The 72089-nt window shown below is 37.7% G+C and overlaps 1 protein-coding gene across 1 annotated transcript; it reads right to left on the bottom strand.

Annotated features, from left to right (window-relative positions):
- Window positions 1-37524: 37524 nt before the first annotated feature.
- Window positions 37525-37965, bottom strand: LOC126701026 (uncharacterized). The gene has a single exon (XM_050399173.1). It carries the CDS (start codon window positions 37963-37965, stop codon window positions 37525-37527), a length of 441 nt encoding a protein of 146 aa, XP_050255130.1.
- Window positions 37966-72089: the final 34124 nt, after the last annotated feature.

Here is a 72089-nt window from a genome sequence, read left to right as displayed (position 1 = left end):
TGATCAGTCTTGTTTTCCTCTTGGAAACCCTTCAGGTTCTGAAATTACTGTACAATAAGATTCATGTCTTCCCTTAACTGAATCTGGCATGCCATCATAGTGTTTAGTAGCTCTTGAGTGTTCATTGGCTCTTTAGTGTTTGGGTGCTCTTCCCATTCTACCATAGGGACAGAGTCTTCGAATTTCTTATGGCTTGGGCTATCTTGCAAGTCGAACACAGGGTTGAGATGTTGTAACTATGGAGTACCTTCTATACTTACGGGCTTCAGTATGGTGATAGGCTTGGAATTGGAACTGCTAGGTTGGCTAGGGATGGCAATCCAAACCCAACCCATGGATACCCGACCCGAACTGACCCTAATGGGTCGGATTTTACTCGGTTCGATTAAAAATAGGGTCGGGTATGGGTTTAAAACAGAAAAACTTGAAACGAGTTCGAGTCGGGTCTGAATTTTGGAAAAAACCTGGCCCGAACCCGGACCTAACCTAACCCGTTTAAACTTAAAAGAAAATTACTAAAATACCTACCTATATATATTTCACTTATAGCAAACCCTAAATCCCTAACCCTATTTTCATTTCTCTGAACCTCTCTTAACTCAAGCCAAGCCACACGGTCACACCCAACTATGGAGTCCCTTTCTGAAGCTCTGATGTCTCTCAGTGCTCTCACCTCATTTTCTCTCAAGCCAAGCCACACGGTCTCACCCAATCACCCTCACTCACACTCTTATTCACTCATCGACCCACCCTCACCTTCACTCTCATCACGTGGTGGTTGATATTTACTAAGGAGAAGCACGGACGTTAGATCGGAGAGAGATGTGCAAGGTTTAGGCCGTGACATTGATGGTTGTAACCATCGCTGACCCACCCTCTCCTCTCCCACTCTCACTCACTCTCAATCTCACCGCCACCCAATTGCCCAAGCTCTCACTGCCGGTGCAATCATTCTCCATCGGTCCAAGCTCTCACTCACTCTCAATCATTCTCCGCCGGCTAGTCTAAGGTCTGTCACCAGCCACAATCAAACGATCAAGCACCTCGCCCGTTACAGATCCATAATCGATGTGGTTTGGGATTTTTTCTTTTCGTAATTTTGTGTGCAAAATTTGGGTTTGGGTTTGGGTTTTTTTTTTTTTTTTTTTTTTTTTTTTTTGTGAACCAAATTTGTAGGGTTTTCTTGGTGTTTTGTTGCTGGGATTTTCAGATTTGCTAATTTTGTTTCTGGGATTTGTTGGATTTTTTGTTCAGATTGGTTTGTTAGATCTTGGCATCTGTTTGGATAGCAAGAAAATTGCCAAGAAAATTGAATGATTCCCAAGAAAATTACATTATATTCTACGATTTGTGATTCTAGGTTTGTAGAGATTTTTGGGTTTGTGATTTTGGCCCAAGGCCTATAGGGCCCAGCAGGGTGAGTCTGGGCCTCGGGAAAAAAATCCATTTGATAAACAGGCCGGGTCTGAGTATGAAAAAACTCGGCTCGAACTCGACCCGTTGCCATTCCTAAGGTTGGCTGTTGTTTTTAGATTCTCTTTTGGAGTCTTCCCTCTGATCTTGACCAAATTATCCCCTAAGAAAAGGCTTGGTTGGGTCAAATAAAGCTAGGTCCCCATCTATATCAATCTATCAACCAAACAAACACACACGGAATGCAATGCAATTTTAACATGGACCGGCCTAAGGACAGGTTCTAAGTCATTCCATTGTAGGGTGGGTTTGTTGTTTTATTGTTTCCTATAGCTAGGATGTTATACCTCCTAATACGACGAACATCATGTTGGTCCAAACAGCATGGTAGCTTCCCTTTTTAGGATTATGTGTGGAGTCGCCACTTATTTTTTGTTACAAAAAATAAGAAAAAAGAAAGAAAATACATGTAATACATATTTGAATAAAACAACTTCTCATTTATTTAAATGAATTACAATTTAATAAAATGAAATATGCATGGCTTTGTTTCCTAGATTACAATCTAGTAAAAAATTACAAAGCTTTGTTTCCTAAATTACAATCTAAAAAAGGAAAATTACAAGGCTTTGCTTCCTAGATTACAATCTAAAAAGGAAAAGGATAATGCATTATCTACGAACCAAAATCAAGATTCGGGGGCTAGGTTACAGAATGGGAAAATGTTAGGCACCTATTCTGCCCAAATGAAGTCTAGTCTTCTAGACTCTAAATGACCATTTATATACCCATTGAAATGATGCATGACATTACAATTACGTATTGAAATTCCTAAATTTAAGATTAATTCACTCTTTAAGGATTCAAAATCTGCAATTTTTATTTAAGAAATACAAAAATTGTTGGTATTTTGTATTGAAGAGAACATTTTTTTATTATAAAAAATTTCAGATCTGTATTTTAGGAAAATACAGATTAGTATTAATAGGTAGAAAAATTCAAACCTGTTTTTAATGAAAATACAGACCAGATTTGTGTGCAAAAAAATTCATATCAGTATTTAATAAAAATATAGATTTGTTTTTATGTGCAGAAAAATTTCAAATTTGTATTTAATGAAAATATAAATCAGCTTTTTTATGCCAAAAAATTTCAGATTTGTATTTAATGAAAATGCAGATATGTTTTTATGTGCAGAAAAAATTGAAAATCTATATTTAATGAAAATACAAATAAGTTTTTATTTAGAAAAAAAATGTAGATCTGTATTTAATGAAAATCCAAATCAGTTTTTTATTCCAAAAAAAAAAAAAAATTCAGATCCGTATTTAATGAAAATACAGATCAATTTTTATTTAAAAAAAATTCAGATCTGTATTTAATGAAAATACGATTTAGTTTTTATTTATAAAAATTTTAAGATCTGTATTTAATGAAAATACAGATCATTTTTTATTTAGAAAAATTTTCAGATGTAAATTTTCAGAGTTCTTCAAAGAGAAACAAATTTTTAAGGACTTAGGTGAAACCTCTTAACGAAAAAGAAGTTCCTGATGCAAGGCTTCCAGAGCTTCTTTAACGTAAGAGGAGAGAGAAGTCAGAAAAAGGAGTCCTAATTTCTAATGTTTTTCCCCTATTTAAAGAGGTTGGATGCTTGAAAAATAAGCTGAATAATATCATATACGAATTTTGGTTCAATTTGGACTCTTTTTTAGGGATTTTCTAATTTGGGAATTGCGCCTAGACGTATTTTTAACTCGTGTTCTAAAATTAATCCCTTTTATTTTTATAATCAGGTATTTAAAACAATAATTATCTTATAGATAAATATTCTAAAAAAACTTAATTATCAATAATTTTCCATTATTATCTGATTATCCATTTTATTCTTGTGCAACTAGGCTTATTTCTAACAAAAACCAACAATCAATCACAAAATTATTTAATTAATTTCAATTGTTTAACTAGTCAAAATTAATTTTAATTAATCATGTGATCGGTTCCATCTAAACAAAATGCATGTAGAATGTGGACGTTTGTTCTTGTGATATCTTTCAATCTGACAGTTCAATTTGAGAATCAGGCATACCGTCACGACCATTAGAATCTCAAGATCATTCTTATGATATGAAATGAATGAATTAATGCATGTAATGTGACTATGATTTTTGGGTATATGAAATGGTCGTTTTAGCCATCTTCTGAACTTAATTTATGGGTGCAAAATCGAGTGTTTACAAGGGTGTTTTGTGAAAAATTAGCTTTTGGTTCACTATTTTCAAGCGAATCTTAGGTTTTTCCCCGTGGGATTTCTGTCTTTCAAAAATGTACCATGTAAGGCTTTTTACAGTTGAAAACATGGGCTTTGGAATGGCTCCAGACAATGCAGAATTCATTGCAAACCTCAGCCATTATTGCATAAAACTTGTCTTTCTTATGCTTCTGAAACCCTAGTTGCGTACAAAGGAATGTGCTTACGTATGCATGCTTTAGCTTGCATACGCAGGCCAAGACCCACGTATACAAGCCGAGGGCCACTTTGGTCATTTTATTTTCAAAAATAGATTTTTACCCATTTAAAAGGTTATATTTTTCATTTTAACACTCCTTAAGTCAATTTAATATCTGATTGGGCTCTAAGCTAGCCTTGGGCCTTAGAGTTCGAGCATCATTGGGGAATGGGGGCCAAATCGTAAGGGTTACAAAATACGGTGTCTATAGATGCCCCTCTTTTGATTCATGTGCTTTGCTAATGGAATCAAAAGAATAAGAGACAAAACATTTTGTTTCGATGTACAGCTTAGGCCCAACCCACGCACACAACACACATCACGCATACATGGGGCGGGGTGCAACTCTAAAGAGCTACGTGGGATTCGTATGTCTGAAGTCCCACCTTTATTGCTCGGGAAACGAGCAACAACAATTTCACCATCCCATAACCTATTTTGCCACTTGCAAGCAAATGGCAAGTGACTCATTATCCTAAAGTCACCTAAAAAGAAAAAAGAAAACAAACAAAGGGTGCTCCTATGAGCTAACCCAACAAATAACAAAAGGATATAGTCTATGTGATGTTTATCTGAGGCTATTGCCTCAAACTTCTTTGGGTGACTTGTTCCTCTTGTCTTATTCACTTCTTTCTCTACCTTTTCGGGTGAGGCTCTTGTCGTAGGTTGACCTTGGTCTCTTTCTTTATCATTATCTCTGCCTTTTTCTACCATGCCTGCATGTTCAATTCTAAGAGGATATGTGCACGAGTAGTCTTGGTTGTTGAATCCACTAGGAATGGTGGAAAAACCCAATAAGGAGTAGGTATGTATGGGGAGGAATCTTCTACCTCTCATGACTTGCATGGGGATGAGAAACTCGCTAAGGAGCAATATGGATGGACTCGCTGAGGAGCAGTGTAGATTTGTGATCCACTAGGGAAGAATCTTCTGCTTCGTTAATGGTTCACTGAGGATTTTGAGGAAGAATCTTCTGCTTCCTTGCAAGGGATTTTTGGTGTATAGGACTCACTGGGGAAGAATCTTTTGCTTCCTTATTGGGGATATTTTAGGGAAGAATCTTCTACTTCCTCACTGGGATTGTTTTCATGTGCTTGGGTCCATCAGGGAAGAATCTTCTGCCTCCTCCATAGGGATGATGCTTGATATGCTTGAACTATTAAGGAAGAGTCTTCTGCTTCCTCTATGATGATGTTTGATAGGTTTGATCTATTTGAGGAAGAATCTTCCGGTTCCTTCTTGAGGATAGTGTTCTTAAGATGCGTGATTTGCTAGGGAAGAGTCTCTGCTTCCTTCATGGGGATGGTGTTTTCAATGTGCTTGAACCACTAAGGATGGTCCTCGATGTGCTTGATCCATTGGGGATTGTTTTTGATGTGCTTGATCGGGGGAAGAGTCTTCTACTTCCTTTACCATACACTAGGAAGTCCTTTGATAATTTTGTGCCTTAATTGGGGTAATCTTGAGATGTTCCTTTTTTTGAAAGGATTTTTCTTTTAACTATTCATGACTAAACTGCACATAGTTTAGTGGTGAGGCCTAAACTACACGTAGTTTAGCCATCAGGTATGTTCCCGACTTTTCATTTTTCCTAACGGTTACCAACCGTTTCTTTTTCTTCTTCATTATTTTCGTCTCCCTCATCTCTTCACATTCTTCATAACTCTTCTTTCTATTTTTCTCTCTACCAAAACCTCCTTCTCCTCTCTCTTTCTCTCACTTTCTAACTCTCATTTTCCCCAAACCCTCTCACTTTCTCATTTTCTCTCATTCTCTTATCATCTTCTCCAATGGCACCCAAGGCCAAGAAGTCCTCCTACATCCTATCTTCTAATGCATTCCACCTCACCCGCTGGAGTGGAGCAATGAGGTTAGTGGGGTCTCCACCATTGACATACTATCTAGAGAATCACATTCCCATGGCTGAATCTGTAAGTTTTCAAACTTTTTGTCATTTTCAAGTTTCTCTCTAATCTTCTATTTCAATGTGTTTTTAACCATGTAAATGATTGGGTTTTGCTATGGGATAGGTTTAGATGAAAACCTGACACCTTATGAGGGGTAGGAAAATGTCAAAGGATTGATTTTCGATGATGCATCTTTGAGAATGTCGAAGAACTGCTTCTGTCTATGTTCTTGCATGCGTGGGCTTAGGTCTGCGTACGCAGCTTATATTCATACATACGAAGCTCTATTCTTATGTACACAGGTCTGTTCTTGAGGCTCTACGTACGTGGGAATGGTCCTACGTATGTGGGGTCTTGTTTACGTACGTGGGCTTTGACTTGCGTACGTGAGACGCCTAGTAGAAGCCCCCCTCTGTCCATTTTCACTTATTTTTCCTCTGTTTCACTTCCATGTGCAATCCTAACACGCTTGTCATTTTTGCATTTGCATATCACTACATCCTCTTTTTATCTTCACTTTTGCGTCAAAACATCATATTTTCTAAATTTTGGTCGAATTAGGAATCTAACTTCATTTTCTTTTCTTTTTTTGCAGTCATCATCCCCTTATGTTAGTAGGGGAAGCACCAATAAGGTGGTGGACTAGTACAATCTTTTTGTCCCCGAAACCAAGGGCTATATCCGAGAGGGTAGCTTTGAGCCCATCATCAGTTTTCTTCCGAAGAAGTATGCGAGCACCACCTTGGTACAGTGCCTCATTGAGAGGTGGTGGGATACTACCCACACCTTTCATATTGTTGAGTGGAAGATGACAGCAACTCCATACGACTTTTACTAAATAATCGGCCTTAGCTTCGAAGGGGCCATCATTAGTTTGGACGGTGTGTTGAGCATCCAGCTAGGACTTGACAGGTTGGGGAGGAAGTACTCCATTGAGACCATCCGCTACTTCAACTTGGTGTCGGACTACATGTTCCTCCCATAGAGGACCATAGAGGAGTGTGTTCATATTGCTAGGGCTTTTCTTCTCCAATTCTTAGGGGCTTATCTCTTTGCCAATGGTGGGCAAATGGTGTCGTTGAGGTGGTTGGCCTTCTTTTAGGAATTTGGAGAGGCATGGAAGGCCAATTGGGGACAAGCATGTCTTGCCTATCTCTATTCCACTCTTAATACTCTCAACCGGGGCACTTGCAATAGTTGGTGGGGTCTTAGAAGCTCTTTGAGTTAGTTATCTTTTCATACTTTGCATTTCATTTGTAGCTTTTACTCTTGTAAACTATGTTATCTTGAGAACTATCATCTTGCATCTGTCATCTTGCAAACTGTCATCTTGCATCTAACCTGTGGCTTGTGCTTCTTTTTGTAGTGATGGGTTGTTAGGTATGGTCTTATAACTCTAGGCACCGACCTAGTCCTAAAGGATTTTCCTCAAGTGAGGGCCCACCTTGCGGGGTTAACTTCGGATGAGGTAAGTTTAAGAGTTCCGATTGTTCATGCTTCTTTATGCATTTCCCTTAGAATATTCTTCTTCTAACTATCTACCATTTTTGGTAAACTAGACCCTATGAGTCGGCCAGCCCTTTCTTGCTACTCGAGACTTGGAGCCTGCTGCTCTCATTGCTTCGGAGATTACTCAACCCCTTGAAAGAGCGGGCTGGAGGGCGCTATACTGGGCGCAGGGGGTGAGGTGCCAGTTGATGGATAAGGATGACTCATAGATTCTGATGGACCCTTCTAAGTTCATGCTTGCCCCATACTTCATGACTGATGTTGAGTACAACTCATGGGGGAGTGGTGTTCCCTATACTGGGCAGCTTCTTGAGGGGTTGGACTATAAGGGGTTCAACATCACTCGCCTCATGCCTTCCCATACTGCTTAGGTATATGTTCGATCTCTTCTTCTTCACTTTTTTTCCTTTTCCTTGTTTGTCATGACTTCTAATGTGGGAAATTGTAACAGGGGGGACCTACTGCTGATAAGCCTATTGATCCTCCAGATCTCCCTTGGAAGGTTTATGGTTATGGCCCTGATGGCCTTGCTTAGGAGCATGCCATGCCCCATAATTCTAATGTCATGGACTATTTTTTCTCTCCCAACACTCAAGCGGTGAGTTCCTTTTTTTCCTTTTGTACTTTCTCTTTTTGTCAAATTTCTCTTTTTGTTTCAGTCACTAACCCTTCCTTCATTGAACTGCAACCCACTATCCAAGAGCATGAGGAGTTGGTGTGGCTGGTCAAGAATCTCAAGTTGAAGGTGACCAACTACTCAAGGGAGCTATACAATCCTGAAGGAGTGGCCCACCCAAGTGAAGGTGGTGATAATGATGATGACGATGTCGATGATGGCGATGAGGAGGAGGAGGAGGAGGTGATTCCTAGCTACCAATCAAGGAAGAGGTGACACCGTTGATTTCCTGCAGTCACAACACACAGCTTTTTTTTCTTTTAATGTTTTTCTTTTCCTTTTAGCAACATTTGAATTTAGTTTAAGACAAAGGATTGTATTAAGAACATCTTTTTACATTTATGCTTTTGATTGGGAAATTAGCACTTAATTTATAAGATATATTATAAATTGTATGCTTCTATACAACTTTGCTTCTTTGAAGCTTGCAATATTATGCTTGGAATGTGTCTTGAATGATTCTTTAGGTGACAAGAACCCTAATAATGCTTTAGGGTAAAAAAACTCTACTCAAAACGGGGGAACATGGGCTTCTGCCAAGTGCCATACATACATGGAGATGAGCCTACGTACGCAGCGTTGACTTTGCGTACGCATTGTTGACTCTGCATACATGGGCCACAAATCAAAAAAACCCTAACCGACTTACTTAATTACAAAAGTAGCTGTTTCAGTCTAAAACCCTCACCAACGTATTTCAAACCCAGAGAATGCCATTTTTAGGTCCCCCAATGGCGGAAAATTCTTCTCTTGATATCTCCACTTGGATTAGGAAGCTTGGTCCTAATTTTAAGGATTTCATCGCTCCCTATGGTCTTTCTTGCATCTTCCCTGTTGATACTGCATTTTGTCTGTCCTTGATTTGCGTGTCGAACCCCGAAAAATCCAAAAATATTATTTTCTTTCCATGGGGCCATGAGAACATCCAGAATGCCGTGGTGCAACCCGTTCGAACATCGGAGCACCCAAAGTGCATTTTTCAGCTAAAATGACCAAAATTCCCCTAGTCAACCTTGGGTTGACTGAAAGTAAAATAAAGTCAAAATCCCTTCAAAATATCACTTTTCATAGTTTTATATCAAACTCGAGCTTCTCGGAGATTTTTGGCAACTTTGACCAAGTTTGACCTAGAGTTGACTCTTGGCAGGCCCCATAAACCTTAATTTTAATCCAGCCGTCAGAATGGGTTGAAACTAATGCCACTGCGAAGATTATCAAATTATTAATCCAACTACTATTCATGGGTCAAAATTAGAGTTAGAACGGTTGAGATATCATGAAAACCGGGTTAACGCATTTATTGATGCACCACTAACTTCCTGGAGCCATAACTTTTGATTTGACCATTGGATTTTCAAGTTCCATACCTTTTTATAAAAAAGAATTCAAGATCTTTCTCGGGATGTAAAGATCAACCTGATCCGAAACCATTTAAAAATGGCGGCCCTACAAGGGGTGCCGCCTCAAAATGCGCAACGGGGCTATAAAAGGCCCTAGGCACCTTCAGACCAAAAAAAAAAAAAGATGACTTTTTTGGGTTTGGCTCTTTGTTTGGAAGTTCTCTACACATTTTTTCTCTCTTCCAAAAACAAAAAACATACGATAAAAACACATCAAAGCCTCTTGATTCTTCCTTCTTCACCAAAAATACAAGGTATTGTCCTTATACCCAATCTTCTTCTCCTTGGTTCTACACTTTGGATTTGGGGTTTAGGGGTGTGGATACAGTTTTTTAGCTACTATCCACACCCCTAACTTTCTAAATCTTTTTCTAGCATTTATCTTACTCTTTTTGCTTTAATAACATGATTTATTACTTTCCTTAGCATGTTTCTTACTTTATCTTGTTCCTAACATGTTCTTAGTTTAGATCCACGTTCGTCCATGCTTGTTTACATGTTTTTTTCTTGATCTAAATTTTTTATGATTTATGTCATGCTTTAGATGCTTAAACCTTCTCTTTCCCATGTGTTGATGTTTGGGTTACATGCTCACATGCTTGCATGATGTTGTTGGCTATGCCTTGCTTGGATCTACGTGTTTATGTGTGTATTTCCATGCTATACTGTTAGATCCTTGTCTTCACATGCTTATATGCTTGGATTTGTGTTCTTCCATGTTGGAGTGCTAGGCTTGTACATGTTGATGTGTATGTTTCTATGCCTACTTGTCTAGATCTATGTTTTCACATGCTTGAGTGCTTGGATCTAAGCTCTTTACATGCTTTATACTATATTCCATGTGCTTGTGCGCTCCATGCCATGTTTGTGTGCCTAGACCTAGGCTATGTTTGTCATGCCATGTGCTATTGTAGCCCTTTTGTCGCTTTTGTCTCTATTTCTTATGTTTTGGCCATTTGGTAGGATTTAGATCTTGACCCCTTTATGGTCTTGATCATCATCCCTACACCTTGGCCCATATCAAAGGGTTTGGATCATCCTTATTTGCATGTCTATGTTTGCTTGCTTCTATGCTTTATCTTCCATGTTAGCCTTTCTAGTTATAGGCTTGCGACGCTTGACACCTTTAGCAGATTTGTGGTTGTGTGATTACACCCAATGCCCATGAGGCCTTGTTTGGATGTAACCATTTGGGATGCATCACCGTGATACCAGTTGCTTCGTGCATACCTTTCCCCTTTTCTACTCTGTACGATGATATGCTTACCATGCTTGTTTATGCCACTCATTGGCTTTCTATGCATCCTTACACGCTTGCTTACATGTTCATGCATGAGTCCTACTTGCTAGTGTGTCATCCATGCTTCAACACAATGAAGCTATGGACTTTCAATCCAAACCTACATTTGTCCCTCGTGGACACTACCTTTTGCTTGCCTTTTTGCTTGTTTGTCTTCTTTCTTGTTTGCTTGCTTGCCCATTTGCTTTCTTGCTTTCTTACTTTCTTGTTTATTTGTTTATCTTGTGGCTCGTCATGTCTCCTGCCATATGCTATGCTTGCCATGTCTATCATACCTGTCTACTCTATGCCTCTTTCACATGTTTTTTTCATCTTTCTCCTTCCATTTCTTGTCTATTGGTTTCTTGTCTTTGCCTTTGCATGTACACATATGGAGTGAGGGCACATGGAGCTAGGGCACAATCTCCCAAGCGCAAGCAAAAAGGGCAAGGATGCAAGCATGTGGATATAAACCAAGTGGCAATGTTTAGCAGTTTTAGGGATCTAGCCTCTCCCATTTGGTTATGTACTCTTTTAAACCCCCTTTCCTCCTCCCTCCTTTCTCTCTTAGATGGGTTGTATTAGGTATATCATGTTGTGTACCATTCGTCCTTATCTCTAGAGTATGGCGACCCCTGTTTACTTTCTTGCACCTATATTTTGGGCCATGCTCTAGGGATGTAGGCATTTACTTTCTTGGTCTGTATACTAGCATTGTGCATGATGTATGTATATTTATACCTACTTGCCCCTTCCGATGTGATTGTCACAGTCCATGTCACCTAAGGTGAAGCGATGCCTAATTTTCGCCACAAAAGTAAGGTGACGTGTCGCCAGATTTTTGTCGTGGAAATTTGGTACTTTGCCCGAATGCCTTAGGAAAGCATAGATTGGGACCATGCCCATTCAAAAGCCAAACCTTAAAGACCCCATGCATGCAAAGCCCCGAAAGCCAATGTTGAAATCATGTTTTTACTACCAATCTTCGAAAATTAAGGTTTTATCAAAACAAAGGACTATCCTTGGACAGGCGTTATGGTGTTCCTAACAACATTCCTACACGTAACCAAACTTTTGAACTCAAGAATCAAGATTTTTTTTCCATCCACATTAGATTTAGAAAAATGCCCCTTTTTCTTAGCATAGGATTAGCAATAAAACCCACTAGAAACAGGTGACCAATCACACCTTAGAAAAACCCAATGATTGGTGGTGACTTTACTTATCTTTGGTAATTCCCTTACAATTTGGCCAAGATTCTTGCCACACCTCCAAAGGTAGACAAATACCCTCCTCCATCGAGAGAGTGAGTACCCGAAGCACCTCGTGAACTGCACGCCAAAATCATTGAGAGGGGCCTTCAATAGGCTCTGCGCGCTGGGGAGCTTCGCCATGGCGGGTGGTCGAATGAAGGCCTGACGGCGATTTTCCAGCCGTTCGAGGCCCGAGTGTCAAAATTCCCCTACCATTAAATCAGGGTGGAATATTCTCTTCTTCGTGCAACTGCCAACTATTAGGTTCCTTCTCGGCATGCATTCCACTTCAACGGAATAGAGCTATACCCCACTATCGAGGAATTTGCTACTATCATGGGTGAACCGGATTTGCTACCATGGGTAGGGATCTTCCTTCCTTGTTGCAATTTGTGTTAGGCGTCCTTGCTACCACGGCAAATAGTTGGTTCTTCCTAGGCAAACTCAATCTTAGGCTAGTCTTTGATTATTTTTCCGATTCGGCCCTTCTTGAGGGTGAGAGGCTACGATCGTACTTTCTTCGTGCCTTTTGCTTATATGCCCTTGCAAGATATTTCTTGGTTCAAAAGTCGTATTGTGTGGATCTTCAGATGTGCATGGTGGCTTACAAGCGAAGGAGAGGTAATCTGGTGGGCTTAATCTTGGCGGAAACCCTCAATGGTTTGGATGCCTTTCATAGGAAGGAAGGAAGCTTCTTTGCGAGAAGTCCTCTTCCTCTTTAGGTATAATCCCTAACTTTTGCCTAGGTTCACAACCTAGCAGGTTCCTTTAATTTGGCATGGATTGCCTTTCGTTTTTCAACCCATCGAGGCACCTTATATCGTCTTTCATCATCATTTTTATTTTTTCTCACTCATGCTTTCCATCTTTCCTTTTCTTTTTCTTTTTCTTTTTTATTTTTTTATTTTTTTTTATTTTTTCAGATATGGCTACAAGAGAGGCTTTGGTTGCTTTAACCCCCTACTGTACCCCTCAACACTTACCTTCCTTGGCATCTTCGAGACTGCTGGCTTCATTGGAGCGACTTGAGCTTTGAGGCGTACATGGAGCTTATGGGTCACCTTAAGGGGACCAACATTCAATGGGTCGTGGAATGGTGGCACATCTCAAGTATGGTCCATAGTTGCGGCAAGGACCACTGTGTGGCTTTACTTGGGCTTTAATGCTATTCTTACTACTCCACTTGTTATATCTCAAGGCAATTTGGAGAACGTCAAGGAGCGCCTGATGATGAGGGTGCTTTCCACACCGCGATGTTCACCAATAGGATCTTGGGCAGGATCAGTGAGGCTTGGCTACATCATCGGGTGATGAAAGACATTGTACCTCCCAAATACATCTACCCCACTACAAGGTACAAGCAGTGGTTGGAGGATGACATGAAGTGGATTTTGAAGGATGAGAAAGCTTACATGAAGACTAGCAAGAAGGCAAGAATGACTAAGTGACCCCCTTAAGGGGCCTTATATTTTACTTTTCTGCACTTTTATCATTCTCATGTTTTTGTTTTTGAATTCAATAAAGGATTGGAATGTTCCAAATCTCCCATGAAAACAATCTTTTTATCCTTTAATTTGAGCAATGAGAGAATTTCCTTTTATTATCTTTGCTCATTGCCATTATTCATTCATCTTTTTTCTTTTCTTTTACTTTGCCATGTAATTTTTGCCCATGTCGTCCCTTTAGGAATTTTCACCATGCCTATGGTCTTTTCCCCTAACTTTTTCCTAGACCGCCTTTTCAAGTTTTCAATCTAGCAGGGTTCTTTTGTCTTAGTTTTTGCCTAGGCTGCCCTTTCGGATTTTCAACCTAGCACGTTTTTTTTCCCTTTTTTTTTTCCTTTTTAAATGTGGTATCTTTGGAGTCTATCCTTGTTAATTGGGCAAAGCATCTCTTCCCCCATCCAAATCTGTGATCCTTGTAGCACCTCCAGACATGATCTTCATAATGATAAAAGGCCCAGACCACTATGGTTTCATCTTCCCTCTTGGGTCAAAAGTCTTATCTCTAAGCGCCTTTAGGACCAAGTCCCCTTCTTTAAGGTTTCTTGGTTTCACCTTCTTGTTGAATGCCCTAGCAATCCTTTTTTGGTACTCTTGTGCATGATATTATGCCCTAACCCTTTTCTCATCTATCAAAGCCAATAGGTCATATCTCGCCTTAATCCAATCCTCTTCTAGGACCTTGGTTTCCAATAATACCCTCAAAGATTGTATCTCCACCTCAATAGGAAGCACCACCTCGCTACCATAAACCAAAGAGTAAGGTGTTGCCCCAATTGACGCACGGATAAAAGTTATATTGCCCCATAAGGCAAACAGAAGCTTCTCGGCCCAATCTTTGTATGTCACTACCATCTTGGCTAGGATATTCTTCACATTCTTATTAGCTACTTTTATGGCACCATTAGCTTGTGGTTGATATGGTGAATGTTAGGACATATGTGATTCACTTGTTAGGAATATATGTCACTATTTTGTGTGATTGGCTTATCCTTTGACAAAACACACTTTACTTGTATTTGGGTAGATCTAGGATGTGTTTAATACTTCAAGAAACAGTGTTTCAAGATCAAGTGTTGAAGACATGCAAGTCTGTCCAAGATTCAAGCTGAAGAAGTGCTGTTCATTAAAGCTCGACAGCTAGCTCGACATCTAGCTATCCATCGAGCTTAAGAAGCTATTCCAGCCCCGTGGCTTTATGAAAAACAAAATTCCAGTTTTGTTTTGACTCTAATCCATGATTATGTGTTTGGGCTTTTTTTTATTCTAACCCTAGACATATAAAAGGATTATTTTAAGGGTCGTCAAAGGGTACACAAATTGCACTAGTGTTAAACAAAGTTTGTTCAACCAATTTGTAACCGGAGACAAAGTTTTTCCCTAGTTCATCATTCTTGTGAAGAAGTTGCTGTGTATGTGCATCGTACCGTTTTGTGACCAAGGATCTTCTTGATCTTCATCGTTAGGATGAACTGAAGAACTTTGCAACCAACAACCTTCTCTAGTTGGTGATTGAAGTCGCGTATCGGGATTTGTGCATTGGTTAGTCATGTACTTGGGAGCTGTGCATCAAAAGGGGAAATTGTCACTATAGAACAAGTCCAATTGGGTATTGGAGTAAAGGTTCAACTGTAGGTTGGTATAAGGTACTGGGATTCTTTTACTTGTAACTGCTTGTTTTGATAATAGTGGAATTTTGGGAATGGTGACCTGAAAATCACCTAATGGGGTTTTTGCCGTTAGGTTTTCCCCATTTGTAAACAAATCACTGTGTTATTTATTTTCTGAAAATGCTTTTAAGGCATCATTATCATGGAACCGGATATGAGATAGGGTAGGATTAGATGAGGAAGAAGCACCGGAACGAAGAGGGTTCCGGGTTAGAGTAGATTTACACTTAGGTGCCATAGACACGACTAACGTAAACTAACAGAGAGGGAGAGAAAGAAAGAAAATCAGAAAAGTCCCAAACATTTTCAAATATATCAAATATATTGAAAAGAAGTACGTATGCATGGGAAATGCATGAACATGTGACATGCAAATGAAATAGCATTATGGGCTCAGCCCAATCCAAACCTATCAGCACACAAACATATAGCACACATCTAAATGCATGGCAATACCATTATAATGCTAGTGTGATGCAATGTATGAGGTTTTAAACACATTTAAGTGAAAACCCAACCCAAAATTTCAATGAAATCTCATCAATTTTGAAAAACCCCAAAAATTTCCAAAAATCCCAAATCCTAGGTTTCAAAACATGAAGTGTATGAATGAGAAAGGATTAGAAGCTTACCAAGTGAAGAAAAAACTTGAAAAACCTTGAAAAATCCTTGAGACCCAAGATAGGAGTGAGATTGGAGTGTTTTAGGGAGAGAAACAGAGAAGTATCAAGAGAGAGATCGATGGAAATGAGATCCGGATTGCGTAGAGGCTTTCTATAGGAAAGCCAGTAAATCTTGATAGATGTAGGTATCGATAGGTATCGAGATATCTGTTGAGGAGGTGTCGAGGAAATACTAATCGACAGCTGAGGTGTCGAGGAGGTATCGAGGATCAACACACCAGAATTAGAATAGAAGCTCGATTGATCCACCAGGTATCGAGAAGCTATCGAGTATAGAGACCCAATCTCGATAGATCCACCAGGTATCGAGGTGCAGGCGAGATTGCAATAAGAAAAAGCTTAAGGAAGCTCGACAGATAGCCAGTTATCGAGGAGATATTGAGGAGGTGTCGAGCCAGCTTTTAAAAACAGTTTTTCGAGATGTGGAAAACACAATTATGAATGCAATCTAACATGCGACTCAACCAACGATCCAATCAACATATTAAGCTCTCAAAAATATCTCTTAAATGAGAATTTAAGCACAAGGATCTTCAAAAACACATACACACACTAAACAAGTCTAACCAATTTTATATTTCAAAAACAAGCCTTAGACAGTTTAGTGAGCATACATTAATACATGTAAAACCTTGTGATGGCCAAATTACATTGTACCTACACATGTATCAAGAATAGCAAAGAATATTGCGTGTTGTGTGTCAAAAACATCGCAAGATTGCATAAGTGTATGCATGTTATGACGATTTGAGACATGAGAAAATCACTTTAACTCACACACAATCATAACTGCTTGAAGGGGACTATCACCTTTGAGGTACATCCTATAACTCCCACATCTCCTATAATACACGGTTGCAATCATGTTTAAAGCATTTTTGATCTTTTTGCTTTTGATTCTTTTCATATTTTTCTTTTAAACATATCATGCATGGGCTTATTAGAGAGAGAAAAGAAATACTCAATGATATTTGACATTTTAATTTTGCTATGCTTAAGCACACAAATGTCATTGACACTGCACTTTTGCTATGCCGAAGCATACAGGTGTCAAATTATGATTGGCGGGCAATAGTGGTGAGATGGTTATTTATGCCTTTCTCTTAGGATTTTTTAGTTATTCCCTTCAAAAAGAGTGATATGTATGTTAAGTTTAAGAGACAACTTAATCGTACTCATCACAAACCCAAGCCACAAAGCTCACTTGCTTAGTTGTGCATAGAAATGCTCATCTAAGTTACAAAAGATACAAAATTTAGAAGACTTTGTTTCAATGGCCATCCAAGGTACACAAGTACCAAAGTACACATAACACACTGTTTTTGTATTTTTCTGATTTTTCAATTCTTTATTTTTTATTTTTATAAAGAAAAAACAAAGCAAAGCAAAAACTGAAAAATAACCAAACAAAAACATGTTAAACAAACAAAGCATAAAAACTAGACTGACTCAAAACATGAAAGCAAAACACATAAGTAATGCACACACAAAAACAAGAAGAGAGAGAGAAAAGTGAAAGAATCACTTGGAGCCCTTTTCCTTCCATACCTTGGAAGAACCTTTCCGTCTAGCAAACCCTTGAACCGGCGGTGAAGGGGAAGAATTAAAACCGTTCAAATTCGAAAGGAACATGAGGGCTTTGAAAAGATCACCAAGGGGAGCGAGAGAGGATTGAAGCTGATTTTGATTCCCAGATGCTATCATGCCGTTGCTCTGTTGAGCAGCAAGCCACTTGTAGCAATTTGGTCGAGTATGACTTGCAGCACCACAATGATGACAGAGATGCTGCTTCTTTTGTTTAGGCTTTTAAGAGTTAGCCTTCTTAGCCCTAGGGTTTTTTAACATCTTAGGAAGTGCTCCTAAGATAGATTTACCCTTGTCTAAGTTCTCACTAGCTAATTCAGTTTTAATCTCATTGTTCTCAGTTTTGACATTATTAGCAGGAGGAACAAAAATAGTAGTACTAGAAGAAGCAGTATTAGAAGAAGAAAGTCCATACCCTAAACCTGTTCAATCTGAAGCAGATTTCTGAATGCCCAGCATCTCATCCAGCTTTGCGCTTGAAGTCCTCTTCAATTGAGCTCTGACTTGAAATAGTTCCGCTTCAAGCTTCTTGGTCTTCTCAGCTAAGAAATTGTTCTCGAATCTCAGTGCTCCAATAGTCTGATTGGCCTCATCAAACTTTGTGGAAAGCTCCTTACGGTCAAGTTCCATATCACTGAGCTTCTTAGTGGTTAGCCTATATAATTTCTCATGCTTCTCTGAAAGCTTATACAGCTTCTCATAGGCTGTATAGATGTCATCTTGATCATCTATCTTCTCAAACTTAGATTCCACCAGTTCCTCATTCTTCAACCACATCTTCAATAATCCCATCAGTAGGATTGACCGTGGCAATGAAGGCATTTAAGATTCCGTCATCCTCATTGTCGGAATCATCCTCAGGCTTAGTGTCGCCCAAGGTAATAGCAAGTGTCTTGCTCTTCCCAATGCTCTTGAGGTATGTAGGACACTCATGTTTCATGTGACTGAAGCCTTGACATCCAAAGCACTTAGGTCCTGAGGGAACAGTGTATTGACCACCTTCCTTAGCATCCTTCTTCCCTTTGTCTTGGCCATTAAATTGAAAAGAACTAGATTACCTACGGTCCTTATCGAAACCCTTTCCATTGGTGTTCTTCATAAACTTCTTGAATTGCCTGGTGATGTAGGACTTCATCTTGGAATCTTCATCATCAGAAGATTCATCTGTTTCACTGCTCTTGGCCTTTAGTGCCATACTCTTGCTTGTACCTGACTTGCCTATTCTTGTCAACCCTAGCTCGTAGGTTTGCAAGTTTCCAACCAGCTCAGTTAGAGGAATCTTGTCAATATCCTTTGATTCCTCTATTGCCGTAATCTTGGCATGAAATCTCTCGGGCAGAGATCTGAGCACTTTCCTCACAATCTTGGGTTCAGGAATGGTTTCCCCAAAATTGAAGACTAAGTTCACTATGTCCTTTAGCTTGGCATAGAACTCATCGAAAGACTCATCCTCCTCCATCTTTATTTCTTCAAAGCTTGTAGTGAGACTCTGAAGCTTTGAGTCCTTGACAGCCTTAGTACCCTCATAAGTTGTCTGGAGAATAGTCCAAGCCTCCTTGGCAGTTTCAGTGGAGGATATCTTCTTGAACTCTTCATTGGTGACAGCACTGAACAATGCATTCAAAGCTCTGCTATTGAAGTTTACCACCTTAATCTTGGCATCATCCCAATCGGCTGGTGCTTCTGTAGGCTTAGTCCAGCCTATCTCCACAACTTGCCACACTTTCTCATCTAAAGACTGCAAGAAAGCTCTCATGCGTACTTTCCAGTATGCATAGTTAGTACCATCAAATAAAGGAGGTGTGGTTAATGACTGTCCTCTATCCATGACAAACAAGGGTCAATGGATCAACACAGCAAAGATTAAACCCTAATCAGAGTGTGTCTGCTCTGATACCACTTGATAGGCCATAAACTGAATGACCCCTTGTGATAGAAAATAATTAATTAATTAGCCAAGTTATTAATTAATCAATTTATCATGCAAACGCGTGGTAGCACAAACAAATCATCAATAAACTAATTATGCAGCGGAAAATGAATAACATAGTGATTTGTTTACGAATGGGGAAAACCTAACGGCAAAAACCCCACCGGGTGATTTTCAGGTCACTACTCCTGAAACTCCATTATTATCACAACAAGCGGTTACAAGTAAAGGAATCCAAGTACCTTACCAACCTACAGTTGAACCCTAATACCCAATTGGACTTGTTCTGAAGTGACAGTTCCCCTTTCAAATGCACGACTCCCAGTACGTGACTAACCAATTGCGTGGATTCCAGTACGCGACTTCAATCACCAACTTAGAAGGTTGTTGTTTGCAAAGTTCTTCAGTTCATCTACACGATGAAGATCAAGAAGATGCTTGGTCACAAAACCCTACGGTGCACATACACAACAACTTCTTCAAGAGAAAGAGATGAACTAGGGCAAGAACTTCGTCTCCGGTCACAATTTGCTTGAACAGAGTTTGCTCAAAGCTTGTGCAACTTATGAATACTTTGACGGCCCTTAAACTGATCCTTTTATATGTCTAGGTTTAGGAGAAAAGAAGGCCCAAAGACACATTCACGGATCCCAAGAAAATGAGATTGAAATTCTGAAAATCTTAAACCTCGACAGATAGCAGGTGTCGAGCAAGTGTCGAGAACACCGAATGAAGAATAGCTTCCTTAAGCTCGATAGGATTTTGCACTCTGAACTTGTTTTCTTGAACAGACTTGAAAGCTTCAATACTTGATCTTGAAACAAGGTTTCTTGAAGTATTTAAAACATCCTAAATCTATCCAAATACAAGTAAAGTGCGTTTTGTCAAAGGATAAGCCAATTACATAAAATCATGACATATGGTCTTAACGAGTGAAACACATATGTCCTAACACTCCAGACAACCTATGAGGGAACAAAGGCCGTTAAGGATTCAAAGCTTCAAAGGCTCACTACAAGTTTTGGAAAGATTAAGATAGAGGAGGATGAGTCATTCGATGAGTTCTATGCCAAGCTCAAGGACATAGTGAACTCAACTTTCAATCTTGGGGAAACCATTCCTGAACCCAAGATTGTGAGAAAAGTGCTCAGATCTTTACCTGAGAGATTCCATGCCAAGATTATGGAAATTGAGGAATCAAAGGACATTGACAAGATTACTTTGACAGAGTTGGTTGGAAATCTGCAAACCTAAGAGATAGGGTTGACTAGGATTGGCAAGACGGGTAAAGGCAAGAGCATGACATTGAACGCCAAGAGTAGTGAGACAGATGAGTATTCAGATGATGAAGATTCTAACATGAAGTCCTACATCACCAGGTAGTTCAAGAAGTTCATGAAGAATGCCAAGGGAAAGGGCTTCGACAAGGACTGTAGGCAATCTAGTTCTTCTCAGTTCAAGATCCAAGACAAAGGGAAGAAGGATGCAAGGGATGGCGGTTAGTACACTGTTCCCATAGGACCTAAGTGCTTTGGGTGTCAAGGCTTCGGTCACATGAAACAAGAGTGTCCTACATATCTCAAGAACATTGGGAAGAGCAAGGCACTTGTTGCTACCTTGAGCAACACCGAGCCTGAAGATGATTCGGACAATGAGGATGACAGAATCTTGAATGCCTTCACTGCCACTGTTAATCCTACGAATGAGATTGTTGAAGATATGGTTAAAGAAGAGGAATTGGTGGAGTCCAAGTTTGAGAAGATGTATGATCAAGATGATATCCATACAACCTATGAGAAATTATACAAGCTTTCTAAGAAACATGAGAAACTTTACAAGCTGACCACCAAGAAGCTTAGTGATGTGGAACTTAATCGTGAAGAGCTTTCCACAAAGTTTGATGAGGCTAATCAGACTATTGGAGCACTAAGGTTTGAGAACAATTTCTTGGCTGAGAAGACCAAGAAGCTTGAAGCGGAGCTGTTTCAAGTCAGAGCTCAATTGGAAAGGACTTCAAGTGCAAAACTTGATAAGATGCTCAGTTTTCAGAAATCTGCTTCTGATCGAATAGGTTTAGGGTATGGTTTCTCTTCCTTTAATACTACTTCTACTAGTACTACTGTTTTTGTTCCTCCTAGCAATAATGTTGAAATTGAGAACAATGATGTTAAAACTGATTTAGCTAGTAAGAACTTAGACAAAGGTAAATCTATCTTAGGAGCACCTCTTAAGCAAGATAAGAAGGAAGCTAAAAACCCTAGGGTTAAGAAGGCTAACTCTCAAAAGCCTAAATAAAAGAAGCAGCATCTTTGTCATCATTGTGGAGTTGCCGGTCATACTCGACCAAATTGCTATAAGTGGCTAGCCACTCAACAGAGCAATGGCATGATAGCATCTAGAAGCCAAAATCAGCTTCAATCCTCTCTTGCTCCCCTTAGAGATCTTTTCAAAGCCCTCGTGTTCCTTTTGAACTTGAACAGTTTTAATTCTTCCCCTTCACCACCGGTTCAAGGGTTTAATCAAAGGAATGGTTATTCTAGGGTGTGGAAGGCAAAGAGCTCCAAGTGATTTTACCACTTTTCTCTTTTTTTATTCTTGTTTTTGTGTGTGCATTACTTGTGTGTTCTGCTTTCAAGTTTTGAGTAAGTCTAGTTTTTATATTTTGCATTGTTTAACATGTTTTTGTTTGTTTTCAGTTTTGATTATTTTGTTTTTAATATAAAAATAAAAAAAAATAAAAAAATAAGAAAAATACAAAAACAGTGTATGTTATGTGTACGTTGGTACTTGTGTACCTTGGATGGCCATTGAAACAAAGTTTTCTAAACTTTGTATCTCTTGTAGCTTAGATGAGCATCTCTATGCACAACTAAGCAAGTGAACTTTGTGGCTCATGTTTGTGATGAGTAAGGTTAAATAATCTCTTGCACTTAACACTTGTATCACTTTTTTTGATGGGAAGGACTAGAAAATCCTAAGAGAAAGACAAAAATAACCATTTCACCACTGTTGCTCGCCAATCATAATATGACACCTATATGCTTCAGCATAGCAAAAGTGCAGTGTCAATGACATTTGTATGCTTCGGCATAACAAAATTGGAATGCCAAATGCTTACCATCATTGGGTATTTCTTTTCTCTTTCTTATATGCTCATGCATGATTTGCTTAAATAAAAATATGCAAAGAAAATGAAAAGTAAAAAGATAAAAAATGCCTTAAATATGATTACAAGCGTGTATTCTAGGAGATGTGGGAGTTATAGGATGTACCTCAAAGGTGATAGTCCCCATCAAATACTTATGATTGTGTGTGAGTTAAAGTGATTTTCTCATATCTCAAATCGTCATAACATGTATACACTTATGCAATCTTGCGATGTTTTTAACACACAACATGCAATATTCTTTGCTACTTTTAATACATGTGCAGGTACAATGTGATTTGGCCATCACAAGGTTTTACATGTGTTAATGTATGCTCACTAAACTGTCTTAACTTGTTTTTGAAATGTAAAATTGGTTTGACTTGTTTAGTGTGTGTGTGTGTATGTTTTTGGGATCATTGTGCTTAAAATTTTTGTTGAGAGATGATTTTGAGAGCTTAAAATGTTGATTTTTGGTTGAGTTGTATGATTGATTGCATTCATATCTGTGTTTTTCCCTTTTTGAAAAACGGTTTTTAAGCAATCTCGACACCTCCTCAACAGTTGGTGGATCGAATGTAAAAGTTCCTGGACCCTCGATAGCTTCTGAACTACTGGTGGATCGATCGAGCTTCTTTTCTTGTGTCTTTTCTTTGTTTGTCGACACCTTCTCGACAGCTGTATCTGTCGACATTGTTTTTCTCGACACCTTCCTCGATAGATGGCTCGACACCTCTCGACACCTCTATCTGTTGAGGATTACTAAGGATCTATATATTTGTTCTTCGCGATCCGGCTCTCATTTCTTCAATCTCTCTCAATCTGTCCACACCTATTCATCTCCCAAACACTATCTCTCTTACTCCAAACCTCTTCCCCAGTGATTTTTCAAGCTTTTTCAAGTTTTCCTTCACTTGGTAAGCTTCTAATCTCCTTCATTTACATGCATTTCATGTTTTGAAACCTAGGTTTTGGGGTTTTTGAAAAATTTTGGGGTTTTTCAAAATTAATGAGTTATTGTTGAAATTTTGGGCTGGGTTTTGATTACATGATCTTAAAACTTCATGCATTGCATCACACATGCATTATAACTATATTTTCATGCATTTAGATGTGTGTTATATATGTTAAACTGATGCATGCTGGTAGGATTGGATTGGGCTGAGCCCATGATGCAATTTCTTTTGCATATCACATGTTCATGCATTCTCCATGCATACGTACTCTCTTTTCAATATACTTGTTATATTTGAATTGCTTTGGGACTTTTCTAATTGTCTCACTTTCTCTCCCTCTCTTTCTGTTTACGTTAGTCATGTCTATGGCACCTAAGCATAAGTCAACTCTATCATAGAACCCTTTGCGTTCTAGGGCATCCTCTTCTTCTGATCCTACTCCTTCTCATATTTGGTTCTGTGATGAGGATGCTCGAAAGGACTTCTCGGGGAACTTTTCTCGACAAGGTGTTCATTCGAAACGTTGAGTCATTTGTCCATCCATGCTGATCCAAGAGTTTTACTCCAACATGCATGGATTTGATTTTTCAGTAACTCTCTTTTCTACTCACGTTCGAGGTACATGCATTGTAGCCACACCACAGCTTGTTGCAGATGTGCTTCATGTTACGAGGGTAGAGCATCCTGACTACCTCGGTTATGAGCATCTGAGGACTGTGTCCAAAGACGAGATGATTTCCGCTTTCTGTGAGTGTCCCGCCAATTGGGGTAATCGTCAATTTACACCATGTAAGCCCTTTGCTAAAGGTCCTAGATTCATAAACATGGTGATGACTTTTTTTTTGCACCCACTCTTTCACTATAACTCTATCACAGAGCCTCGTGCTCGATTTTTGCTTTCTTTGTTAGAGCACCTCACTATAGATTTTCCTTCACATTTTATTCTTTCTATCTTAGATGTGTATAGGGATATGGCTACCCGTGATAAGCTCATTTTCCCTTCGGCTATCACACAGATTCTATACCATTTTTCTGTTCCTTTTCCATTTTTTTGTTATGTGTGCCATAGACTACGCTATTGTTAAACGTAGCGAGACGCAGTTTAGGTCTTAGTAGTCAGATTCAGCAACTCCTCCCTCTCGTTCTGCTCCGTCTCGTTTTGCTCCATCCACATCCGCTCCTTCTTCTTCAGGTGATGTGACTCTAGAAGACATCATGGTGCAGCTGCAGCGCATGGATGCTTTCCTTGATACACTCTCTACAAAGTTGTATCAGGTGAACGTTCGTGTCAGTTGTATTGCACGACGACAGGCAACCATAGGTGTTTATGCTCCTAAGGCTTCTCCTCCATCACATCCTCCAGTGGCTTCTGATTCTGAGGATGAGGATGATGATGATGGTGATGACGATGATGCTTTGGATGATGATGCTGGAGATGCTAGCTCTACCAATTAGATGTCTACTTAACACTCTTACCCTTTGTCACTTGTGACAAAAAAGAGGAGTAGTTTTGGATATGAAAGTAGTCATTCTTAGGGGGAGAGTTAGTATAGGACATTTTGTTAGGGGGAGTGTTGATTTTTTTTTAGGGATGCAGTGAGGATTACTTGTATCTTTTTCTTTTCTCTATTTTAGATACATTTGTTCTTATACATGGGTCTTGTGACCATTTTTGACATACATTGTACTTACCCTGACATATGTTGTTGATGTATGTTTCTTTCACCTACCCTTACATATGTTGTTTCTTTTCTCTTTTTATGCACATGCTTCTTATTACGTGTATGCAATCTATTATTTCTGTTTCACACAAAGATGCCTTGATGAGTTTTGTTTAAAGTGTTTCAGAAATACAGGTTGTTAAAGTCTTCTTGCCATAAACTCTCTTCTTGCAAATTTTTTCAAGAGTTTGTGTTAGGATAGATTTTATTGTATTCAATAAGTGAATATGAGTTGAGTGATTTATGACTTCTCTCATATGTTCATTTGTTTGTTGTGGTTTTGTCACAAATTCCCAAAGGGGGAGATTGTTAGGACATATGTGATTCACTTGTTAGGAACATATGTCACTATTTTATGTAATTGACTAATCCTTTGGGTAGATCTAGGATGTGTTTAGTACTTCAAGAAACTGTGTTTCAAAATTAAGTGTTTAAGACATGCAAGTTTGTCTAGATTCAAGCTAAAGAAGTGCTGTTCATTAAAACTCGACAGCTAGCTATTCGTCGAGCTTAAGAAGCTGTTCTTGCCCCGTGGCTCGACAGCTGCTCAACAGCATCTCGGCAGATAGGTATCTGTCGAGCTTTATGGAAAACAGAATTTCTTTTCTTCTAACGCTAGATATATAAAGGGATTATTTTAAGGGCCGTCAAAGGATACACAAGTTGCACAAGTCTTGAGCAAAATTTGTTCAAGCAATTTGTAACCAAAGACAAATTTTTGCCCTAGTTCATCATTCTTGTGAAGAAGTTGCTGTGTATGTGCACCGTAGAGTTTTGTGATCAAGCATCTTCTTGATCTTCATTGTTGCGATGAACTGACGAACTTTGTAGCCAAAAATCTTCTCTAGTTGGTGATTAAAGTCGCATACTGGGATCCACGCATTGGTAAGTCATGTACTTAGAAGCCGTGCATCAAAAGGGGAAATTGTCACTATAGAACAAGTCCAATTTGGTATTGGGATAAAGGTTTAACTGTAGGTTGGTATAAGGTACTGGGATTCCTTTACTTGTAACCAGTTTTTTTGATAATAGTGGAATTTCAAGAGTGGTGACTTGAAAATCATCCGGTGGGGTTTTTGCTGTTAGGTTTTCCCCATTCGTAAACAAATCACTGTGTTATTTATTTTCCTCTGCATAGTTAGTTTATTGGTGATTTGTTTATGCTACCACACGTTTGTATGTTAATTAACTTAATTAATTCACTTGGCTAAATTAATTGGTTAATTTATCACAAGGGGTCAATTCGTTTTTGGCCTATCAGTGAAGACTTGTGATGCTCAATAATGTACAACTCCATGATCCTTCAAACCTCCCCCTCAAAATGGGAAGCGTTATCAGAAATGATCTCTTGGGGCACCCCAAACTGGCATATAATGTTGTTTTCTAAGAACCGAGCCACATACTTAGCCTTCAACACGAATTAGGAGACTACCTCTACTCATTTGGAAAAATAATCGATTGCTACCAAAATGTATTCATGCTCATTTGAAGCCTTAGAAGCTATCCTTTTAATCACGTCTATGCCCCAAATCGAGAATGGCTATAGAGAAGTCATGCCATACAACTCACTAGACAGTACATGGTTCAAGTTGGCGTGCGTCTGACAATTATGGCCACTCTTCACATAGTCCACACAATCAGTTTCCATTGTATTCCAAAAGTACCCTGTCCTTTGGGTTTTCTTAGCTAACATTCTTCCATTCATGAGGGCCACAAATCCCTTGATGAACTTCTTTCATTACTCTCTCGGCTTCTTCTTTCTTCAAGTAACGAAGATGTATGCCATCATAGGATCTTCTATAGAGTTGTCCTCCATATGGGATGTATTGAGTTGCCATCATCTTAATGGAGCGATGTTCTCTCTTGTCGGCACCATCTGGATATGCCCTAGTTCCAAGAACCTCATGATGTCATAGTACCATGGAACTTCCCCTTCCTCTATGGTCATTACTAAAGCTTCACTTCGGTGCACTTTCTCATAACTTTGCTCAATCTCTAAAGGTCCTGTCCACACTCCCTCGAGTATCTTAACCATGGAGGCTAAGGTAGCTAAGGCATTTGCAAATTGATTTTGAGCTTTAGAAATGATTGTGTATTCAATTCCATCAAAGGTCTTGGTCAAGTCCTCCAAGTATTGTTGATAAGGCTTCAAATGTTCCTCCTTCATGCTCCATAATTTTTGCACTTAGGCTATACTAAAGTTGAATCCCCAAAGACTTCGGCCTCCTTTACCCCCAATTCTTGAAGAGTTTCCATTCTAACAATACAAGCCTCATATTCAACCATGTTATTAGTTGTTTCAAAGTTCAATTTGATTGCCAAAGGTATGTGAGATCCCTCAAGAGTAATCAAGCGTATTCTTATCCCATTCCCATATTGGTTTATAGCTCCATCAAAGTACATCTTCCATGCCACTAACTCAACATCCAAAATGTCTTCATCTTAAAAATATTCTTTACCATCTTCCCCCTCTATAGGATTCTCGTTACAAAAATTTAACACAACACTTCCTTTAACAGTTTTCCTAGCCACATACTTCAAATCAAATTCTACTGACAAGATCAACCATCTTGACAATCTCCTACTCAAAGCGTGTTTCTCAAAGGGATACTTCAATGGGTCCATTCTTGCTACCACCCATATTTGGAAAGGTAAGACGATATGTCTCAATTTTTGTACAGCCCAAACAAGTGCAAAGCATGACTTTTCTATAGGAGTGTACTAGTCTCATAATCATGGAACCTCTTGCTCAAATAGTATATGGCCCTCTCATTCTTGTCATCGTCTTCTTATGCAAGCATACTTCCAACCACATCCCTTATGATAGAGAGGTATAGGAGTAAAGGTTTTCCACGTTGTGGAGGCACTAGGATAGGTGCATGGAGGAGATATTCCCTGATAATTTCAAAGGCTTCTTGGTACTCACCATTCCATGTACGTGGTTCATTCTTCAGTAGGAGTTTAAAGATGGGCTCATAAGTAGAGGTGAGCTTGGCAATGAATCGACTACTGTATTGTAATCGACCTAAGAAACCCCTTATTTCTTTCTCACTTTTGGGTGGAGACATCTCTAATATGGCTTTAACCTTGAATAGGTCAACTTCTATCCCTCTATCACTCATTAGGAAGCCTAGCAATTTTCCAACTGTTACTCTGAAGGTGCACTTTTGTGGGTTCAACCTCAATCTATATTCTTTAATCCTCTCGAAGAACTTCCTCAAGTTTATGGTGTGGATTTCTTTATCCTTGGATTTCACTATCATATCATCAACATACACCTCTACCTCATTATCCATCATATCATGTAGTAAGGTCATAGCCATCCTTTAGTAAGTTGCCCCAGCATTCTTGAGTCCAAACGACATTATTATGTAATAATGGATTCCCTATTCGGTAGTGAAGGTGGTTTTGGTCATGCCCTTAGCAGCCATCTTGATTTGGTTGTACCCCAAAAAACCATCTACGAAAGACATCAAGGCACTTCCTGCCATGTTATCCACTAAGACATCAATGTGAGGGAGGGGAAAGTCATCCTTAAGGCATGCCTTGTTCAAGTCCCTAAAATCCACACACATCCTCACCTTCCCATCCTTCTTAGTCACGGGCACGACATTGACTATCCATTCGACTTGGTGTATGGGTTTGATGAATGTTGCCTTTAATTGCTTAGCGACTTCCTTATTGATTTTTAAGAGCCATTTGGTCCTCATTATTCTCAATTTTTACTTGAAGGGCACCATGTGGTCATGAGTATAAATGTGATGTGGAGCTATCTTGAGGTCAATTCTAGGCATATCTTCATAGGACCATGCAAACACCTCTTGAAATTCCTTGAGGAGTTCTTGAAGATCTTTTCTTTCTTTTTCATTTATAGTTGAGCCAATTTTAATTAAGTGTGGATTCTCATCATTGTCCAAATTAATAGTTTCAAGAGTTGGTTCCATGGGTTCAATTTTGTTTTCCAATTGTTTATTAATTTTATTTTCAAATTCATTTGAATCATTTAAATGCAGAATTTCAATGTTATGGGACATATCAAAGTACATTGGAACTTGCGTTACAATTTCCCTATGTTTTCTAAAAACCCAACCTAAGTCTAATTATTAAAGGGCCCCACATTAGGCATGATGAATTCTGTCTTCTTTCTTCTTCAAGGCTTGCCACTCTTCTCCTCATCCTTCTTTAGAGGTTTCCATACATGCACAGCTTCGGTTATGTCGTATAAATCTTCACTCTTATTGCGGAAGTCTCTCCCCACCTCATCAAAGAACCAATCACCATCATCTCCACTCCAACAGCTAATCATTTCATCTTCTCCTTCTTCTTCTTTGTTCATCACAAGATATTGGTCGTCATCAAAAGAATGGTCCATGTTCCTGGAGCACTCTTTAGTTGTGACTTAAAGTTGGGTAGAAGTAGGTGGACTTTCCCTTTTGCCATCATGCGGTTGATGTCAACTCGCTTTATTCACGGCTAGGCTTGTCTTTTTCAGCTTCTTCTTTTGCTATCTCGGAGAGGTGGCTTATTATCTTCTTAAGGACTTCAGCTTGTGCCTCCACACACTCAAGCATCTTTTGCATGAGGACCTTCTCACTTGCAGCATCCATCTTTTCCTCTTGATAATTCCTTCTTTTGGATGTCTTGCCTTCCATTGGACCTTGATTGGAATGATGTTCGAAAAGAAGCCCAATTTTCATTGAGTTCATGTCCCAATCAAAGGTTCCTTTTAAACTTTAGATGTCCTTAGAAAATTCTTAAGTTCATTTTAATGAAGGCCTAATTACAATATCACACCCTTCCCTCTCACGGATTCTTGCCCCTTTGGGCTTTGGTCCATTTACAAAGAAATTCTCATATTACTCTCATGGGCTTTTGTTAGAATGTACTTAGGAATTTTTCAACCCTTTGTCTCAAACTTGGGCTTACAATGTATTCATCACTTTTGGGCTTTTCATTCTTTATTTACCATTTTCACTTTTTTTTTCTTTTTTTAATATACCTTTAGCTAGAATATATTGTAGCCTTCCTCTCAAAGTCCATGAAATTCTCATCATTTTGAGCCTAGGCATGCAACAAGGAGGCCCAAGATTAGGGAAGTTCATATTGGCTTTGTAGGATTTTGGATGCAAAGTCCATAGCATATTTGTTACCTTAGGCCCAAAGTTCTTTTTTTCAAAAGGGCTTTTTCCACTTGGGCCTATAATAGCAATTAGGCTATGTTCTTATGAACCTTTCAAGTTAAGATATACCTTTGGATTTAGGGACAAGCCTCTTATATGTGAGAACTTCTTTTATTTTATCCCAAAACATCTTAGGATATACCATAACTTTAGGGCCATCCCTTCCATTTTTACATCCTTTATTTGTCCTTTAGAATAAGGTGAACACATGGTATATGGTTGAATAAACAAGAGATATATAAAGGGTATCCTTTGTGATAGGGTTTAGGATCTCTCTACTGTGGGTAGGCTTCCTAAGGCTAAAGGGATAGATAAGTAGGTCACTCACAACTAGGTTGGCTATGATTCCAACCGAGGGCCTAAGTGGACCCCATAGTGGATTGGTAACAAATATTTAATGTACTCAAAGCCCATTATAGGCAATGGCACCAATTGTGAGTTGGTGGGACGAACTTTGGAAAATTTGGGCTCGAATGGAGCCTTCCGTTTTCCCACTCATCACCAACCAAGGTTAAGGGACAAAAGAGAACAACTGATGTGTGTGCAAAACAAGTATTGAAATAATTTTTATTATGGTTAAGAAACAAGACACATAAGAATTAACTCACAATCCCTAGTGGACTCGCCACTGTGGACACAAGGGGCCGTTTTTGGAGTCGCCACCTAGTTTTTGCAATGGTCTAGGAACCATATATATATCATCCCTTCAAGGAAGGACCTTCGATCTTACTACCAGAGTATGGGTTCAGAGTTTAAATATGCTCTTAGGATGGTGTTAGGCACCCAAGATTGTTCAACCCTAAGATTGGCCTCCCATCATTATGTCTTGTGTCCTAACCTTATTAAAAACAATCTCAACACTTGTATACTAAACTCACACACACACTAGCATGCATCTAACGTACAATCATGCATCTTTATCCTTAAACAAACATACTTATCTATCCATAAAGCAAAGAAAGCCAAACATGCAAAAGAAACCCTAGCATTCATCTAACATGTGAAAACCTTATCATACATCTAAACAAGGCAGCAAGCATATCATCCAACAACACATACAAAAAAAAAAAAAGTATCAACACGTTAGAAATCCTAATTATACATCTAAACATGTTTCATCATATCATCAAAATAAAACCAAAACACAAATGCATGGACATTTCTAATACACGACTTACCCTTTACTTACCTCTCAGCAACACAGCACCTATGGCATTGATGAATGCGCATGTAAATGAATGCATGGTATAAGAAGAAAACCCTAATCTAGAACATGACTGTAAACAAGAATGTGAGGCAGAGGTACCGGCCCGTATAAGCATGTGAACAAACTCTGAAAAGGAACAAAACATGTGAAACAAACTAAACAAGCAACATAGAGAATCTGGATTACGGTTTCTAGGCAAGCACCTGCATATGTAACCCGAAGCCTGTGTACACATGCTCATGGCATGTGTGCGTGGCACTTACTCAAAACCCTAACTCGGAAACGAATAAGGCAAAAAGTAGAGCATGAACTAAAACACTAACTCCAGCAAATAAACATACATTTTAAGCTACCAAAATTTAAACCTAACCTAGAGAAAGCATATTAAAATATGTTTTAAAATACAAACAAAGCAAACGGAGAGATTTAATGACAGAAGAAAAAAAAAAAAAAGGAATACCTCACAAAAAGCTTCCAAGCTAGAATTTGACCATTCCCTTCAGTCAAATCTATCACAATTTTAAAACTAGTAATTAGCAACATTAAACTAAAAGAATTGGGGCCAGAAAATGTCCCAATCAAACAAAATTGACTTGAGGGTGTTTTGTTAAAAACTCCCTTTTGATTCACTATTTTCTAGCGAATCTTAGGTTTTTCCCCATGGGATATCTGTGACTTTCAAAAATGTACCACGTAAGGCTTTTTATAGTTGAAAAAATGGGGTTTGGAATGGTTCCCAGACGATGTGGGATTCATTCCAAACCTTAGCCATTATTACAAAAAACTTGCCTTTCTTATGCTTTTGAAACCCTAACTGCGTACATAGGAATGTGCCTGCGTATGCATGCTTTGGCTCACGTACGCAGGTCGAGGGCCACTTTGGTCATTTTATTTCCAAAAATAGATTTTTGCTCATTTAAAAGGTTATATTTTTCATTTTGACACTCCTTAAGTCAATTTAATGTCTAATTAAGCTCTAAACTAGCCTTGGGCCTTAGAATTCGAGCATCATTAAAGAACGGGGCCCCAAGTCATAAGTGGTACAAAATGCAGTGTCTACACAACCCAAAATCAAGTATGGGCCAGTCCCAAAGTCCAAGTACTGATATGAGTCTTGAATCAAACAATCTTCACATACCACTCAACTTTTTGGCCCACTCCACTTACCCTAGAGATTCTAAAATTGATACCAACTCATCCCCTTCTTTGTATCAAATTTGCCATAATTTACACATCGATTTGTCCCAAACCTCAAAGCAGTATATGCCCAATCGGCCCTAGGCACTAGAAAACTCCCACCCCTCCCCCCAATTACAAACATTATCTCTGTGCAAAAGGAAAATCGCACAAGAGGAAATATCAAAATTCTCTAAGCGGCTTAGGAAAACTAGCTACAACCCTGAAGCAGTGTTTATTGACCCTAAAACAGTAACTCTCATCCCTTAGTCAAGACTTGAATTCTTCATATTGGCAAAGAGGGATCGTATAAGCCCTACTCCTGATGGAAATATAAGTGTATGCATCGGAAAAAATAAAAATAACGAATCTACTTCATTCGCAATATATAACATGTATTATGTAAGTTTTAGAATTCAAGAATAAGAGAGTGTACCTTGGTGTGGTGAATTTTAAAACTGAAGATCAGAAGTTCTTGAGAATACTTTCAATCTTCACTTCAATTCCACTTATGCCCAAAAAGTGTGGTCTCTCAATCAGTTTGTTCTAGGGAGAATGAGAATAATGTCTAACACCACATACAAACCTTTTCATATCATATATAAATTCTGTATGTTTCTCTCCTTAAAACTGATTATCTAATTGGGCTAACCTTTTGGGCTTTTCCAATTGGGTTTTAGTATGTGGCTTGAAGTGGGACCAAAAGGGAACAAATAAGACACTAGCTCTAATGGGCCTAGGGCTTTTCTGTCAACTCTTAACAAGTCTAAAGTTACCATTAATTATATTTAATACCATTATATAAATATAATTGCACTCTAGGCCTTACTAATAAATTATATCCCAAGATTTTATTATACATGTAACCCCTTCATAAAATATTTGTAGTAATACAAAGTCATGAATATAGACTGCTACTTTGTGAATTACTACATCTTAATCCTTGAGTACCCAGTTTAATCCTTTAAGTTATTCATCATATATTTATGAAATCCAATTTCATAAATATATACTTTAGTAACTATTTACTAAAGTAGTTAGGCCTAACATTCTAAATAACAAACCCATTAAATTTATCTCAAGGAAATATTTTTTATCTCCTTTAAGAGACTATGAATTCCATCTTGAGAATAAATGTTCCATCAACACTAAATGTGGCTGCCCAACATACTGAGGTTTTGACCGTTATCTTAGATCCCACTCCTGATATATCAAAGCAACCTACATTTCATGATCTGGTCCATTATTCTCTCAGGATTAAGAGTTCATGTAAATATAAGTTGTGAGATTTTTATTCAATTTACAATCGTTAGGAGAATAATAAATCTCACAGCGGTCTAGTTCAATATTTTTTAACTCTTAAAACATATCAACATATTAACTAGAAGTCAACACTACCATGATCAAGGCAAATCATCTTAGTTAATATGTTATAGTCTTCGTAGATGAAATTCCCAATTTCATCACCGACTATGAACTAAATTCTAAGCTTACAAAGAACTTGTAAATTATATATGATAATGTCATGGACAATATGATGTCTATATGATAATGGACTATATGTCACCGACTATGAACCAATTTCATCACATACTATGCATCTCATGGACTATATGATAATGTCCAAATATTCTTGTTACCATTATTTTAAATAATAATAAAACAACTTTAATAATAAAACTTTAATAATAACAACATTAACTCATACATAATGTCATATATAATAACATACATAGCATCATACAATAGGATTTAAGGGCACTAATCCTAACAATCTCCCACTTGCCCTAAAGACTATTGTACACAAATCTAACTCCCATTCCCTCCAAATGTGACTCAAAAGTCTTTTGAGACAAGGCTTTGGTAAAGGGATCTGCTAGATTATTTGCACTTTCAATCTTTGCTACCACTACATCTCCACGAGCTATGATGTCTCGAATGATGTGGTATTTTCTCTCAATGTGCTTTCCCTTCTTATGATTCCTTGGATCTTTAGATTGTGCAACCACTCCACCATTATTACAAAACAATGTGATTGAAACCTACTCCATTCTTATTACACCAAGGTCAGAAAGGAATTTCTTGAGCCATACAGCTTCCTTTGCCGCTTCACAAGCAGCAACATATTCTGCTTCCATGGTGGAATCCGCAATACAAGATTGCTTTACACTTCTCCAAGTTATGGCTCCACCTCCCAAGGGGAATACACATCCTGATGTGGACTTTCTGAAATCTAGATCCGATTGAAAGTCTGAATCTATATAACCAATAGGAATCAAATCCTTACACCGGTAAACAAGCATATAATCTCTCATTCTTTGTAGATACTTGAGAATATGCTTTACAGCTTGCCAATGTTTTGGTCCTGGATTTGATTGATATCGGCTAACCATGCCAACTACATAACAAATATTTGGTCTATTACTAAGCATGGCATACATGAGACTTCCTACTGTTGAAGCATAAGGAACTTATTTCATCATATCTACTTCCTCTTGAGTCTTAGGCCTATGGTCATTAGATAGAGGAACTCCATGTCTGAAAGGAAGTAATCCTTTCTTGGAGTTTTGCATGCTAAACCATTCTAGAACCTTATCTATATATCCAACTTGTGATAAGCCTAACATCTTATTCTTGCGATCTTGCCAAAGCTTGATCCCTAGAATAAAGTTAGTCTCACCCAAGTCCTTCATATCAAATTGGCTTGACAACCAAACCTTTACTGATGACATTACCCCTACATCATTCCCAATGAGTAGAATATCATCAACATAAAGCACTAGGAACATTACTACTTTATCTCGATGTCTTTTGTACACACATGGTTCATCAAGATTTTGTTCAAAACCAAATGATTTGATTGCTTGATCAAATCTGATGTTCCATGACCTAGATGCTTGCTTAAGTCCATAAATGGACCTTTTCAATTTGCATACCATATGCTCTTGGTTCTTAGCTATGAAACCTTCCGATTGCATCATATAGATTTCTTCTTCAAGATTGCCATTAAAAAATGCAGTCCTGACATCCATTTGCCAAATCTCATAATCATAATGAGCAGCAATGGATAAGAGAATTCTGATAGATTTAAGCATTGCTACTGGTGAAAAGGTTTCTTCATAATCAATACCTTCTTTTTATGTATACCCTTTCGCCACTAGCCTTACTTTAAAGGTTTCAACCTTTCCATCTATCCCTCTCTTCCTCTTGTAAACCCATTTGCAACCAACAGGTTTAATGTCGTTAGGCGTCTTTACAAGATCCCAAACTTGATTGGAATACATAGAATCTAATTCAGATTTCATAGCTTTGACCCAATGATGTGCATCTATATCAGTCATTGCTTCTTCATAAGTGTAAGGATCAGTCATTTTCCAAGAATTTGGCATTTGAGCTAACAAACACTTTATTATCTTTATGACTATAGAATAAACCTCCAACAGTTCCTTTTGGATACCTTACAAAGAATACCACTTCTGTTTTAGACTATAACTTGTCAAACTTTCCTTTCAACACATGTGCTCGACAACCCCAAATATGGAGATGTCACATACTAGGCTTATGCCCATTCCACAACTCTATAGGTGTTTTAGGAACAGACTTCGAAGGTACTAAATTTAGAAGATACATTGCAGTATTTAAGGCATATCCCCAAAAAGAAATTGGTAAAGTCCAATAACTCATCATGGATCTAACCATATCTAAAAGAGTCCTATTCCTTCTTTCTGCTATACCATTTTGTTGTGAAGTTCCAGGTGCAGTCAATTGGGATACAATCCCATTTTTAGTTAAGTAATCTTTGAAAACCCCAAGAAGGTATTCACCACCTCGATTAGATCGAATGGCTTTTATGCGTTTACCCAATTGATTCTCAACTTCAGCCCTAAACTCTTTGAATTTTTCAAAGGCTTCGGACTTTCATTTCATTAGGTACACATAACCAAATCTAGAGTAATCATTAGCAAAAGTAATGAAATACTCATAGCCACGTCTTGATTGGATTAACATAGGACCACATACATCTGAATGTACTAGTTCTAGCAACTCTTAGGCTCTTCTACATTTTGCATTAAAAGGTCGTTTGGTCATTTTGCCCTCCAAACAAGATTCACAAACTAGAAATTTATCAAAGTCAATGGGCTCTAAGAGTCCATCTTTGATTAGTCTTTGAATTCTGTTTGAATTAATATGACCTAAACGCAAGTGCCAAAGATATGCATCATTAGTAGAAGGAAACTTTCTCTTTAATGATTTTACATGAGAGTCATGATCTAATTCAGAATTATATAATTCATGCTATCAGGAGTTAAAATATAAAGACCATCCACAATATTGCCAAAACAGATAAATACTTTACCCTTCCTTATTACAACATTGTCTTTAAGGATAACACAATATCCACATTTACCTAAATAAGTTGCAGAAATTAAATTCCTACGAACATTAGGTACATACAAACTGTCTTCCAATATTAAAACCTTAGACTCAAAGCATAAATTAAACACTCCAATAGCTACAACAGGAATCCTGCTCCCATCAGCCAAAGTAAGAAACAATTCCCCTTCATTAAGCTTTCTGGTCTCCTGGAGCCCCTACAAAGAATTGCAAATATGATTAGTACAACCTGAATCCACACACCTGGAATCTGTGGGATTTTGTACTAAACATATTTCAAGGAGGAATGATCTTTTCATACCTTTATTATTGGCAGCCTTGAATTTTGGACCATTCCTCTTTCAATGTCCTTTCTCACCACAATGGAAACATTTTCCTTTAATCTTCTTTCCTTTATCGGCAACACCTAAGGCAATTTGTTTACCCTCTTACTTGGTGAAGTCCTTCTTCTTCTTCTTCTTCTTACCCTTGTCTTTCGACTTAGGTTGAGAAGTAGAAGCTTCAGCCATATTGGAATCAACACTAGAAGTACCAAGAATGCCTTCTGCTGCTACCAACTCATTCATTAATTCAAAAAAAGAATAAATCTTTTTGTTCATATTATAATTGAGTTTGAATTCCTTGAATGATTCCAATAGTGACTGGAGTATCATATCCACTTGGGATTCTCCATCAATATCAGCACCTAAAACTTCCAATGTATTCAGATTAGAGATCATTATAAGACAATGCTCCCTAACTAAATTTCCATCAGTCATTTTGGTATTATAAATTTGCCTCATGGTTTCTTGTCTTGCAGAACGGCCTTGCTCACCAAACATATCCTTCAGACTTAGCATAATGTCTGAAACTAGTTCTACATCCTGCATTTAATACTATAGAACATTTGAGATAGATGCTAGGATGTAGCATTTAGCCATTTCATTAGATTTCTACCAACGATCATATCGTTGTTTTTCCTCAGGAGGAGCATCTAGTGAAGGAAAGATAGGACATAGTTGAGTAAGCACATATTTGTTCTCTTCAGCTGTAAGTACAATGTTGAAATTTCTTTTCCAGTCAAAATAATTGGATCCAGTCAGTTTGTTTTGATTAAGAATAGTAACAAGTGGGCTAAATGATGCCATGTTCAAATCTGAAAATAATAAACATAAATATAATAAGTAAACTAGACATTATCAATTTAGCATATAAACATATAGTATGGAACCTTAATAAAACCATAATATAATATATGCAATGACAACCCAATCCCATATTCAATATCCCTCTGCATAGAGTGAATATAAAATACTATGATTGATTGAGAACTATTCTCATTATTAATGCTATCATGATAACTCTTATCAAACATTAATAATATGTCGTTATACATTTGGCCTCTAAATAAAAATAGTAAGAACTCAGCATAAAGGATACTATAATATTTAGTCTAGTGTATACCATTGTCTAGAATCATGTGTAGCCACATTTCATCCCCTTAACAGGCTTATTTTGTAGTATCATGATACAAAACACCCTCCGCATGGAATGCAAAGCTCAAGGCTAAGACAAGGTGTTTGACCAAACCACTATAAACCAAAAAATTCAGTCCTGTAGTACCATGAAATAAATACTCTCCACATGGAATGCTAAGCTCAAAGCAAAGACAAAGTATATATTTCACACTACTATGAACCGACAATGGAGGCCGTGAGATCCAATCCTTGAATCTCTCTCCTACTAGATGTTTTAAATTAAAGGTTTTTATTTTATAAACATGTATAAACTAATCACACATAGCCTTGCACTTTATACATTTGAAAAAACATAGAAAAAGTTCAAAATTTCCTTCAGTGGCATTTTTGCGAGAATCTCGCAACTAAGCTCTTCCCGCGAAAATGAGTTAAGAGAAATTGTTGAAAACACAAAATTCACACAGAAACTTTTGCTACTGTCTCGCGAGTAACTCGTGAGTAAAGCTTACCCGCGAAAAGTTTTATGAAAACACAAAATTCAGACAGAAACTTTCACTACTGTCTCGCAACTATTTCGCTAGTAAAGCTTACCTGCGAAAAGTTTTTGTGCTTCAAAGGCATTTTTCGCGAGTAACTTCACGAGAAGCTAACTCGCAAAAAACTCGTGTTTTCAGTTTTTGAAGGGAAAAACTAAACAGTTTTCAATGGCTTCCATGAATGAACAACCACCATATGAACATGACAAATAGTATTTGATATCAAAACTGAATTCCATTGATGCTATAGCCTTAAAGATTGTGTTAGGTTCTAAAAATTTAGAACAATTGGCAAATCGTGAACACAAACTTGTCTAGATATAGATCTTAGAGTCTAAAGGTATTATTAGACAATGCTCAAGGTGATTCAAGTCAAGATTCAAGAACATACAAGCTGCAGGAAGAAGATTTCATAATCTGTCTGGTTTGATCGATTGAAAGACAAGCTCGATCGATCGAAAGTCGTATCTACAAAATTTTAATTAAGCCCAGATAGCAATTCAAGCCCATTAAGGATTAGGGTTTCTAATCTACTTCTCTTAGTATATAAAGGAAACCGTAAGCACATTTTTATGAGGCTTTTCAAAGAGAGAAGAGAGTGCCTCTTTTGTATTTAGGGTTTTGTTCCTAAAAAGCTCTCTCATATCTTCTACCAGTGTTATTTCTTGAAGAATCCCAAGATCCGGTATTGTAGAAGTTGCTACCTTCTCTAGTTATCAAAGGTGCTGATGATCTAAACCTTCAAAGGTAGTCTTGGAGTCACAAACAGGAGAGTTTGTGTTGCTAAACCTTTGAGTGGGATCTCAAAGTCACAAATGTGGGTTTTTGTGTTTTGAAAAGGCCGAAGAAAGAAGGAGTCCATAGTCTCAGAGCTTGCACGTGGTCGTGTCAGTAAATTTCTACTGGTGGGTAGCAATAGGATGTTAGTTGTCTAAGTCGCTATTGTAAAATTTCGATTCTTTCTACTGGATTTGCTTTTTATCTTGAGGATAGTTAGATTAAATCCTCCCCAGGTTTTTTACCAGTTTCGTTTTCCTGGGTTATCATATCGTTGTGTTTTTTATTTTCCGCTGCTATACATTGATATGATATATTTGTGTTAACCTAGATTTGTTAATTTGATTAAGTAATCACTTGGCTAATTATCTAGGTTAATCTGATTGTGGTTTTAAGGGGTCTAAAAACTCACAAGTGGAATCAGAGCATGTAGCTCTTCTGTTTTAGATCTTTTGATCTAAGAGCTGATCCTTGACCCTTGTTGTCATGGATAATTTGAAGTGTCTTTTTTATCATGTTTCTGCTTATGCCTCTGTTGATTTTATTGACGCTTGTGAAACTCTTCGTAAGGAATTATTGAAATCTATGAAAATTGCTAAGAAATTGAAGGAAGAGTTAAAATTGGCTAATCTTGACAAAGAGGAATTGGTTGTTAGATTAGATGAATCAAATAAAAACAATGAATTTTTGAGAAATCAAATTTCCTCTCAAGACGAGAAGATGAAAAGCTTGGATTAAGAGTTAGTTGAATCTAAAGCTAAAATTGAAAATTTGACTAGTACCAAGCCTGCTGTTGATAACAGAAATGTTTTTGTTTCCCTTAAGCCTAAAACTGAGAAAGTTTATATCTCTCCTTTTAAGAGGAATAACAAAGAAAAGACTTATTTTGCTAGGTTAGACAAAGGCAAAAGTTTTGATGTAGACGTTGAAGTTTTTAAACCTAAGTCTAAACCTATTGTTAGAGAGCATAATAAATCTGTTTTTGTGCCTACTTGTCACCTTTGTGGTGTTTTTGATCATATTAGACCAAATTGTTCTTTGTTGAGGCAAAAAGCAAAATCTGAGACTAGATTTGTTGTTAGGAATACTAATGTTCCTATTTGTTACTTTTTTGGTGTCTCGGGTCACATTCGACCTAATTGTCATAAACTAAAATTTAAGCATTCTGTGTTTCAATCTAGGATATGTGATGATATTTCTCCTGACATAAGTCCATATAAATTGTTTCATATTCTTTTGAAAAATTTGAGCTTGTTGGCTTGTGAAAGGAATTTGCAGGATTTCAGTCTCTCTCAAAAGATTGGTGTAATTCCTCAAATACACTCTGCTTCTCAGATTTTCACCTACAAAGTCGAAGACTCGTGCTATTTGGGTGAGAAAAAATTCTCTAAGGTGAGTGGTGTTGACTTGTCACTAATTTAATTCTTTCAATTGTTTGTGGACATGTCTTGTTTCTATTTTTGGTTGTTTTGTTTCTTTTAGAATGTTTTTTTATTTAATAAAAAAAATCCAAAAACATTGAAAAATGTTCAAAAAGACAAAAATATTTTATTTTGAGTCTTGTTTTATTTTTCTTGAGGATTACATGAATTATGATATCTCTCTCTTGATTTAGAACATGCTTGACATTGTGGAGAAACTTGAATAGTATGTGTTATATAAGTGCTAAGCTTTTTCTAATTTTGTGTGATTATGTACTAGTTTATACATGTACTCAAGGGTTAATTAAGAAATTGATATTTCTTATTTGTGTACCCTCTATAGCTTAGTTAAGCACTGTCATGCATTGCATTTGCATTGTTCATTTAGCATAATGTGTACTTTTTGTTTTTGGTCATAAATTTTTTAAAACCAAAAAGATTATTGTGTTTTGTATTTCACATCTTGGATTTATAATCAAGGATTGGCCATATTATCTTTACATAACAAGTTTATGTACCTTGTTTAGCTTGGATGAGCTTCTTTTATTGTACTTTACTAATTTGAGCTTTGTAGTGCATGTTATGTGGGAGAAGTTTATAGTTTTTGATCACTTTGTCTTGATCTTGAAGTCACATGTCTTTGATTGTCAGACTTGACCTTTTGAGGAAGGCATAAATAACCATCTCATCACTGTTTACTAGCCAATCATGAACACCTTAGTGCATATCGTAAGATTTTGTGCTCGAGAAAGTGTAGCACATGCATAAAAAGAACATAAGGTGTAGCCTCAGTTTAAATGTTAAAATTGGTGTGTACATTATTGGACTTAATGCTAAATCAAATAAATAAAAGTGGTGTGTACATTATCCCGACTATTTTAATAAGTTTCTGATCAAATAAAAATTGGTGTGTACAATATGAGGCAAATCAAGAAACTTACATGATTGCAAGCTTGTTTTCTAGGAGATGTGGGAGTTATATGATGTAACTTTTTAGGTGATAGTCTCTCTCAAATTTATGTGATGGATTTTGTAGAAATTGTGATTGATTTATATTTACATATCACCTCACATGTATCTCAAGCTTTTGCTAGTTGCACACACTACACAAGTTACGCTTTGCTAAACATGGTACATGATATTGTGTGTGAATTTGTTTTGGCTATCCAAGATTACATGTTCCTGAATTTTGATGCAAAATGCCTTTAATATTTGAGTTTTGGAGACAAATTGGTTGAAAAACTTGTTTTTGGAAGATATGGGTTGAATTCAAGTGTTTTTGAAAAACTTTTAATCTCATACTCATGCATTTCATTCATGAAATATTGTGCTTTGAGGAGTTTCAGCATTAAATTGCTCTGTTTTTCAAAAAGTTGATATTTCCAGATTTTTGATCGATCGAATCTGTCTCTCGACCGATCGAAATTGCGATAAAATTTTTGGTTTGAATATGCCTGACTCAATTGGCATTCGATCGATCGAAGCTGAAAAATTTCAGTTTTTAAGCATTCAACCAATTTTTTTTTCATGCATCATTTATGCTTAGGATTCACATCCATTGCATTGATTTTTTGTATCCATCTTGCAGTTTTGCAATTATATCTCTAATTGTTTTTACACATAACATGCATACACTTTGCTAAATTGGGTACTCAACTTGATTTAGAAATTGATTAATTAATTTTTGAGTTATGTACTTTTTAGTATATGCTATTTTTATGTGTGCACTGTAGGAAATATTTTTCTTAAGAGATATGATGGATAATCAATGTGCTAATATTTTCTCTACTCATGCAACTGTTTATGGGTCACATAGTGTCAAGTTTGCATTTATTGAAAGAGAGAATATTTTTCTTCATGTGTATCCTCAACTTAGATTTTAAGTTTGGTTTGTGTTTTTTTTCCCCAAAACTATTTTTCCCAACGCTTGTTTTGTGTTTCCTATTTTTATAGGGGGGAAGCTTGTTTTTAACCTGTGTTGTTCATAGGGGGAGTTGTCTCTGTTTTCTATAGAGTTGAATTGTTTTGTGTTCCCTTAATTCTCTATTTTCTCTTGATTTTTGTTGCATATGTTGGTTGTTTACTCTTTGTACGAGTTGTCTTTGTCAATACATGACAAAAATGGGGAGAAATAGATGAAATGTGGGAATCTTGTTTCTTTTGTTTAGGGGGAGAGGGAGAGTTAGAATTTACTTTTGTTTTTTATATTTTGTTTCATATTATTGTTTATATGTCTTTCTTTCCACACATGCAGTGATGTGTTTGTTGAGTGTTTCAGGAAAAACAGGTACATTTTGATCAAGACCTTCTACCTCTTATTGGCAACTTCTTGGTTAGGAAGTCTTAGATTGGAATTTACGATGTAATTGGGCATTTTATTGTATTGGGTTGTTCTTGTATTTGAGTATTTCATTTTGTATGAACGTTTTGTTACGAATTGCCAAAGGGGGAGATTGTTAGGTTCTAAAAGTTTAGAACAATTGGAAAATCATGAACACAAACTTGTCTAGATATAGATCTTAGAGTCTATAGGTATTATTAGACAATGCTCAAGGTGATTCAAGTCAAGATTCAAGAACATACAAGCTGCAAGAAGAAGATTTCATAATCTGTCTGGTTTGATCGATTGAAAGACAGGTTCGATCGATCGAAAGTCGTATCTACAGAATTTTAATTAAGCCCAAACAGCAATTCAAGCCATTAAGGATTAGGGTTTCTAATCTACTTCTCCTAGTATATAAAGGAAACCCTAAACACATTTTTATGAGGCTTTTCAGAGAGAGAAGAGAGTGCCTCTTTTGTATTTAGGGTTTTGTTCTTAAAAAGCTCTCTCATATCTTCTACCAGTGTTATTCCTTGAAGAATCCCAAGATCCGGTATTGTAGAAGTTGCTACCTTCTCTAGTCATCAAAGGTGCTGATGATCTAAACCTTCAAGGGTAGTCTTGGAGTCACAAACAGAAGAGTTTGTGTTGCTAAACGTTTGAGTGGGATCTCAAAGTCACAAATGTGGGTGTTTGTGTTTTGTAAAGGCCAAAGAAAGAAGGAGTTCGTAGTCTCGGAGCTTGCACGTGGTCGTGTCAGTAAGTTTCTACTGGTGGGTAACAATAGGATGTTAGTGGTCTAAGTCGCTATTGTAAAACTTCGATTCTTTCTACTGGATTTGCTTTTTAACTTGAGGATAGTTAGGTTAAATCCTCCCCAGGTTTTTTACCAGTTTCGTTTTCCTGGGTTATCATATCGTTGTGTTTTTTATTTTCCGCTACTATATATTGATATGATATATTTGTGTTAACCTAGATTTGTTAATTTGACTAAGTAATCACCTGGCTAATTACTTAGGTTAATCTGATTGTAGTTTTAAGGGGTCTAAAAACTCACAGATCAATTTAACAGACTTAATTTCAAATTTAAACAACATCATAACATCAATATCAATTTTCATCAAATCACAATTTCAACAACAATGCAGAAACTAATTTTCTAACATATTGAAACTATCATATTTAATTCCAAAACTCACAAAACATGTTATACAGATTTGAAATTGAAAACTGCTCTAATGGTTTTAGACCCCTTAAAAACACAATTGGATTAACCTAGGTAATTAGTTAAGTTGTTACTTAGTCCAATTTAACAAAACTAGATTATCACAATCAAAACAATCATATCATGCAAAGCAGTGGAAAGATAAATAACACAATGATATGATCACGCAGGAAACGAAACTGGTAAAAACCTAGGGAGGATTTAACCTAGCTATCCTCAAAGTAAACCTGAATCCACTATCTTGAAAGAATCGAAGTTCATACAATAAGACTTACAAGCCCCCACGCTCGACTTCTTATTGCTACCCACCAGTAGAACTTACTGACACGACCATGTGCAAGCTCCGAATCTACGGACTCCTTCTTTCTTGGATTCACCACCAGATACAAGCACACTTGCTTGTGTTTCTTTAAGCTTCAATGGCAGCAACTGAGTTGATCATGAAGGTGTAAATAATATCTCCTCCTTGAAAATCCTAAGTTTGTGTAAAGGAAAGTTCCTCTAGATCTCACAAGAGATTTACACAAATAGCAATATGAGCAACACTAAAATGTGGCTAGGGTTTACCTTTTATATTTAGGACAAATTAGAAAACCCTAAACGTTTTAAACAAACTAGGGCTGAGTTGGAAATTTGCAGAAAAAACGCATTCTGCCCGAGATTCGATTGATCGAGCCTAAGTTTCGATCGATCGAGCCAGGCCAAAATGCATAGTAACTTCTGCATTAGCTCGATTCCAACTTTACATAAAAGATACAACTTTGAGCAAGACTAAACACTACTAACCATATTGTTTTGATCATGGTTTGCCAACAATACACATTAGAGTTCTAAATACATAAAAACCTAAGTTTTTAAAACCTAACAAACTCCCCCTTTAGCAATCCGTGACAAAACACAACTAGAAGCTCAAAGTTTACAAAGAAAAGCCCTTTACAAAACAAATGCTCATAAAACAAACTTAATCCTAACTAATATCCATCAGTTGCAAGTGTAGATAGCGGCTCAATTGAATCAACCTGTATATTTCCTAAAACACTAAACAAAATTCATAACCGCATGTGTGGAAAATACAAGTAAAAAAATTAAATTCTTGATTTCAAACAACACACAATAAAGACATATATCAATGAATAACTCATAAATATAAATCAATAAACAGTTGAAAACAAGAAACATAAAGCAACAAAAGTAACTCCCCCTAACATGAATATCCCAACAAAAATATGGCAATAGCTAAATAGATAAAATACAATGTGAAGCACCTAGATACAATTTAAACTCCACAAGCTCCAACCAACAAAAATACTCTCCCCCTGAAGACAAAACTCTACAAGAGCTTAAATATGTACTCCCCCTTTTTGTGAAGGAATGCCAAAGGGCAATCAAAATCCATCATAAAAAAGGAGGTGGCGGTGAAGATCATCTAAACTGTGCCAACTCTGTGCGCAAAGCATGGATCTCATCAAGCACGTCCACCAAAATCTGTCCATGAGCCGCCTGAACGGTTAAGACATGATCCAACGTACGTCGAATGTCCGAATCATCTGAAGTAGTCGGTGGAGGAACATCAGCATCAACAGCAACTGCACCAGACATCTTAACAGCATCAGCACCTGTAGAAGAGGGAAGAAGGGGAACAGCACCAAATGACGCACCTCTAGAATGCGAAGGATCAACTCTCAAGTGAGCAACCCTCTGCCTAAGAAAGGTGGCACCTATGGGAGCAACAACATGAACAGGCTCATCGGAAGGAAAACCATCTAGACCAAGAAACAGCAAAATCCTATGAATGAAAATAGGATGAATAAGCGCATTCCTTACGGCAGAACTCCTATGAACCTCGTTCAAAGAGCGAAGGAACAAATGAGGAAAACTAATAGATGCACCAGAAACAAAAGCACACAAAAACACACATCGCTCTAGAGGGATGGTGTGGATATAAGAAATAGGCCACAAAGAATGACACGCTATCCTAAAGAAAAGATAGGCAGTCTCAGAAAGCTCAGCAGACGTGATCCGAGGATCAGAACCCCACTGGATAGAAGACCCAGTGATGTATGACATGACAACATTTAAGGGTGGAGACTCATCATAGGGATAGTCAGGCTCTCGAACAACTGGAACCCCAAAAGCTTCAGCCACTACCGGAGGAGTAATGGTGAACTCAAAACCTCGTATCCAACTCCTAACAAGAGTGTTGGAATCATAGACGTGGCAAGAGAGATTCGAGAAGAACTCTCTAAATAGGGCGGTCGAGGGTGGATGATCTATCTCTAAGAGGGACAACCAACCTCTAGACTCAAAGTTAGCCCTAATGGCCGGATCAATCTCATCTAAAATCACATATGCTCAACCCAAATCTTACGCTTACTGTTCAGTTTCTTAAAGGCCTCTCTGCTTTTGTCATTCCTAAACACCTCACTCCTAGAGGGAGACTCAAAGGAAGTGGAGGGGCTCCTATGGGCTCTAGTTTTCCTAGGCATAGTGCTAGGATAAGGACCAAGACACAAAGCAAAAAAAAACAAAGAACCAAAGGCAGACTGCAAGTTAGCACAAAAAAAATATAGAACAAAAATCTATATGATGCATGAACAAATTAAATGTGGTGATGCATGACCTAATGCAATGCAATTAAGTTCAAATTAAGTTCAAGTTCACAAATTTGGCTTGAGCATAGAGTTTCTAACAAAAACCCCAAAATTTTGAAAAACTACTTGATCAATTTGTAATAAATTGACGAATTGATCATCATACAAGATAGATTTCAGAAAATAATGACCAATTACATCAATTCAATAAGCCAATTTCATCAATTGAAACCAATTTGAACAAAATCCCCAATTCGGATTCAAAATAAGCCCTAGAATTTTTGATTTTTCATAAAACCCCAAATTAATGAAATTAACCAACATAGATCATGAATATATCATTGTAGCAACAAAACCCATTGATCAAATTCATAAAACAAGGCTTGATTAATCAAAAATCCCAAAAAGTGCATAGTTCGAAAAATACCCAAAAACCAAGAGATTAATGCATGAAAATGTGAAAATAATGCAAAAGGAATGGTAAAATAGACACACTGACTTAGGGAGAGAGAATCCTTGCAAGAAAATTGGAGGAAAACGACAAAAAAAAATCTCAGTGGAGCCTTGCCTAGTTGGAGAGAGAGAAAAAAGTTTTGAAAAAGTGTTTTGAACAAGTCAAATCTGAATTTTTTTTAAACCTGATTCACAAGTTTCGATCGATCGAAAAACAGTTTCGATTGATCGAAATAGACAGATGCTCGTTAAAAATTTTTAAAACACTTTCAAAACAGTTTCGATTGATCAAAAAACAGTTTCGATTAATCAAAACAGATAAAGGCTTCCTTAGACAATTTAAAAGAATTTCGATTGATAGAAAAATAGATTGGATCAATCAAAACTGGCAAAGGCTCACTAAGTTTGAGGAAAAAGCACAGTTTTTGAAAAAAAATTTAGGAACAACTCAAAGCATTGAAATTGAGGAACAAAATGCATGAGTATGTGATGATATGATTTTCAAAAACACGAATTGATGCCCAAATTTCCCAAATTTTAAAATTTCTTACATTCTCCATAAATTTTCAAACATCAAATCAATTTTGCACAAAACTCAAGGTATTTGCAAACTTGGTTGGTCAAACCAAAGACACACACAATAACATGTACAGTGTTTAGCAAAGAGTAACTTGTGTAGTGTGTACAACTAGCAAAACCTTGAGATACATGTGAGGTGATATGTAAATAGAAATCAATCACAAAGTCTACAAAATTCATCACATAGAATTTAAAAGAAACTATCACCTAAAGAGTTACATCATATAACTTCCACATCTCCTAGAACATAAGCTTGCAATCATGTAAGTTTCTTGAATTTTGTCTTATAATATACATACCAATTTTAATTTATTCAGAAACTTATTAAAAGGCCAGGATAATGTACACACCAATTTTAAGCATTAAGCAATTAAATCGAGGCTTCACTTTATGTTCTTTTTGTGCATGTGCTACACTTTCTTGAGCACAAAATCTTACGATATGCACTAAGGTGTTCATGATTGGCTAGTGAACAGTGGTGAGATGGTTATTTATGCCTTTCTCTAAAAGTTCAAGTCTGACAGTCAAAAACATGTGACTTCAAGATCAAGACAATGTGATAAAAACCATAAACATCTTTCCCACACAACATGCACTACAAAGCTTCAACTAGTAAAGTGCAATAAGTAAGCTCATCAAGGCTATACAAAGTACAAAAGACATGTTTATGTGAAAATAAATTGACCAACCTTGTTCTCAAAAACCAAGAAAGTAGTGCAAAACACAATTTGCTTTCTTTTTCTTCCCTTTTTCCTTTTTTTTTTTTTCAATTATTAAAAAAAAACACCTAGAATGAAATGCATGAATGTTATGCAATGCAAATCCTAGAAAAAAAAAAACACAGAACCAAAGAACAATGGTTACAAATGGTAGAGCAATGAAGCACAAGGACCATGTCAGAAAGACTCAATTAGTTCGAGTCTTTTGCATCCAAAACCTTTTAGATACACCATGAGCATTGGAGTTCTTATTTACATGGGAATGATTACCAACTCCAGGATTGGAATAAAGGTTTAAAGCCTTTACCAATTCACCAATGAGTACCATAGGATCTTGTGCTTGAGGTACAGGTACTTTTGGTTTGTTTGATCTCTTTGCAGCTTGCAGCTTGTAACAGTTTGGATGAATGTGTCCAGACTTTTCACAAAAATGACAAACCCATGTAGGTTTATCATGTGACTTGTCCTTAGACAGGGTAGGCTTCTTAGGTTTAGACTCTTTCAGATCAACCCTAATCTTTCTAGATGGTGAAACTTCTACGGGTTTGACAACCTCACTCACAGGGGGTTTAACAGTTTCACTCACAATCTCACTCACAGAAGATTCAGAAAAAGATGAAAGGACAAAGTTTGTGGAATGGGGAGCAGACACAGAGATGCTTTCAACAAAACCTAAACCAGATTTGTCAGAAGGAGACTTTTGAACACTAAGCATTTGATCAAGTTTAGAACTAGTAGATCTAGCAACAGATAAATCAAGTTCCAAAGATTTAACTTTATCAAGCAACAGCATATTCTCAGTTTTCACGTTGTTCAAAAGTTCATTAGTATTAAACAGTTTTACAAGAAAATTCTTCTTATCAAGCTCAAGAGATTCAATTTTTTTCAGGCCAAGTTCAACATTCATAGCATCCTTTGCAGCAATTTTGCAAAGTTTGTTGTAGGCCTCTTGGAGATCTGCATCTTTAGAGAGTTCCCCATCAGAAGGGTTCTCTTCAGCAGATATGCTCTCATTGACTACAGCAGTAGCAATGAAAACAATGAAGTTTCCATCCTCGTCACAATCAGACTCATTACCAAAAACTTCACCATCACTAAGAGTTACAGCCATAGCCTTACCCTTAGACTTTAAATAGGTAGGACATTTAGATTTCATGTGACCATATCCTTGACATCCAAAACACTGAGGACTCATAGAATTATTAGAGGATTGACCTACTTTTTCTATAGGTTTATCATTATTGTTAACTTTAGTGGGATCATTCTTCCTAAAGTTTCTAGGTTCAGTAGTGTTCATGCCTCTTGCCTTTCTATTACTATTCCTGAGAAAGTTTCTAAAGTTCTTAGCAAGGTAAGCAATCTCTATAGCAGAGAGCTCATCATCAAATCCACCAACCTCAACATTATTAACTGACTTAAATGCCATTGATTTGGATTTGTTAGTTTTTGGTAGGTCCAACTCATAGGATTAAAGAGATCCTACAAGCTCATCAACAGGGATGGAGTCAACATCCTAGCTCTCAGTAATGGTAGTCACCTTGGGTCTAAAGTTTTCAGTTAATGATCTAAGAATCTTCCTAACAATTTTAGGTTGATCATAGATTTCACCCAAGTTAAAAGCAGAATTAACAATATCATTCACTTTAACATAGAATTCATCAAAAAATTCATCATTAGACATCTTAATGCTTTCAAATTTTGAAGTCAATTGCTGCAATTTATTGATTTTGACAGTCTTTGTGCCTTCATGCACAGTCTGGAGGATATTCCAAGCAGTATGAGCAACCTCAACATTAGAGATTTTCTTAAATTCCTCCATAGAAACAGCGTTAAAGATAGCATTCATAACCTTGCTATTGAACGCGGCTGCTTCTTTTTGAGAAGTTTGCCACTCACTAACAAGAGTAGTGGGGTTCTCCCATTTGTATTCAACGGAGTTCAAGACTCTCTCATCAATTGATTTTAGGAATGCTTTCATCCTTACTTTCCAATAAGTATAATTATTCCCATCAAAGTGAGGAGGAATAACAAGAGAGTGTCCGTGTTCCATGACAGCAGGGGTCAAGGATTAACTCAGTGATCAAAAGATTAACAACAAGAGAGCAACTTGCTCTAATACCACTTGATGGTTTTTAGATCCCTTAAAAACACAATTGGATTAACCTAGGTAATTAGTCAAGTTGTTACTTAGTCCAATTTAACAAAACTAGGTTATCACAATCATATCATGCAAAGCAGCGAAAAGATAAATAACACAATGATATGATCACCCAGGAAAACAAATCGGTAAAAACCTGGGGAGGATTTAGCCTAGCTATCCTCAAGGTAAACCTGAATCCACTATCTTGAAAGAATCGAAGTTCATACAATAAGACTTACAAGCCCTTACGCTCGACTTCTTATTGCTACCCACCAATAGAACTTACTGACACGACCACGTGCAAGCTCCGAATCCACGGACTCCTTCTTTCTTAGATTCACTACCAGATACAAGCACACCTACTTGTGTTTCTTTAAACTTCAATGGTAGCAACTGAGTTGATCATCAAGGTGTAGATAATATCTCCTCCTTGAAAACCCTAAGTTTGTGTAAAGGAAAGCTCATCTAGATCTCACAAGAGATTTACATAAACAGCAATATGAGCAATACTAAAACGTGGCTAGGGTTTGCCTTTTATACTTAGGACAAATTAGAAAACCCTAAACGTTTTAAACAAACTAAGGCTGAGTTGGAAATCTGCAGAAAAAACGCATTCTGCCCGAGATTCAATCAATCGAGCCTAAGCTTCGATCGATCGAGCCAGGCCGAAATGCATAATAACTTCTGCATTAGCTCGATTCCAACTTTACATAAAAGATACAACTTTGAGCAAGACTAAACACTACTAACCATATTGTTTTGATCATGGTTTGCCAACAATGCACATTAGAGTTCTAAATACATAAAAACCTAAGTCTTTAAAACCTAACATGCTCTGATACCATTTGATGGAAATATGAGTGTATGCAACGTAATCTATAACATGTATTATGTAATTTTCAGAATTCAAGAATAAGAGAGTGTACCTTGGTGTGGTGAATTTCAAAACTGAAAATCAGAAGTTGTTTTGAATACTTTTAATCTTCACTTCAATTCCACTTATACCCAAGAAGTGTGGTCAATCAGCTTGTTCTAGGGAGAATGAGAATAGTGTCTAACACCACATGCAAACCTTTTCATATCATATATAAATTCTGTATGTTTCTCTCCTTAAAAATGATTATCTAATTAGGCTAGCCTTTTGTGCCTTTCCAATTGGGCTTTAGTATGTGGCTTGAAGTGGGACCAAAAAAGAACAAATAAGACACTAGCTCCAATGGGTCTTGGCCCTTTCTGTTAACTCTTGACAAGTCCAAAGTTACCATTAATTATATTTAATACCACTATATAAATATAATTGCACTTTAGGCCTTACTAATAAATTATATCCCAAGACTTTATTATACATATAACCCCTTCATAAAATATTCGTAGTAATACAAAGTCATGAATATAGACTGCCATTTTGTGAATTACTACATCTTAATCCTTGAGTACCCGGTTTAATCCTTTAAGTTATTTATCATATATTTATGAAATCCAATTTCATAAATATATACTTTAGTAACTATTTACTAAAGTAGTTAGGCTTAACATTCTAAATAACAAACCCATTAAACTTATCTCAAGGGAATATTTTGTATCTCCTTTAAGAGACTATGAATTCCATCTTGAGAATAAATGTTCCATCAACACTAAATGTGGCTGCCCAACATACTGAGGTTTTGACCGTTATCTTAGATCTCACTCCTGATATATCAAAGCAACCTACACTTCATGATCTAGTCCATTATTCTCTCAGGATTAAGAGTTCATGTAAATATAAGTCGTGAGATTTATTATTCAATTGACAGCCATTAGGAGAATAATAAATCTCACAACGGTTCAGTTCAATATGTTTTAACTCTTAAAACATATCAACATATTAACTAGAAGTCAACCCTTCTATGATTAAAACAAATCATCTTAGTTAATATGTTATAGTCTTCGCAGATGAAATGCCCAATTTCATCACCAACTACGAACTAAATTCTGAGTTTACAAAGAACTTGTGATTTATATCTTCTATGACTTTTCACATAAATCACATACTATGCATCTCATGGACTATATGATGATGTCCAAATATTCATGTTACCATTATTTTAGATAATAATAAAACAACTTTATTAATAACAACATTAAGTCATACGTAATGTCATATATAATAACATACATAACATCATACAATAGGATTTAAGGGCACTAATCCTAACAACTCCCACCAAAATTCATGGTGAATCTCTCAAGTCTAAGGCTCGTAGAGCTCACCTACAGACAACCAACAACATACCTTACCAACCAATCTATCTGATAGTTCGGCTACTTTGGCTAAGGAGGCGGGCCTTATCATGCCCCCAACGTCCCCATAAGGATCATTGGCTGGAACTATCGGGGCATCTGCAACACCTCAACAGTTCGAGCTCTCCAAGCTCAAATAAAGGGTGCTAAGCTTGACATCCTTTTCTTGTGCGAAACAAAGGTTTCAGAGGATCGCATGGATAAGGTAATGAATTCCATCGGTTTCTCAAAAAAATTAGTAGTAGATGCAAAGAACACAGCTGGTGGTTTATGTTTGATGTGGAAATCTAGTTTCTCTGTCAGTTTAGTTGATTTCAATAAAGACCTCATTGCAGTCAAAGTTTCTGATGCTATTTACAATTGGATCCTTGTGGGATTCTACAGACCATCCTATGCCTCAAAGAAAAAGAAGGCGTGGGAAAACTTATTTGTACTTCTTGAATCAATCCATTTTCCTTGGGTTTGTGTGGGAGACATTAATTTCACCACTAGGGAGGATGAGAAATTCGGTGGCAAAAAGGGTAGCTTTTCTCAAAAGAACTACTTGCAAGAGCTAATTTTTGAATTTGGTGTTATCGATCTGGGTTTCTTAGGTAGCAAATTGACTTGGCAAAAGGAAGACGATGCAACTCAGCCATCAAGAGAAGGTTGGACAACGCAATAGCGAGCATGGTTTGGAGATTAGCTTACCCAAAGGCTACCATATCTCACCTTAGGGCTATCAGATCTAACCACACTCCCATCCTATTAGACTCTAACTCAGTAACCTCCTTTGCCTACAGACCTTTCTGGTTTGAAGCTGTCTGGACTTGGGATCTAGGATGTCTCGAGGTAATCAATCATCCTTGGAATGGTGAAGCACATGTTCGAATTACCTAGTACTATGCAAAAAACAGGTTGCCACTAGAAAAGCCTAACTGAAGTGGAGCAAGGTCTTTGGCATCTGCCAAGACAAAATCAACAATATCCTTCTAAAAATAAAGTTAATCCAAGAAAAGAAAAGCAAGCAGGAAAATGGCTCTATTGAGATCAAGCTACAAGCAGATATAGCTAAATGGCTTGTTAGGAGTGAAATGCTTTTGCACCAAAAGTCAAGAGAATTGTTGTTAAAATATAGGGACGAAAATTCCATATTCTTTCACCTGTCAACTATTATCCAAAGAAGGTGGAATAGCATCGATGCAATCAAAGAAAAGGGTGGTAATTGGATTTACGAGTCAAACCAATTTTGAAACCATTTCGTGGATGATTTCAAATCCTTGTTCACTGAAGAACCAACCTTTTTCCCCAGCCACCTGGAAAATCTTATAACCCTTGCTATCACTGACCTAGAAAAATCCAATCTCTATAGCTTCACCACTCCAGAGTTGATCAAGCACACACTATTCCAAATGCAAGGACTCAAATCTCCTGGACCTAACAGTTTTCCTATGCTATTCTGTAAAAAGTATTGAGACATTGTTGGAGAAATAGTCACGAAGGTAGTCACCTCATTCTTCATCTGTGGACGCATTACAAACAAGGTAAACAGCTCCTTAATTGTACTAATTCCAAAGTCTTAGAATCCTATCTCTTTCAATAATTATAGACCTATTAGCCTTTGTAACGTTGTGTATAAAATCATTTCAAAAATCCTGGTTGCAAAGCTAAGACCAATGCTAGAAAAAATCATTTCCCCATGTCAATCTACCTTTATACAAGGGAGATGGATTATGGAGAATCAAGTGGTGGTTCAAGAAATGTTACATAGCTTTAAAACTAGGAAATTAAGGGCAAGGCTGACGACTAATAAATTGGATCTTTAGAAGGCATATGATAGAGTTAATTGGTGTTAGGACATATGTGATTCAATGTTAGGAACATATGTCACTATTTTATGTAATTGGCTAATCCTTTGATAAAACGCACTTTACTTGTAATTGGGTAGATCTAGAATGTGTTTAATACTTCAAGGAATAAGGTTTCAAGTTCAAGTGTTAAAGCCACGCAAGTTCATCCCAGAAACAAGTGAAGAAGTTTTGGTTTTTAAAGCTCGACAGCTAGCATCTATCAAGGTTTAAAAGCTGCTGAAGCCCGTGGCTTGACAGCTAGCTTGATAGATGGCTATCTATCAAGGTTTATGAAACTCAGTTTTTCAGAGCTATTTTTCATCCAATCCGTGAGTATATGTTTGGGCTTTCTTTTCTCACAACCCTAAACATATATAAGGATTATTTTAAGGGTCGTTAAAGGTTATACAAGTTACACAAGTATGAAGCAAAGTCTTGTTCTTGCAAATTGTGACCGGAGATAGAATTTGCCCTAGTTCATCTTTCTCCTGAGGAAGTTGCTATGTTTGTACACCGTAGGGTTTTATGAATAAGGAGCTTCTTGATCTTCATCATGTGATGAACTGAAGAACTTTGCAGCCAACATTCTTCTCAAGTTGGTGATTAAGTCGCATATTGGGATCCACATATTTATTGGTTAGTCATGTACTGGGAACCGTGCATTGAAAAGGAGAGATTGTCACTACAGAACAAGTCCAATTGGGTATTGTCGTAAGGGTTCAATTACAGGTTAGTATAAGGTACTAGGATTCATTTACTTGTAACTGCTTATTTTAATAATAGTAGACTCGCGAGAGTGGTGACCTTAAAATCACCCAGTGAAGTTTTTGCCATGTAGGTTTTCCCCATTCATAAACAAATCGCCGTGTCAATTTAATTTCCAATGCATTTAGTTTAATTGGTGATTTGTTTATGCTGCCACGTAATTTGCATGTTAATTTGATTAATTAATAAACTTGGCTAATTAATCAATTAATTCATCATAATGGGACAATACTTTCTTAGCCTATCAAGTGGTATCAAAGCAGGCACACTCTGATTAGGGTTAATCTTTGCTGTGTGATCCATTGACCCCTGTTTGTTATGGATAGAGGACAGTCTCTTATTATACCTCCTTTATTTGATGGCAATAACTATGCATATTGGAAAGTACGCATGAGAGCTTTCTTGCACTCTTTAGATGAGAAAGTGTTGCAAGTTGCGGAGATAGGTTGGACCAAGCCTACAGAAGCGCTAGCCAACTGGGATGATGCTAAGATCAAGCGACTAACTTCAACAGCAGGGCATTGAATACTTTATTCAGTGCAGTCACAAATGTGGAGTTCAAGAAAATATCCTCTACTAAAACTTCAAAAGAAGCATGGACCATCCTCCAATTAACTTATGAGGGAATCAAGGCTGTTAAGGATTCAAAGCTTCAGAGGCTCACTACAAGCTTTAAAGAGATCAAGATGGAGGAGGATGAGTTGTTCAATGAGTTTTATGCCAAGCTCAAGGACATAGTGAACTCAGCCTTTAATCTTAGGGAAACCATTCCTGAACCCAAGATTGTGAGAAAGGTGCTAAGATCTCTACCGGAGAGATTTCATGCCAAGATCACCGCGATTAAGGAATCAAAGGTGAAAGCTCGAAAATCTGTTAAAAACACAAGAGCTGTTTAGACCCCCCGCCCCCAATAAAAAAGTTACAGCTTGATAGATTTTACACTAACTTAATTCTAAGTGCGGAATAGTGTAAATGCGAGCGGATAAACAAACAAGCTACTTTAACACATATTCTTATAATCACAGCAGTAAAATGAAATGCAAAAGTGTAGAGAAGAAGAAAGCAAACACAGATAACACTCCGATGTGTTATCGAAGAGGAAACCAAAGAACTCGGAAAAAACCTCTCCACTGCCCTCCAAGCAGTAATCGATCCACTAGACTTTAAATAAGGGTACATGGGTTAGCAAGAGACCCTTCAAGCCTAATCTACCCGTTATACCTAAACCCTCCAAGCTCCTACTCCAACAAGGCTTATCAGAATCATTTCTTGTCTAGCTCTCCAGATCCCGCAACAAGCTCCATGTTGCATCTACCATCCTTGGCTTCTTCCAATGCTTCCCAGCAGCACCAAAACCTCACTTGACACTTTGAAAGGGTGTGGTAAGTGTTTGGGCTATCAACCTCTCAATGGTATGGAAATGGAGAGGTAGGAGTTGAGGAAATCCACAAGCTTTTATGTAGAGATATATGGATATGATAATCTTTAACTCTCAAGGTGTTTGGCTAGGGTTTTCTCTTAGAAGCACTCTTTAACATTTGTGGGTAATGAGGATATATATAGTGTGGGTACAAAAAGTGTGGGTACAAAAAGTGTGTATTAGATAGTACAGTCTGGCAGAATAGAATGTTTCACGGGTATCTCGCGGGAAGGCCTTACCCGCGACCTACTTGCAAAACACAGTTGTCTCCATCTATACTAACTCTTCACATTCCAATCATGTGCAAGGCACATGCTTCACTTCGCGGGATGCTTAGTCACGAGCTACTCGCAATAAATCTTCTAGCTTCAATTGCTTGAGTCTTTACACACTCTCTCTCTATCACACAACCCTTACAATCAAATCCCACAATAAATACTGGGTACAAAAGATTGAATATAATTACAATTAAATTTGGCATGGAATAAAAGCCAACAGAATACATATTTGTAAATTACAACTTTACAATCTCTTCATTTGCCTATTCCATGACAAAACCCCTAAAACAGACTCTAGACTTAAACGTGAGTTTGGGAACAATGGCAAAACTCACTCACACCTAATCTAGAAACTGTGAAGCACTTGCACGTTTATACCTGTAACCTGAAACACTTGCACATAAACAAAATTTTCATTAAACTTATGACAAGTTGAATACAAGGTATGAACATGAGCAAGCATAGTGCGATCAAGTATGTAAACATCAAATATCATGTAAACAAAAACTTGATCAAACAAGTTTAGTCATTAAAGAATGACTACAATGAACATTTAGCAAGTAAGTGTTCATCCAGACATGCAAACAAAGAGTAATCACTTATGATCACTTATATGTCTAACACACAACCAATGCAAAATACGTGAATTATATGCATCTAGGAACAAGATCCTGCTAGGGCACAAGTGTAAAGTACTCAATGAAAGACCACAAACTGAATGACCTCTTGTGATAGAAATTAATTAATTAATTAGCTAAGTTATTAATTAATCAATTTATCATGCAAACGCGTGGTAGCACAAACAAATCACCAATAAACTAACTAGGCAACGGAAAATAAATAACACGGTGATTTGTTTACGAATGAAGAAAACCTAACGGCAAAAACCCCACTGGGTGATTTTCTGGTCACCACTCCCGAAACTCCACTATTATCACAACAAGTGGTTACAAGTAAAGGAATCCCAAATACCTTACCAACCTATAGTTGAACCCTTACCCCAATACCCAATTGGACTTGTTCTGTAGTGACAGTTCCCTTTTCAGATGCACGACTCCCAGTACGTGACTAACCAATTGCGCGGATCCCAGTACGCGACTTCAATCACCAACTAAGAAGGTTGTTGGTTGTAAAGTTCTTCAGTTCATCCACACGATGAAGATTAAGAAGTTGCTTGGTCACAAAACCCTACGGTGCACATACACAGCAACTTCTTCAAAAGAAAGAGATGAACTTGGGCAAGAACTTCGTCTCCGGTCACAAATTGCATGAACAGAGTTTGCTCAAAGCTTGTGCAACTTGTGAACACTTTGATGGCCCTTAAACTGATCCTTTTATATGTCTAGGTTTAGGAGAAAAGAAGGCCCAAAGACACATTCATGGATCCCAAGAAAATCAAATTGGAATTCTGAAAATCTTAAACCTCGACAGATAGCAGGTGTCAAGCAGCTGTCGAGCACACCGTATGAAAAACAGCTTCCTTAAGCTCGATAGATACAGCTGTTGAGCCAGCTATCAAGCTTTAATGATTTTGCACTCTGAACTTGTTTTCTTGAACAGACTTGAAAGCTACAATACTTGATCTTGAAACAAGGTTTCTTGAAGTATTTAAAACATCCTAAATCTACCAAAATACAAGTAAAGTGCGTTTTGTCAAAGGATAAGCCAATTACAAAAAATAATGACATATGTTCATAACAAGTGAAACACATATATCCTAACAATCTCCCCCTTTAGCAATTCGTAACAAAACCACAATAAACAAAGGAACATATGAGAGAAGTCATAAATCACTCAACTCATATTCACTTGTTGAATACAATAAAATCTATCTTAACACAAACTCTTGAAAAACTTTGCAAGAAGAAAGTTTATGGCAAGTAGACTTTGACAACTTGTATTTCTGAAACACTTTAAACAAAACTCATTAAGACATCTTTGTGTGAAACAGAAATAATAGATTGCATACAATTATAAGAAACATGTGCATAAAGAGAGAAAAGAAACAATACATGAAAGGGTAGGTGAAAGAAAAACATACATCAATATAAATAAAGAGATAAGTACAATGTATGTCTAGAAATGGTCACAAGACCTCATGTACAAGAGTAATGTATCTAAAAAGAAAGAAAAGAAAAGATACATACTATCCTCACTACATCCCTAAAAAATGTATCAACACTCTCCCTAACAAAATGGTCCTATACTAACTCTCCCCCTAAGATAGACTACTCTCATACCAAAACTACTCCCCTTTTTTTGTCATGAATGACAAAAGGTAAGAGTGTCAAGTAGACATCTCATCGGTAGAGCTAGCATCTCCATCATCATCATCTGAAGCATCATCGTCATCACCATCATCATCATCCTCATCCTCAAAAGCAGAAGCCACGGGAGAAGGTGGTGAAGGAGTAGCCTCAGGAGCAAAGCCACCCATAGACGCTTGTCGTCGTGCAATACGACCGACACGAACGTTCACCTGATACAACTCCGTAGAGAGTGTATCAAGGCGAGCATCAATGCACTGCAATTGCGCCATGATATCTCCTAGAGACACATCGCTCGAAGAAGAAGGAGGAGCTGATGTGGATGGAGCCGAACGGGAGGAAGGAGCTGCTGAATCCAATTGTTGCGACCGAAGCTGGGCCTTGCTACGTTTAATGGTAGCATAATCTATGGCACACATGATGGTAAAATGGTCGAAAGAGGGAAACGGAACAGAAAAATGGCGTAGAATCCTCGTGATAGCGGAAGGAAAGATGAGCTTATCACGAGACGCCGAATCTAGATGAACATCTATAATAGACAGAATGAAATGAGAAGGGAAGTCTATGGTAAGATGCTCAAGAAGAGACAACAAAAATCGAGCATGAGGCTCTGTGATGGAGTTATAGTGAGAGAAGGGATGCAAAACAAAAGTCATCACCATGTTCATAAATCTAGGACCTCTAGCAAAAGGTAGACATGGCGCAAAAAGACGCTCACCCCAAGAAGAGGGGCGCTCACAAAAAGCAGACATGAGCTCATCCCTGGACATAGTCCTCAGACGCTTACAACTAGGATAGTCAGGAAACTCTATCCTAGGGACCCGAACCACATCTGCAACCAACTGCGGTGTGATAGGAATGCACGTACCTCGAACACGAGTGAAGAAAAGAGGTACTGACTGATCAATCTCGTGCATGTTAGACTAGAACTCCTGGATAAGTAGGAAAGGACAAGTGACAGGGACGTCACATAGTGACTCCCATCCCCTACTATGAATGACAAAAGGAAGGTCGGTGTTGGCAAAATCCATGAAGATGACTTAGCGTTCCAAATGAATGCCTCGTATAGAAAACTTTTTCAAAAATGCCTTAAAGGCATCATCATCACGAAATCGGATATGAGATAGGGTAGGATCAGACGAAGAAGAATCATCGGAACGAAGAGGGTTCCGGGCTGGAGTGAATTTACGCTTAGGTGCCATAGACACGACTAACATAAACTAACAGAGAGGGAGAGAAAGAAAGGCAATCAGAAAAGTCCCAAACATTTTCAAATATATCAAATATATTGAAAAGAAATACGTATGCATGTGAAATGCATGAACATGTGACATGCAAAGGAAATAGCATCATAGGCTCAGCCCAATCCAAACCTATCAGCACACAAACATATAGCACACATCTAAATGCATGGCAATACCATTATAATGCTAATGTGATGCAATGTATGAGGTTTTAAACAATTTAAGTGAAAACCCAACCCAAAATTTCAATGCAATCCCATCAATTTTGAAAAACCCCAAATCCTAGGTTTCAAAACATGAAATGAATGAATGAGAAAGGATTAGAAGCTTACCAAGTGAAGAAAAAACTTGAAAAACCTTGCAAAATCCTTGAGAACCAAGATAGGAGTGAGATTGGAGTGTTTTAGGGAGAGAAACAGAGAAGTATCAAGAGAGAGATCGATGGAAATGAGATCTGGATCGTGCAGAGGCTTTATATAGGAAAGCCAGTAAATCTCGACAGATGCAAGTATCGACATGTATAGAGATATCTGTCGAGGAGGTGTCGAGGAAATACTTGTCGACAGCTGAGGTGTCGAGGAGGTATCGAGGATCAACACACCAGAATATAGAATAGAAGCTCGATTGATCCACCAGGTATCGAGAAGCTATCGAGCATACAGACACAATCTCGATAGATCCACCAGGTATCGAGGTGCAGGCGAGATTGCGATAAGAAAAAGCTGAAGGAAGCTCGACAGATAGCCAGCTATCGAGGAGGTATCGAGGAGGTGTTGAGCCAGCTTTTAAAAACAGTTTTTCGAGATGTGAAAAACAAAATCATGAATGCAATCCAACATGCAACTCAACCAACGATCCAATCAATATATTAAGCTCTCAAAAACATCTCTTAAATGAGAATTTAAGCACAAGGATCTTCAAAAACACACACACACTAAACAAGTCTAACCAAATTTATATTTGAAAAACAAGTCTTAGACAGTTTAATGAGCATACATTAATACATGTAAAACCTTGTGATGGCCAAATCACATTGTACCTGCACATGTATCAAGAATAGCAAAGAATATTGCGTGTTGTGTATGAAAAACATCGCAAGATTGCATAAGTGTATGCATGTTATGACGATTTGAGATATGAGAAAATCACTTTAACTCACACACAATCATAACTGTTTGATGGGGACTATCACCTTTGAGGTACATCCTATAACTCCCACATCTCGTAAAATACACGCTTGCAATCATTTTTAAAGCATTTTTGATCTTTTTGCTTTTGATTTTTCTTTGCATATTTTTCTTTTAAACATATCATGCATGGGCTTATTAGGGAGAGAAAAGAAATATCCAATGATATTTAACATTCCAATTTTGCTATGCCTAAGCACACAAATGTCATTGACACTGCACTTTTGCTATGCCAAAGCATACAGGTGTCATATTATGATTGGCAGGCAACAGTGGTAAGATGGTTATTAATGCCTTTTTCTCAAGATTTTTTAGTCCTTCCCATCAAAAAGAGTGATATGCCTGTTAAGTTCAAGAGACAACTTAATCTTACTCATCACAAACACGAGTCACAAAGCTCATTTGCTTAGTTGTGCAGAGAGATGCTCATCTAAGCTACAAATGATACAAAGTTTAGAAGACTTTGTTTCAATGGCCCTCCAAGGTACACAATTACCAATGTACACAAAACATACATTGTTTTTGTATTTTTTTGATTTTTTAATTTTTTTATTTTTATATGAAAAAAAAAAAACAAAGCAAAATTGAAAAAAATAACCAAACAAAAACATGTTAAACAAAGCTAAGCAATGCATAAAACTAGATGAAAATGCATGAAAGCTTGATTCCAAAATCAAATAAGAAATCAAGAAAGAAAGTCCAACTTTAGATAGAAAGAATTAAAGCAAAGGACAAATAGAAAGACAATTAAGTCTTAGGATCCTTTATCACCCACATAGCACGAGTCCTTCACCGTGAAGATGAAAAGGCACGTGTCCTAGTATGACTACTAAAGGACATAGAGGAATTAGAATTCTCCTGAAATTGGGTCAAAAAGCTCAAAGCTTTTAATAACTCACCAAGAATAGGTACAGAGCCTTTAGACAAAGGATGAGGCCTATTTGACACACGCTTACGAGGAAACAAATTGAAACAATTAGGACGAGTGTGACCAGAAGCACCACAATGGTGACAAACATGAGTAGTTTTAGACTTACTCGGTTTCCTAGAAGGAGGACTAACCTTGGAGGTTGATAGAGACCTTAACTTGGGACAATTTGGCCTAATATGACCAACAATATGACAATGATGACAACTGGGGATAAATTCAGAATTTTTATTCTTCCTAGGAGGAGTTTTAGACATAGGTTTAGAAACTTCAGCTTTAACATCAGAATTTTGACCTTTGTCTATCCTAGCAATATTAGCCTTCAACTCTTCATTATTCCTTTTAAATGGAGGAATATAAAAATCCTTTTCTTTTGAGCTAGGCTCAATAACAAGTTTAGCACTAGTTAATTTTTCAACTTCAGTTTTAGATTCAACTAATTGCTCTTCCAAACTATTAATTTTGTCCACTTGAGATGAAACTTGATTTTTAAAATTTTCATTCAAATTATTGGCTTCATCCAATTTTGCAATCAAATCATCTTTTTCAAGCTTGACCTTTTTAAATTTAGCTTTTAATTTTGTAGAACATTCAAGAGATTTCATACAAAAATTATAAAGCTTGCAATAGGCATCTTGAATATCATCATCATCATTCAACATAAGATCATGCAAATCAAAACAATCAAGAGTTTCCATGACAATAGGGGTCAATGGATCACACAGTAAAGATTAACCCTAATCAGAGTCTCCCTGCTCTGATACCACTTGAAATGCCACAAACTGAAGGACCCCTTGTGATAGAAATTAATTAATTAATTAGCCAAGTTATTAATTAATCAATTTATCATGCAAACGCGTGGTAGCACAAACAAATCACCAATAAACTAACTAGGCAGCAGAAAATAAATAACACAGTGGTTTGTTTACGAATGAGGAAAACCTAATGGCAAAAACCCCACCAGGTGATTTTCAGGTCACCACTCCCGAAACTCCACTATTATCACAACAAGCGGTTACAAATAAAAGAATCCCAAGTACCTTACCAACCTACAGTTGAACCCTTACCCTAATACCCAATTGGACTTGTTCTGTAGTGACAGTTCCCCTTTCAGATGCACGACTCCCAGTACGTGACTAACCAATTACACGGATCCCAGTACGTGACTTCAATCACCAACTAAGAAGGTTGTTGTTTGCAAAGCTTTTCAGTTCATCCACATGATGAAGATCAAGAAGATGCTTGGTGTAAGGTTGAATTTATTCAACCATCTAATTGGCTTTATTCCGTGCCAAATTTGCTTGTAATTCAGCATTTAGTAACCCTGTATTTAGGTGGGATTGTTGTAAGGGTAGTGAGTGAGATAGTGTGAAGATTGCTCAAGAGTGTGCAAGAAAACAGAGTGTCGCGGCTGGGACTCGCGGCTTCAACCCGCCAGAAGATGCACACGTGCCAAGCATGCTGGAAGATGAACAGTCATGCTAGCTGGAGCACTACAGGACAAAATAGGACAACTGGCCATACGGTTAACTCGCGACTGGAACTCGCGACTCAGTCAAGCCGCGAGGTTAAGCCGCGAGCCACCCCTGTTTTGGAAAAACCTGACGTTTCGCATTCCACTCCTCTTCAGTATAAATACCCTTTTAACCCACGATTGAAAGAGAGCTTCCAGAGAGAATTTTGAGAGAGAAACCCTAAAGAAAAACCAGATTGTTTCACCCACAATCTCTACCTTAGAGTCTCATCAAATTCCCTCACTCTCTTCCTCTCCATTGTCAAATCCTTGAGAGGCCTTTATACCAAACCTGGTTCTCACCATTATCATCCCTGTGAGACAGTCGTTTGGAGTTCTGGGAAGCAGTTAGGAAGGAGCCAATATTCATTGGTTGATGCTACGGTGAAGTAGCGGAATCCGGAAAGCTAGAAAAGAAAAAGGTTCGGTGCAACCTCGTTGGAGCAAGAAGCTTGGAGGGCTTAGGTGCATTGGGTAGATTAGGCTTGGAGGGTCTATTGCTGTCCTTGTATCCCAACTGTATTTTCTAGTGGATTGATTACCGCTTGGAGGGCGGCAGAGAGGTTTTTCGCCGAGGTCTTCGGTTTCCTCTTCGATAACATATCTGGTGTTATCGCTGTGTTTGCATCTTCCTTCCTCTCTATCTCTGCCTTTACATTAATCTGCTGTGGTTTATTTTGATGTGGCTTAGATAGTTGTTTAATCAATTCCATGTTATAGCATATGTTAAGTTTCCGCACACTAGTTGTTTAACATATTGCATGTGTTGATTAAATTGGTTTTTGGGGGTCTAAACGTTCAAAAGTGTTTTTGTACACATTTTTGAACTTTCAATTGGTATCAGAGCGGGTACACATCTGTTTGGTTTCATTACCATTGTGTGATCCTTGACTCCCTTTCTTTTTGAGATGGATAGGTCTCAATCCCTTAATGCACCTCCATATTTTGATGGAAGTAATTATGCATTTTGGAAGGTTCGTATGAGAGCCTTTTTATGCTCTATTGATGAATCCGTGTGGGATGCTGTTGAGATGGGTTGGACCAAACCTGAAGCAGCCAAATCCACATGGGATAAGGCAGCACTTACTGCATCTAATGCTAACAGTAAAGCACTAAATGCTATTTTCTGTGGTGTGTCTCCAGATGAATTTCACAGGATTTCTCACATTATTATTGCCAAAGATGCATGGGAGATTCTGGAAACAACTTATGAAGGCACGAAGAAGGTGAAAGATACCAAGTTACAAATGCTGACCACTCGGTTTGAGGAGCTCAAGATGAGTGAGGATGAGTCTTTCGACTCGTTCTATGGGAAGTTAAATGAAGTGGTTGTCAGCAAGTTTAACTTGGGGGAGAAGATGGAGGACTCTAAGATTGTAAGGAAGATCCTTCGATCATTGCCGGAAAGCTTCCGTGCTAAAGTGACAGCCATTGAAGAGAGCAAGGATCTTGACGACATCAAGGTGCAGGAGCTGGTTGGTTCTCTACAGACCTATGAAATGTCGTTGCCAAATCAACGGAAGGGTAAATCCATTGCTCTAAAGACTGTTAATGAGAAGGTGGAAGATCAAGGCTCGTCAGGAGAAGATATGGTTGACAAGGATATAGCCTATCTTGTTAAAAATTTCAAGAAGTTTTTGAAATTCAAAAACAATGGAAAATTTGATGATAAGAGAAATTTCCAAAATTCTGGAAGGGAGAAGAGGGATTTCAAGAGGAAAGATGGAAAAGAATCCCAATCAACACAAGGTGTCACTTGTTTTGAATGCAACGGGCATGGACACTTCAAGAAGGAATGTCCTAACTATTTGAAATCAAAAGGCAAGGTGTATGCCACGACCTTGAGTGATTCAGACTCGTCCGACTCAGAATCTGAAGAGAGCTGTGATGGAGAAGGGAACTACTCAGCTTTCATGACTATTGCTCATGTTGAGTCTTCGGATGAATTGAATTTGCTTGTTCAAGACCTTGGAGAACATAGTGAGGATGACTCACTAGGAATTGCTGAAGAATCTGAAGCTGAAGAAGAAGAAAGCACAGCAACTCTTCAAGAAAATTACAACTCACTTTTGGAGAAATCAGGTGAATACACAAGGGTAGCCAAGGCTGCTGTGAGAAAGATGAAGAAGGCTGAGGAGGACTACAAAAGTCTCCTAATCCGGTATAGGGAGGCCAAATGCGAGATTGAAACTTTGAATGGTGAGCTCTCCGAAGCTTACACTAAAGTTAGATTTCTTGAAAGTGAGGTTGTTCAAGCAAATGCAAAAATAGAGAGGGTCACCACCAAGAAGCTTGACGATGTTATATCTTCTCAAAAGAGCTTCTCAGACAAATCCGGACTGGGATATAGCGGAGGAAGTAGTTCAACTGGAAATGTCACCAAAGAAGTGAAGTTTGTCAAAGCCAAAGATCCAGTTGCAGCTGACCCTATTGATGTGAAGCTCGAGGTGGAGGAGAAGAAGAATGTGGTGGACCAACGGATGCTGAATCATCATAATCAGTCTATGGGCAGGTCTGAGTCTCGTGCCAAGTCACGTCCTCGACCACAAAGAGGTCCTAGAGGAATGTATGTGTGCCATTATTGTGGACTTCAAGGGCACACTCGACCGAATTGCCAAAAGCTGAGAGCAAAGAACAGTGCTACTCCTCAAAGGTCAGGAGGACCAAGAATTGATAGGAGAACTTGGGCAGGGAATCAACCTAGAGAGCAAAATGGAGATCCCGGAATGATGGACGTGATGAAGATGATTGGTGCATTCACCAACTGCTTGGAAAGCTTCTCACGAAGGTTTGAAAGCCCTAACTCCCGTACCCAATCCTTTAAGGAAATCACCCCAAACGCAAGTGACGTATGGGTGAAAAGGGGTACTCATGCATAAGCATTACAACATGTCCATGCATTAATACTTCCTATGCTTTGTGACTATGTTTGTTTGGTATGCTTGTTGTTTTTTTGTCTTTTTTTGGTTGTTTGATTGTGAATATTTCTTAATTGTGTTTTATCAATCTTTTTGTTTCTTGAGTCAAAAATCCAAAAATTACATAAAAAATTTGAAAATCAAAAAGCTTGATTGACTTTGTTGAGTTTTGTCTTAAAACTCGTTTTGCCTTGTACCTTTGTGCTAATGGTTTTGTGCATTGTCGAGCATTGCTTGTTTTCATGCACTCATATCACTATGGGAAAAATCTGGAAATCTATGTGATTGTTGTAAATAGATCTTCAAGCTTGTCATGAATGATTAGTGAATGGTTATGTCGATCTTGAAACATGCATAGATTTGTGTCTATATCTCTTCCCACTTTTTTATTTTTTTGCTAAAAAGAGCTCACCAAATGTAAATCTCCAAATGAAAAGAGATATTGAGCTGCAAAAGCCTGTCGCACATTCTAGTATTTGACTAGGAAAAAGGGTAAGCGACCTTATATCAAAAGTGAAATTTCTTTCAAAAAGGCCAAAGGCCTGTTCTTCAAAGAAAAGTGTTGTCTATCCCTCTCACAATGAGAGATGATTGCCTCAAAAGATCAATTGTTATGGCTGAAAGTGGAGTCAAATGAAAGGCTCCTAGTTATGTTATCAAGTTGTGTGGGAAGTCATATATTCATATTTCTATAATTGAGATTGGTCACATGATCTAGTGCTAATTGTGTATGCCTTGGTTGAATTGATCATTGAAGCTTCACATTAGACAAAGGACTATTTCATTGTTGATATCCACACACAACACACAAGTCTATGTTTGATAAATGCCATATTCATTTGTGTGATTGTACTTGATAAAATGTGTTTTCACATGCTCAATCTTTGTTAATTCAAGCACAAAAAGATTTTTGAGTGTTTTAGGTGTTTTTGGAAAGTGTTTTGCTGGAAAAATCTGAAAATTTCAAAAATACAGTTTTGCCCTGTTTTGGCGGCTCAGTCGCGGGTATGTCAAGTCGCGAGCTTCAGTCGCATCTTCGCTGGTCAGTTTTGGCGACTTGTTCGCGAGTGGAAGGTCCAGTCGCGAGATTCACTCAGAGATTTTCGCGGCTCAGATCGCGACTCACTCGCGGGTAGACCTTCCAGTCGCGAAAAACACTTAGAAAAATTTTTTAAAATTTTCCTCTTGAGTGTTTTGGCGGCTTGAGCTGGCGACTGTGTGGCGACTTGAACCAGTCGCGAAAATCGCGTGTTTTGCAGAAACAGGAGCAGTTTTTAAACTTTTTCAGTTTTTCCCTCGAATTTTTGTGACTGTTCATCTTCTCTCTAAACACTCTCCCTCCCAAACACTCCGTGCTCCCTTTTCCAATCTCTTGCGTTGCATTCTTACAGCCCAAAATCGTCGAGTTCCAGGTATGGGTTTTCTGATTTTCACTCTTTTCTACTTGATTTTGTGCTTTTACCCTTGATTTTTCGCATTTGATTGTGTTTTTGAAATGGGTTTGAGTTTTGGTCTCTGCTTCTTGTTTTTGCTTAACTTGTGGATGCCATTGCTATAGTTTGTGTTAAATGATTGTCATATGCTTTTTGCTCTTCATCTTGTGCTTAGCTAATTGTTTATTTCATTTCAATCTGAACTTTGCGCTATTGAGATGTTACTATTGGTTCTGTTTGAGGTTGTGTGTTTCCCTTTGATAGATTTGCAGGTTTTAGATTGTTACTCTGTGGGAAGAGTCTGTTAGGCTCAATATATTGTTTGTATGTCATATCATTTCTCCATAATATGCCTCAATGTCATTTATTTGCCTTCAGGATAGCTTCACCATGTTGTTCATGTGTTTCCTATCCTAGGCTTGGTATAACCGTTTCTAACTCTTTTCATATACTCTTGGATAATCTTTTATATATGTTTGATGATGTTATTCAGGTATTTGTTGGTTTGTACCCATATGCTTTTGTAAGCTTTGAGGGTTTATGTTGTATGCATAGTTTGTAGGCCTTGTGGTATGTACCATGCTTAAGTGCAGCCTTTATGCTATGTTGAAATCAGTACTTTAATCTAAATGTTCTGCATTGTGATTGTTGTACTGTCACTCTTGTGCCCTTGTAGGATTGTTCCTAGATGCATATGCCTTGTGTGCTATGGATTGGTTGAGTGTTGTACATACAAGTGTCTTGCCTTGTGCTTGTTAACTTGTATGTCCTTGTGTTCATTCCAAGTGTGAATGAACACTGTGATCACTACTTTGTGGTGTTCACTTGGTTGATCAAGCTATGGTTTGTTCATTAACTCCATCTTTGCTTGATCACATATTGCCTGTTTCATATGCATTTATAATTTTCTGCTTACAATGATCATGGTGTATTGTTGTGTTTCAGGAGTTTATGTTCATATGATTCAAGTGCTTCACAGCTTCTAGAATTAGGTGTGAGTGAGTTTTGTTCAACTGTTCCCAACTCACATGTTAAGTCTAGAGTCTGTTTTAGGGTTTTGTCACGGAATAGCCAAAGGGGGAGATTGTAAGGTTGAATTTATTCAACCATCTAATTGGCTTTATTCCGTGCCAAATTTGCTTGTAATTCAGCATTTAGTAACCCTGTATTTAGGTGGGATTGTTGTAAGGGTAGTGAGTGAGATAGTGTGAAGATTGCTCAAGAGTGTGCAAGAAAACAGAGTGTCGCGGCTGGGACTCGCGGCTTCAACCCGCCAGAAGATGCACACGTGCCAAGCATGCTGGAAGATGAACAGTCATGCTAGCTAGAGCACTACAGGACAAAACAGGACAACTGGCCATACGGTTAACTCGCGACTGGAACTCGCGACTCAGTCAAGCCGCGAGGTTAAGCCGCGAGCCACCCCTGTTTTGGAAAAACCTGACGTTTCGCATTCCACTCCTCTTCAGTATAAATACCCTTTTAACCCACGATTGAAAGAGAGCTTCCAGAGAGAATTTTGAGAGAGAAACCCTAAAGAAAAACCAGATTGTTTCACCCACAATCTCTACCTTAGAGTCTCATCAAATTCCCTCACTCTCTTCCTCTCCATTGTCAAATCCTTGAGAGGCCTTTATACCAAACCTGGTTCTCACCATTATCATCCCTGTGAGACAGTCGTTTGGAGTTCTGGGAAGCAGTTAGGAAGGAGCCAATATTCATTGGTTGATGCTACGGTGAAGTAGCGGAATCCGGAAAGCTAGAAAAGAAAAAGGTTCGGCGCAACCTCGTTGGAGCAAGAAGCTTGGAGGGCTTAGGTGCATTGGGTAGATTAGGCTTGGAGGGTCTATTGCTGTCCTTGTATCCCAACTGTATTTTCTAGTGGATTGATTACCGCTTGGAGGGCGGCGGAGAGGTTTTTCGCCGAGGTCTTCGGTTTCCTCTTCGATAACATATCTAGTGTTATCGCTGTGTTTGCATCTTCCTTCCTCTCTATCTCTGCCTTTACATTAATCTGCTGTGGTTTATTTTGATGTGGCTTAGATAGTTGTTTAATCAATTCCATGTTATAGCATATGTTAAGTTTCCGCACACTAGTTGTTTAACATATTGCATGTGTTGATTAAATTGGTTTTTGGGGGTCTAAACGTTCAAAAGTGTTTTTGTACACGTTTTTGAACTTTCACTTGGTCACAAAACCCTACGGTGCACATACACAGCAACTTCTTTAAGAGAGAGAGATGAACTAGGGCAAGAACTTCGTCTCCGGTCACAAATTGCTTAAATAGAGTTTGCTCAAAGCTTGTACAACTTGTGAACACTTTGACGGCCCTTAAACTGATCCTTTTATATGTCTTGGTTTAGGAGAAAAGAAGGCCCAAAGACACATTCACGGATCCCAAGAAAATCATTTTGGAATTCTGAAAATCTTAAACCTTGACAGATAGCAGCTATCGAGCAGGTGTTGAGCACACCAAATGAAGAACAGCTTCCTTAAGCTCGATAGATGCAGCTGTCGAGCTTTAATGATTTTGTACTCTGAACTTGTTTTCTTGAACAGACTTGAAAGCTTCAATACTTGATCTTGAAACAAGGTTTCTTGAAGTATTTAAAACATCCTAAATCTACCCAAATACAAGTAAAGCGCGTTTTGTCAAAGGATAAGCTAATTACAAAAAATCATGACATATATTCTTAACAAGTGAAACAC

Source organism: Quercus robur, chromosome 9 (assembly GCF_932294415.1).
Source record: "Quercus robur chromosome 9, dhQueRobu3.1, whole genome shotgun sequence".
NCBI classification, from domain to species: Eukaryota; Viridiplantae; Streptophyta; class Magnoliopsida; order Fagales; family Fagaceae; genus Quercus; species Quercus robur.
Note: the sequence above shows the minus strand (reverse complement) of the source record. Positions and strands in the feature narration are given on the sequence as shown.

What these genes read in the sequence shown, in the direction of transcription:
- LOC126701026 (XM_050399173.1), bottom strand. Translation starts at nt 37,965, where the DNA reads ATGCAGGATGTAGAACTAGTTTCAGACATTATGCTAAGTCTGAAGGAT.